The sequence below is a fragment of the Pseudorca crassidens genome, chromosome 16, assembly GCF_039906515.1.
Source record: "Pseudorca crassidens isolate mPseCra1 chromosome 16, mPseCra1.hap1, whole genome shotgun sequence".
Lineage (NCBI taxonomy): Eukaryota > Metazoa > Chordata > Mammalia > Artiodactyla > Delphinidae > Pseudorca > Pseudorca crassidens.
The window spans coordinates 85,476,127-85,545,373 of NC_090311.1; positions in this window are offsets into that span (position 1 = coordinate 85,476,127).

Below are 69,247 nucleotides of genomic sequence, written 5' to 3' on the forward strand. Positions count from 1 at the left end.
ACGCCACCCTCGCCCCCACGCCACCGTCCGAGCTCAGGACCCCGCCCCAGGTGGCCGGCAGGCCCGGGGAAGCAGCCTGGGCCCTCGATCCCGCTCCCGCCCTCGGCCATGGCGAAACGGCGGAGGGGCGGCTTTTTCCGTATGGAGCTGTGGAGAGCCACCCCGGCAGACAGGTGGCGGCGCCGGGGCTGGGCTGCAGTGGGGGCGGCCAGGTGCAGGTCGAGGGGCTCGCGGGCCGCACGGACGGCCCCCGGGTCCGCGGCCACGTCTGGTTCCCTTCAGGCCACCCCCGGAGCGTCTGGTGTGCCTCTGCCTTCCAGGGACGCCTTCTGGCCGCCTGGCCGCTCAGGCAGGCGGGGAGCGCCCCAGCAGACGCTTGCTGTGGTGGGAGGGGCCTGAGGAGGTGGGGCTTGCAGCTGTGCCGGGCGGGGGCGGAGATAGCCGCGAACGCCGCGAGCGACAAAAGGAGAAGGCGGAGCGGGAGGCAAAAAGCCTAGAGCACCCGGTCTTCCCTAGAGGTCTCCCATCCAAGTTCTAACCAGGCCCGACCCTGCTTAGCTTCCGCGATCGCGGCGAGATCGGGCCCTTCTAGGCTGCTTCGGCAGTAGATGCCGGCGGGGTCGCGGGCTGCCTCTTGAGGCGCAGCTCAGCAGGCGCTTGGGCCTTACCGTCAGCCCAGCGGCCCGCCCGTCCCGGCAGGGCCCCGCCGCCCGCCTAGGCAGGGGAACGGAGGTCTCGGGCACCTGGGGGTGGCGGAGGTGCTGGCGACCCCCCAGCCCAGGGCGGGCGGGAGCCAGCAAACTTTTGGGAGCTAGGCGCCAGGCCCCAGATCCCGCAGGCCGCTCACGGGGAAGTGGCCCAGGAGGCTTCCGGGCCCGGAGACCTCGGGCCCTTGGGCATCCCACCTGCCCGCCCACGCTGCGCTAGGCGCAGCTCAGACGCAGACCGGACCGGCCCTCCTGCCCGACAGAAGCTGGCCCGAAGCCACTGGGAGCCACCATTGAGTTGGCACGGCCCCTAAGACCCAGCAACGCCACCCTCGCCCCCACGCCACCGTCCGAGCTCAGGACCCCGCCCCAGGTGGCCGGCAGGCCCGGGGAAGCGGCCTGGGCCCTCGATACCGCTCCCGCCCCCGGCCATGGCGAAACGGCAGAGGGGCGGCTTTTTCCGTATGGAGCTGTGGAGAGCCACCCCGGCAGACAGGTGGCGGCGCCGGGGCTGGGCTGCAGTGGGGGCGGCCAGGTGCAGGTCGAGGGGCTCGCGGGCCGCACGGACGGCCCCCGGGTCCGCGGCCACGTCTGGTTCCCTTCAGGCCACCCCCGGAGCGTCTGGTGTGCCTCTGCCTTCCAGGGACGCCTTCTGGCCGCCTGGCCGCTCAGGCAGGCGGGGAGCGCCCCAGCAGACGCTTGCTGTGGTGGGAGGGGCCTGAGGAGGTGGGGCTTGCAGCTGTGCCGGGCGGGGGCGGAGATAGCCGCGAACGCCGCGAGCGACAAAAGGAGAAGGCGGAGCGGGAGGCAAAAAGCCTAGAGCACCCGGTCTTCCCTAGAGGTCTCCCATCCAAGTTCTAACCAGGCCCGACCCTGCTTAGCTTCCGCGATCGCGGCGAGATCGGGCCCTTCTAGGCTGCTTTGGCAGTAGATGCCGGCGGGGTCGCGGGCTGCCTCTTGAGGCGCAGCTCAGCAGGCGCTTGGGCCTTACCGTCAGCCCAGCGGCCCGCCCGTCCCGGCAGGGCCCCGCCGCCCGCCTAGGCCGGGGAACGGAGCTAGCAGCAGCAGTAGAAGTAGCAGCAGTAGTGGTAATAGAAGTAGTATTTGCCATGCACTGGGCTAGTAGTAATAGTAGTGGTAGTAGCAGCAGGAGAAGTGGCTGCAGCAGCAGGAGTAGTAGCACCATATATTCCCTGCAGAGGGCCAGTAGTAGTAGTAGCAGTAGCAGCAATAGAAGTAGTAGTAGTAGATTTGCCATGCAGTGGACTGCTAGTAGTAGCAGTAGTAGTAGAGTTAGCATCAGCAATAGAAGTGGCATCAGCAGCAGTAATAGTACCAGCAGATTTGTCCTGCAGTGGGCCAGTAGTAATAATAGAAGTAGCAGCCATAGCAGTAGTAGTAGTAGATTTGCCATACACAGGGCTAGTAGTATTGATACTAGTAGTAGAAGTAGTAGCAGCATCAGGACTACTACTAGTAGTAGTATTTTCAATGCACTGGACTACTAGTAGTAGCAGTAGTAGTAGCATTTGTACAAGCAGCAGCAGTAGTAGTAATAGTAGTAGTATTTGCCATGCATTGGGCTAGAGGTAGTAGTAATAGTGGTAGCAATAGCAGTAGAAGTGGCAGCAGCAGGAGTAATTGGAGCAGCATATTTGACTTGCAGTGGGCCAGGAATAGTAGTAGAAGTAGCAGGAACAGCAATAATAGTAGTATATTTGCCATGCACTGGGCTAGTAGTATTGATAGTTGTAGTAGCGGAAGTAGCAGCAGCAGCACTAGTAGTAATAGTAGTAGTATTTGCCATATACTAGATTACTAGCATTAGCAGTAGTAGTAACATTACTATTAGCAGCAGTAGCTGTTGTAGTAATAGTAGTAGAATTTGCCATGCACTGGACTACTAGTAGTAGCAGTAGTAGTAGCAATAGTAGAAGCAGCAGTAGTAGTAGTAGTGTTCATATTTGCCATGCACTGGGCTATTAGTAGTAGTAGTAGCAGCAGCACCTGTACAAGTAGCAGCAGCAGTAGTAGTAGCAGCAGTAGTAGTAATGGCAGCAGTGGTGGTAATAGTAGTAGTATTTGCCATGCACTGGGCAAGTAGTAGTAGTAGAAGTAGTAGTGGTAGAAACAGCAGTAGAAGTGGCATCAGCAGCAGTAATAGTGGCAGCATATTTGACCTGCAGAGGGCCAGAAATAGAAGTAGAAGAATCAGCAAGAGCAATAGTAGTAGCCGGCCCACGCTGCGTTAGGCGAAGCCCAACCGCAGACCGGGCCGGCCCTCCTGCCCGACAGCAGGTGGCCCGAAGCCAGTGGGAGCCAGCATTGTGTTGGTAAAGCCCCTTAGACCCAGCCACGCCACCCTCGCCCCCACGCCACCGTCCGAGCTCAGGACCCCGCCCCAGGTGGCCGGCAGGCCCGGGGAAGCAGCCTGGGCCCTCGATCCCGCTCCCGCCCTCGGCCATGGCGAAACGGCGGAGGGGCGGCTTTTTCCGTATGGAGCTGTGGAGAGCCACCCCGGCAGACAGGTGGCGGCGCCGGGGCTGGGCTGCAGTGGGGGCGGCCAGGTGCAGGTCGAGGGGCTCGCGGGCCGCACGGACGGCCCCCGGGTCCGCGGCCACGTCTGGTTCCCTTCAGGCCACCCCCGGAGCGTCTGGTGTGCCTCTGCCTTCCAGGGACGCCTTCTGGCCGCCTGGCCGCTCAGGCAGGCGGGGAGCGCCCCAGCAGACGCTTGCTGTGGTGGGAGGGGCCTGAGGAGGTGGGGCTTGCAGCTGTGCCGGGCGGGGGCGGAGATAGCCGCGAACGCCGCGAGCGACAAAAGGAGAAGGCGGAGCGGGAGGCAAAAAGCCTAGAGCACCCGGTCTTCCCTAGAGGTCTCCCATCCAAGTTCTAACCAGGCCCGACCCTGCTTAGCTTCCGCGATCGCGGCGAGATCGGGCCCTTCTAGGCTGCTTCGGCAGTAGATGCCGGCGGGGTCGCGGGCTGCCTCTTGAGGCGCAGCTCAGCAGGCGCTTGGGGCTTACCGTCAGCCCAGCGGCCCGCCCGTCCCGGCAGGGCCCCGCCGCCCGCCTAGGCAGGGGAACGGAGGTCTCGGGCACCTGGGGGTGGCGGAGGTGCTGGCGACCCCCCAGCCCAGGGCGGGCGGGAGCCAGCAAACTTTTGGGAGCTAGGCGCCAGGCCCCAGATCCCGCAGGCCGCTCACGGGGAAGTGGCCCAGGAGGCTTCCGGGCCCGGAGACCTCGGGCCCTTGGGCATCCCACCTGCCCGCCCACGCTGCGCTAGGCGCAGCTCAGACGCAGACCGGACCGGCCCTCCTGCCCGACAGAAGCTGGCCCGAAGCCACTGGGAGCCACCATTGAGTTGGCACGGCCCCTAAGACCCAGCAACGCCACCCTCGCCCCCACGCCACCGTCCGAGCTCAGGACCCCGCCCCAGGTGGCCGGCAGGCCCGGGGAAGCGGCCTGGGCCCTCGATACCGCTCCCGCCCCCGGCCATGGCGAAACGGCAGAGGGGCGGCTTTTTCCGTATGGAGCTGTGGAGAGCCACCCCGGCAGACAGGTGGCGGCGCCGGGGCTGGGCTGCAGTGGGGGCGGCCAGGTGCAGGTCGAGGGGCTCGCGGGCCGCACGGACGGCCCCCGGGTCCGCGGCCACGTCTGGTTCCCTTCAGGCCACCCCCGGAGCGTCTGGTGTGCCTCTGCCTTCCAGGGACGCCTTCTGGCCGCCTGGCCGCTCAGGCAGGCGGGGAGCGCCCCAGCAGACGCTTGCTGTGGTGGGAGGGGCCTGAGGAGGTGGGGCTTGCAGCTGTGCCGGGCGGGGGCGGAGATAGCCGCGAACGCCGCGAGCGACAAAAGGAGAAGGCGGAGCGGGAGGCAAAAAGCCTAGAGCACCCGGTCTTCCCTAGAGGTCTCCCATCCAAGTTCTAACCAGGCCCGACCCTGCTTAGCTTCCGCGATCGCGGCGAGATCGGGCCCTTCTAGGCTGCTTTGGCAGTAGATGCCGGCGGGGTCGCGGGCTGCCTCTTGAGGCGCAGCTCAGCAGGCGCTTGGGCCTTACCGTCAGCCCAGCGGCCCGCCCGTCCCGGCAGGGCCCCGCCGCCCGCCTAGGCCGGGGAACGGAGCTAGCAGCAGCAGTAGAAGTAGCAGCAGTAGTGGTAATAGAAGTAGTATTTGCCATGCACTGGGCTAGTAGTAATAGTAGTGGTAGTAGCAGCAGGAGAAGTGGCTGCAGCAGCAGGAGTAGTAGCACCATATATTCCCTGCAGAGGGCCAGTAGTAGTAGTAGCAGTAGCAGCAATAGAAGTAGTAGTAGTAGATTTGCCATGCAGTGGACTGCTAGTAGTAGCAGTAGTAGTAGAGTTAGCATCAGCAATAGAAGTGGCATCAGCAGCAGTAATAGTACCAGCAGATTTGTCCTGCAGTGGGCCAGTAGTAATAATAGAAGTAGCAGCCATAGCAGTAGTAGTAGTAGATTTGCCATACACAGGGCTAGTAGTATTGATACTAGTAGTAGAAGTAGTAGCAGCATCAGGACTACTACTAGTAGTAGTATTTTCAATGCACTGGACTACTAGTAGTAGCAGTAGTAGTAGCATTTGTACAAGCAGCAGCAGTAGTAGTAATAGTAGTAGTATTTGCCATGCATTGGGCTAGAGGTAGTAGTAATAGTGGTAGCAATAGCAGTAGAAGTGGCAGCAGCAGGAGTAATTGGAGCAGCATATTTGACTTGCAGTGGGCCAGGAATAGTAGTAGAAGTAGCAGGAACAGCAATAATAGTAGTATATTTGCCATGCACTGGGCTAGTAGTATTGATAGTTGTAGTAGCGGAAGTAGCAGCAGCAGCACTAGTAGTAATAGTAGTAGTATTTGCCATATACTAGATTACTAGCATTAGCAGTAGTAGTAACATTACTATTAGCAGCAGTAGCTGTTGTAGTAATAGTAGTAGAATTTGCCATGCACTGGACTACTAGTAGTAGCAGTAGTAGTAGCAATAGTAGAAGCAGCAGTAGTAGTAGTAGTGTTCATATTTGCCATGCACTGGGCTATTAGTAGTAGTAGTAGCAGCAGCACCTGTACAAGTAGCAGCAGCAGTAGTAGTAGCAGCAGTAGTAGTAATGGCAGCAGTGGTGGTAATAGTAGTAGTATTTGCCATGCACTGGGCAAGTAGTAGTAGTAGAAGTAGTAGTGGTAGAAACAGCAGTAGAAGTGGCATCAGCAGCAGTAATAGTGGCAGCATATTTGACCTGCAGAGGGCCAGAAATAGAAGTAGAAGAATCAGCAAGAGCAATAGTAGTAGCCGGCCCACGCTGCGTTAGGCGAAGCCCAACCGCAGACCGGGCCGGCCCTCCTGCCCGACAGCAGGTGGCCCGAAGCCAGTGGGAGCCAGCATTGTGTTGGTAAAGCCCCTTAGACCCAGCCACGCCACCCTCGCCCCCACGCCACCGTCCGAGCTCAGGACCCCGCCCCAGGTGGCCGGCAGGCCCGGGGAAGCAGCCTGGGCCCTCGATCCCGCTCCCGCCCTCGGCCATGGCGAAACGGCGGAGGGGCGGCTTTTTCCGTATGGAGCTGTGGAGAGCCACCCCGGCAGACAGGTGGCGGCGCCGGGGCTGGGCTGCAGTGGGGGCGGCCAGGTGCAGGTCGAGGGGCTCGCGGGCCGCACGGACGGCCCCCGGGTCCGCGGCCACGTCTGGTTCCCTTCAGGCCACCCCCGGAGCGTCTGGTGTGCCTCTGCCTTCCAGGGACGCCTTCTGGCCGCCTGGCCGCTCAGGCAGGCGGGGAGCGCCCCAGCAGACGCTTGCTGTGGTGGGAGGGGCCTGAGGAGGTGGGGCTTGCAGCTGTGCCGGGCGGGGGCGGAGATAGCCGCGAACGCCGCGAGCGACAAAAGGAGAAGGCGGAGCGGGAGGCAAAAAGCCTAGAGCACCCGGTCTTCCCTAGAGGTCTCCCATCCAAGTTCTAACCAGGCCCGACCCTGCTTAGCTTCCGCGATCGCGGCGAGATCGGGCCCTTCTAGGCTGCTTCGGCAGTAGATGCCGGCGGGGTCGCGGGCTGCCTCTTGAGGCGCAGCTCAGCAGGCGCTTGGGGCTTACCGTCAGCCCAGCGGCCCGCCCGTCCCGGCAGGGCCCCGCCGCCCGCCTAGGCAGGGGAACGGAGGTCTCGGGCACCTGGGGGTGGCGGAGGTGCTGGCGACCCCCCAGCCCAGGGCGGGCGGGAGCCAGCAAACTTTTGGGAGCTAGGCGCCAGGCCCCAGATCCCGCAGGCCGCTCACGGGGAAGTGGCCCAGGAGGCTTCCGGGCCCGGAGACCTCGGGCCCTTGGGCATCCCACCTGCCCGCCCACGCTGCGCTAGGCGCAGCTCAGACGCAGACCGGACCGGCCCTCCTGCCCGACAGAAGCTGTCCCGAAGCCACTGGGAGCCACCATTGAGTTGGCACGGCCCCTAAGACCCAGCAACGCCACCCTCGCCCCCACGCCACCGTCCGAGCTCAGGACCCCGCCCCAGGTGGCCGGCAGGCCCGGGGAAGCGGCCTGGGCCCTCGATACCGCTCCCGCCCCCGGCCATGGCGAAACGGCAGAGGGGCGGCTTTTTCCGTATGGAGCTGTGGAGAGCCACCCCGGCAGACAGGTGGCGGCGCCGGGGCTGGGCTGCAGTGGGGGCGGCCAGGTGCAGGTCGAGGGGCTCGCGGGCCGCACGGACGGCCCCCGGGTCCGCGGCCACGTCTGGTTCCCTTCAGGCCACCCCCGGAGCGTCTGGTGTGCCTCTGCCTTCCAGGGACGCCTTCTGGCCGCCTGGCCGCTCAGGCAGGCGGGGAGCGCCCCAGCAGACGCTTGCTGTGGTGGGAGGGGCCTGAGGAGGTGGGGCTTGCAGCTGTGCCGGGCGGGGGCGGAGATAGCCGCGAACGCCGCGAGCGACAAAAGGAGAAGGCGGAGCGGGAGGCAAAAAGCCTAGAGCACCCGGTCTTCCCTAGAGGTCTCCCATCCAAGTTCTAACCAGGCCCGACCCTGCTTAGCTTCCGCGATCGCGGCGAGATCGGGCCCTTCTAGGCTGCTTTGGCAGTAGATGCCGGCGGGGTCGCGGGCTGCCTCTTGAGGCACAACTCAGCAGGCGCTTGGGCCTTACCGTCAGCCCAGCGGCCCGCCCGTCCCGGCAGGGCCCCGCCGCCCGCCTAGGCCGGGGAACGGAGCTAGCAGCAGCAGTAGAAGTAGCAGCAGTAGTGGTAATAGAAGTAGTATTTGCCATGCACTGGGCTAGTAGTAATAGTAGTGGTAGTAGCAGCAGGAGAAGTGGCTGCAGCAGCAGGAGTAGTAGCACCATATATTCCCTGCAGAGGGCCAGTAGTAGTAGTAGCAGTAGCAGCAATAGAAGTAGTAGTAGTAGATTTGCCATGCAGTGGACTGCTAGTAGTAGCAGTAGTAGTAGAGTTAGCATCAGCAATAGAAGTGGCATCAGCAGCAGTAATAGTACCAGCAGATTTGTCCTGCAGTGGGCCAGTAGTAATAATAGAAGTAGCAGCCATAGCAGTAGTAGTAGTAGATTTGCCATACACAGGGCTAGTAGTATTGATACTAGTAGTAGAAGTAGTAGCAGCATCAGGACTACTACTAGTAGTAGTATTTTCAATGCACTGGACTACTAGTAGTAGCAGTAGTAGTAGCATTTGTACAAGCAGCAGCAGTAGTAGTAATAGTAGTAGTATTTGCCATGCATTGGGCTAGAGGTAGTAGTAATAGTGGTAGCAATAGCAGTAGAAGTGGCAGCAGCAGGAGTAATTGGAGCAGCATATTTGACTTGCAGTGGGCCAGGAATAGTAGTAGAAGTAGCAGGAACAGCAATAATAGTAGTATATTTGCCATGCACTGGGCTAGTAGTATTGATAGTTGTAGTAGCGGAAGTAGCAGCAGCAGCACTAGTAGTAATAGTAGTAGTATTTGCCATATACTAGATTACTAGCATTAGCAGTAGTAGTAACATTACTATTAGCAGCAGTAGCTGTTGTAGTAATAGTAGTAGAATTTGCCATGCACTGGACTACTAGTAGTAGCAGTAGTAGTAGCAATAGTAGAAGCAGCAGTAGTAGTAGTAGTGTTCATATTTGCCATGCACTGGGCTATTAGTAGTAGTAGTAGCAGCAGCACCTGTACAAGTAGCAGCAGCAGTAGTAGTAGCAGCAGTAGTAGTAATGGCAGCAGTGGTGGTAATAGTAGTAGTATTTGCCATGCACTGGGCAAGTAGTAGTAGTAGAAGTAGTAGTGGTAGAAACAGCAGTAGAAGTGGCATCAGCAGCAGTAATAGTGGCAGCATATTTGACCTGCAGAGGGCCAGAAATAGAAGTAGAAGAATCAGCAAGAGCAATAGTAGTAGCCGGCCCACGCTGCGTTAGGCGAAGCCCAACCGCAGACCGGGCCGGCCCTCCTGCCCGACAGCAGGTGGCCCGAAGCCAGTGGGAGCCAGCATTGTGTTGGTAAAGCCCCTTAGACCCAGCCACGCCACCCTCGCCCCCACGCCACCGTCCGAGCTCAGGACCCCGCCCCAGGTGGCCGGCAGGCCCGGGGAAGCAGCCTGGGCCCTCGATCCCGCTCCCGCCCTCGGCCATGGCGAAACGGCGGAGGGGCGGCTTTTTCCGTATGGAGCTGTGGAGAGCCACCCCGGCAGACAGGTGGCGGCGCCGGGGCTGGGCTGCAGTGGGGGCGGCCAGGTGCAGGTCGAGGGGCTCGCGGGCCGCACGGACGGCCCCCGGGTCCGCGGCCACGTCTGGTTCCCTTCAGGCCACCCCCGGAGCGTCTGGTGTGCCTCTGCCTTCCAGGGACGCCTTCTGGCCGCCTGGCCGCTCAGGCAGGCGGGGAGCGCCCCAGCAGACGCTTGCTGTGGTGGGAGGGGCCTGAGGAGGTGGGGCTTGCAGCTGTGCCGGGCGGGGGCGGAGATAGCCGCGAACGCCGCGAGCGACAAAAGGAGAAGGCGGAGCGGGAGGCAAAAAGCCTAGAGCACCCGGTCTTCCCTAGAGGTCTCCCATCCAAGTTCTAACCAGGCCCGACCCTGCTTAGCTTCCGCGATCGCGGCGAGATCGGGCCCTTCTAGGCTGCTTCGGCAGTAGATGCCGGCGGGGTCGCGGGCTGCCTCTTGAGGCGCAGCTCAGCAGGCGCTTGGGGCTTACCGTCAGCCCAGCGGCCCGCCCGTCCCGGCAGGGCCCCGCCGCCCGCCTAGGCAGGGGAACGGAGGTCTCGGGCACCTGGGGGTGGCGGAGGTGCTGGCGACCCCCCAGCCCAGGGCGGGCGGGAGCCAGCAAACTTTTGGGAGCTAGGCGCCAGGCCCCAGATCCCGCAGGCCGCTCACGGGGAAGTGGCCCAGGAGGCTTCCGGGCCCGGAGACCTCGGGCCCTTGGGCATCCCACCTGCCCGCCCACGCTGCGCTAGGCGCAGCTCAGACGCAGACCGGACCGGCCCTCCTGCCCGACAGAAGCTGGCCCGAAGCCACTGGGAGCCACCATTGAGTTGGCACGGCCCCTAAGACCCAGCAACGCCACCCTCGCCCCCACGCCACCGTCCGAGCTCAGGACCCCGCCCCAGGTGGCCGGCAGGCCCGGGGAAGCGGCCTGGGCCCTCGATACCGCTCCCGCCCCCGGCCATGGCGAAACGGCAGAGGGGCGGCTTTTTCCGTATGGAGCTGTGGAGAGCCACCCCGGCAGACAGGTGGCGGCGCCGGGGCTGGGCTGCAGTGGGGGCGGCCAGGTGCAGGTCGAGGGGCTCGCGGGCCGCACGGACGGCCCCCGGGTCCGCGGCCACGTCTGGTTCCCTTCAGGCCACCCCCGGAGCGTCTGGTGTGCCTCTGCCTTCCAGGGACGCCTTCTGGCCGCCTGGCCGCTCAGGCAGGCGGGGAGCGCCCCAGCAGACGCTTGCTGTGGTGGGAGGGGCCTGAGGAGGTGGGGCTTGCAGCTGTGCCGGGCGGGGGCGGAGATAGCCGCGAACGCCGCGAGCGACAAAAGGAGAAGGCGGAGCGGGAGGCAAAAAGCCTAGAGCACCCGGTCTTCCCTAGAGGTCTCCCATCCAAGTTCTAACCAGGCCCGACCCTGCTTAGCTTCCGCGATCGCGGCGAGATCGGGCCCTTCTAGGCTGCTTTGGCAGTAGATGCCGGCGGGGTCGCGGGCTGCCTCTTGAGGCACAACTCAGCAGGCGCTTGGGCCTTACCGTCAGCCCAGCGGCCCGCCCGTCCCGGCAGGGCCCCGCCGCCCGCCTAGGCCGGGGAACGGAGCTAGCAGCAGCAGTAGAAGTAGCAGCAGTAGTGGTAATAGAAGTAGTATTTGCCATGCACTGGGCTAGTAGTAATAGTAGTGGTAGTAGCAGCAGGAGAAGTGGCTGCAGCAGCAGGAGTAGTAGCACCATATATTCCCTGCAGAGGGCCAGTAGTAGTAGTAGCAGTAGCAGCAATAGAAGTAGTAGTAGTAGATTTGCCATGCAGTGGACTGCTAGTAGTAGCAGTAGTAGTAGAGTTAGCATCAGCAATAGAAGTGGCATCAGCAGCAGTAATAGTACCAGCAGATTTGTCCTGCAGTGGGCCAGTAGTAATAATAGAAGTAGCAGCCATAGCAGTAGTAGTAGTAGATTTGCCATACACAGGGCTAGTAGTATTGATACTAGTAGTAGAAGTAGTAGCAGCATCAGGACTACTACTAGTAGTAGTATTTTCAATGCACTGGACTACTAGTAGTAGCAGTAGTAGTAGCATTTGTACAAGCAGCAGCAGTAGTAGTAATAGTAGTAGTATTTGCCATGCATTGGGCTAGAGGTAGTAGTAATAGTGGTAGCAATAGCAGTAGAAGTGGCAGCAGCAGGAGTAATTGGAGCAGCATATTTGACTTGCAGTGGGCCAGGAATAGTAGTAGAAGTAGCAGGAACAGCAATAATAGTAGTATATTTGCCATGCACTGGGCTAGTAGTATTGATAGTTGTAGTAGCGGAAGTAGCAGCAGCAGCACTAGTAGTAATAGTAGTAGTATTTGCCATATACTAGATTACTAGCATTAGCAGTAGTAGTAACATTACTATTAGCAGCAGTAGCTGTTGTAGTAATAGTAGTAGAATTTGCCATGCACTGGACTACTAGTAGTAGCAGTAGTAGTAGCAATAGTAGAAGCAGCAGTAGTAGTAGTAGTGTTCATATTTGCCATGCACTGGGCTATTAGTAGTAGTAGTAGCAGCAGCACCTGTACAAGTAGCAGCAGCAGTAGTAGTAGCAGCAGTAGTAGTAATGGCAGCAGTGGTGGTAATAGTAGTAGTATTTGCCATGCACTGGGCAAGTAGTAGTAGTAGAAGTAGTAGTGGTAGAAACAGCAGTAGAAGTGGCATCAGCAGCAGTAATAGTGGCAGCATATTTGACCTGCAGAGGGCCAGAAATAGAAGTAGAAGAATCAGCAAGAGCAATAGTAGTAGCCGGCCCACGCTGCGTTAGGCGAAGCCCAACCGCAGACCGGGCCGGCCCTCCTGCCCGACAGCAGGTGGCCCGAAGCCAGTGGGAGCCAGCATTGTGTTGGTAAAGCCCCTTAGACCCAGCCACGCCACCCTCGCCCCCACGCCACCGTCCGAGCTCAGGACCCCGCCCCAGGTGGCCGGCAGGCCCGGGGAAGCAGCCTGGGCCCTCGATCCCGCTCCCGCCCTCGGCCATGGCGAAACGGCGGAGGGGCGGCTTTTTCCGTATGGAGCTGTGGAGAGCCACCCCGGCAGACAGGTGGCGGCGCCGGGGCTGGGCTGCAGTGGGGGCGGCCAGGTGCAGGTCGAGGGGCTCGCGGGCCGCACGGACGGCCCCCGGGTCCGCGGCCACGTCTGGTTCCCTTCAGGCCACCCCCGGAGCGTCTGGTGTGCCTCTGCCTTCCAGGGACGCCTTCTGGCCGCCTGGCCGCTCAGGCAGGCGGGGAGCGCCCCAGCAGACGCTTGCTGTGGTGGGAGGGGCCTGAGGAGGTGGGGCTTGCAGCTGTGCCGGGCGGGGGCGGAGATAGCCGCGAACGCCGCGAGCGACAAAAGGAGAAGGCGGAGCGGGAGGCAAAAAGCCTAGAGCACCCGGTCTTCCCTAGAGGTCTCCCATCCAAGTTCTAACCAGGCCCGACCCTGCTTAGCTTCCGCGATCGCGGCGAGATCGGGCCCTTCTAGGCTGCTTCGGCAGTAGATGCCGGCGGGGTCGCGGGCTGCCTCTTGAGGCGCAGCTCAGCAGGCGCTTGGGGCTTACCGTCAGCCCAGCGGCCCGCCCGTCCCGGCAGGGCCCCGCCGCCCGCCTAGGCAGGGGAACGGAGGTCTCGGGCACCTGGGGGTGGCGGAGGTGCTGGCGACCCCCCAGCCCAGGGCGGGCGGGAGCCAGCAAACTTTTGGGAGCTAGGCGCCAGGCCCCAGATCCCGCAGGCCGCTCACGGGGAAGTGGCCCAGGAGGCTTCCGGGCCCGGAGACCTCGGGCCCTTGGGCATCCCACCTGCCCGCCCACGCTGCGCTAGGCGCAGCTCAGACGCAGACCGGACCGGCCCTCCTGCCCGACAGAAGCTGGCCCGAAGCCACTGGGAGCCACCATTGAGTTGGCACGGCCCCTAAGACCCAGCAACGCCACCCTCGCCCCCACGCCACCGTCCGAGCTCAGGACCCCGCCCCAGGTGGCCGGCAGGCCCGGGGAAGCGGCCTGGGCCCTCGATACCGCTCCCGCCCCCGGCCATGGCGAAACGGCGGAGGGGCGGCTTTTTCCGTATGGAGCTGTGGAGAGCCACCCCGGCAGACAGGTGGCGGCGCCGGGGCTGGGCTGCAGTGGGGGCGGCCAGGTGCAGGTCGAGGGGCTCGCGGGCCGCACGGACGGCCCCCGGGTCCGCGGCCACGTCTGGTTCCCTTCAGGCCACCCCCGGAGCGTCTGGTGTGCCTCTGCCTTCCAGGGACGCCTTCTGGCCGCCTGGCCGCTCAGGCAGGCGGGGAGCGCCCCAGCAGACGCTTGCTGTGGTGGGAGGGGCCTGAGGAGGTGGGGCTTGCAGCTGTGCCGGGCGGGGGCGGAGATAGCCGCGAACGCCGCGAGCGACAAAAGGAGAAGGCGGAGCGGGAGGCAAAAAGCCTAGAGCACCCGGTCTTCCCTAGAGGTCTCCCATCCAAGTTCTAACCAGGCCCGACCCTGCTTAGCTTCCGCGATCGCGGCGAGATCGGGCCCTTCTAGGCTGCTTTGGCAGTAGATGCCGGCGGGGTCGCGGGCTGCCTCTTGAGGCGCAGCTCAGCAGGCGCTTGGGCCTTACCGTCAGCCCAGCGGCCCGCCCGTCCCGGCAGGGCCCCGCCGCCCGCCTAGGCCGGGGAACGGAGCTAGCAGCAGCAGTAGAAGTAGCAGCAGTAGTGGTAATAGAAGTAGTATTTGCCATGCACTGGGCTAGTAGTAATAGTAGTGGTAGTAGCAGCAGGAGAAGTGGCTGCAGCAGCAGGAGTAGTAGCACCATATATTCCCTGCAGAGGGCCAGTAGTAGTAGTAGCAGTAGCAGCAATAGAAGTAGTAGTAGTAGATTTGCCATGCAGTGGACTGCTAGTAGTAGCAGTAGTAGTAGAGTTAGCATCAGCAATAGAAGTGGCATCAGCAGCAGTAATAGTACCAGCAGATTTGTCCTGCAGTGGGCCAGTAGTAATAATAGAAGTAGCAGCCATAGCAGTAGTAGTAGTAGATTTGCCATACACAGGGCTAGTAGTATTGATACTAGTAGTAGAAGTAGTAGCAGCATCAGGACTACTACTAGTAGTAGTATTTTCAATGCACTGGACTACTAGTAGTAGCAGTAGTAGTAGCATTTGTACAAGCAGCAGCAGTAGTAGTAATAGTAGTAGTATTTGCCATGCATTGGGCTAGAGGTAGTAGTAATAGTGGTAGCAATAGCAGTAGAAGTGGCAGCAGCAGGAGTAATTGGAGCAGCATATTTGACTTGCAGTGGGCCAGGAATAGTAGTAGAAGTAGCAGGAACAGCAATAATAGTAGTATATTTGCCATGCACTGGGCTAGTAGTATTGATAGTTGTAGTAGCGGAAGTAGCAGCAGCAGCACTAGTAGTAATAGTAGTAGTATTTGCCATATACTAGATTACTAGCATTAGCAGTAGTAGTAACATTACTATTAGCAGCAGTAGCTGTTGTAGTAATAGTAGTAGAATTTGCCATGCACTGGACTACTAGTAGTAGCAGTAGTAGTAGCAATAGTAGAAGCAGCAGTAGTAGTAGTAGTGTTCATATTTGCCATGCACTGGGCTATTAGTAGTAGTAGTAGCAGCAGCACCTGTACAAGTAGCAGCAGCAGTAGTAGTAGCAGCAGTAGTAGTAATGGCAGCAGTGGTGGTAATAGTAGTAGTATTTGCCATGCACTGGGCAAGTAGTAGTAGTAGAAGTAGTAGTGGTAGAAACAGCAGTAGAAGTGGCATCAGCAGCAGTAATAGTGGCAGCATATTTGACCTGCAGAGGGCCAGAAATAGAAGTAGAAGAATCAGCAAGAGCAATAGTAGTAGCCGGCCCACGCTGCGTTAGGCGAAGCCCAACCGCAGACCGGGCCGGCCCTCCTGCCCGACAGCAGGTGGCCCGAAGCCAGTGGGAGCCAGCATTGTGTTGGTAAAGCCCCTTAGACCCAGCCACGCCACCCTCGCCCCCACGCCACCGTCCGAGCTCAGGACCCCGCCCCAGGTGGCCGGCAGGCCCGGGGAAGCAGCCTGGGCCCTCGATCCCGCTCCCGCCCTCGGCCATGGCGAAACGGCGGAGGGGCGGCTTTTTCCGTATGGAGCTGTGGAGAGCCACCCCGGCAGACAGGTGGCGGCGCCGGGGCTGGGCTGCAGTGGGGGCGGCCAGGTGCAGGTCGAGGGGCTCGCGGGCCGCACGGACGGCCCCCGGGTCCGCGGCCACGTCTGGTTCCCTTCAGGCCACCCCCGGAGCGTCTGGTATGCCTCTGCCTTCCAGGGACGCCTTCTGGCCGCCTGGCCGCTCAGGCAGGCGGGGAGCGCCCCAGCAGACGCTTGCTGTGGTGGGAGGGGCCTGAGGAGGTGGGGCTTGCAGCTGTGCCGGGCGGGGGCGGAGATAGCCGCGAACGCCGCGAGCGACAAAAGGAGAAGGCGGAGCGGGAGGCAAAAAGCCTAGAGCACCCGGTCTTCCCTAGAGGTCTCCCATCCAAGTTCTAACCAGGCCCGACCCTGCTTAGCTTCCGCGATCGCGGCGAGATCGGGCCCTTCTAGGCTGCTTTGGCAGTAGATGCCGGCGGGGTCGCGGGCTGCCTCTTGAGGCGCAGCTCAGCAGGCGCTTGGGCCTTACCGTCAGCCCAGCGGCCCGCCCGTCCCGGCAGGGCCCCGCCGCCCGCCTAGGCCGGGGAACGGAGCTAGCAGCAGCAGTAGAAGTAGCAGCAGTAGTGGTAATAGAAGTAGTATTTGCCATGCACTGGGCTAGTAGTAATAGTAGTGGTAGTAGCAGCAGGAGAAGTGGCTGCAGCAGCAGGAGTAGTAGCACCATATATTCCCTGCAGAGGGCCAGTAGTAGTAGTAGCAGTAGCAGCAATAGAAGTAGTAGTAGTAGATTTGCCATGCAGTGGACTGCTAGTAGTAGCAGTAGTAGTAGAGTTAGCATCAGCAATAGAAGTGGCATCAGCAGCAGTAATAGTACCAGCAGATTTGTCCTGCAGTGGGCCAGTAGTAATAATAGAAGTAGCAGCCATAGCAGTAGTAGTAGTAGATTTGCCATACACAGGGCTAGTAGTATTGATACTAGTAGTAGAAGTAGTAGCAGCATCAGGACTACTACTAGTAGTAGTATTTTCAATGCACTGGACTACTAGTAGTAGCAGTAGTAGTAGCATTTGTACAAGCAGCAGCAGTAGTAGTAATAGTAGTAGTATTTGCCATGCATTGGGCTAGAGGTAGTAGTAATAGTGGTAGCAATAGCAGTAGAAGTGGCAGCAGCAGGAGTAATTGGAGCAGCATATTTGACTTGCAGTGGGCCAGGAATAGTAGTAGAAGTAGCAGGAACAGCAATAATAGTAGTATATTTGCCATGCACTGGGCTAGTAGTATTGATAGTTGTAGTAGCGGAAGTAGCAGCAGCAGCACTAGTAGTAATAGTAGTAGTATTTGCCATATACTAGATTACTAGCATTAGCAGTAGTAGTAACATTACTATTAGCAGCAGTAGCTGTTGTAGTAATAGTAGTAGAATTTGCCATGCACTGGACTACTAGTAGTAGCAGTAGTAGTAGCAATAGTAGAAGCAGCAGTAGTAGTAGTAGTGTTCATATTTGCCATGCACTGGGCTATTAGTAGTAGTAGTAGCAGCAGCACCTGTACAAGTAGCAGCAGCAGTAGTAGTAGCAGCAGTAGTAGTAATGGCAGCAGTGGTGGTAATAGTAGTAGTATTTGCCATGCACTGGGCAAGTAGTAGTAGTAGAAGTAGTAGTGGTAGAAACAGCAGTAGAAGTGGCATCAGCAGCAGTAATAGTGGCAGCATATTTGACCTGCAGAGGGCCAGAAATAGAAGTAGAAGAATCAGCAAGAGCAATAGTAGTAGCCGGCCCACGCTGCGTTAGGCGAAGCCCAACCGCAGACCGGGCCGGCCCTCCTGCCCGACAGCAGGTGGCCCGAAGCCAGTGGGAGCCAGCATTGTGTTGGTAAAGCCCCTTAGACCCAGCCACGCCACCCTCGCCCCCACGCCACCGTCCGAGCTCAGGACCCCGCCCCAGGTGGCCGGCAGGCCCGGGGAAGCAGCCTGGGCCCTCGATCCCGCTCCCGCCCTCGGCCATGGCGAAACGGCGGAGGGGCGGCTTTTTCCGTATGGAGCTGTGGAGAGCCACCCCGGCAGACAGGTGGCGGCGCCGGGGCTGGGCTGCAGTGGGGGCGGCCAGGTGCAGGTCGAGGGGCTCGCGGGCCGCACGGACGGCCCCCGGGTCCGCGGCCACGTCTGGTTCCCTTCAGGCCACCCCCGGAGCGTCTGGTGTGCCTCTGCCTTCCAGGGACGCCTTCTGGCCGCCTGGCCGCTCAGGCAGGCGGGGAGCGCCCCAGCAGACGCTTGCTGTGGTGGGAGGGGCCTGAGGAGGTGGGGCTTGCAGCTGTGCCGGGCGGGGGCGGAGATAGCCGCGAACGCCGCGAGCGACAAAAGGAGAAGGCGGAGCGGGAGGCAAAAAGCCTAGAGCACCCGGTCTTCCCTAGAGGTCTCCCATCCAAGTTCTAACCAGGCCCGACCCTGCTTAGCTTCCGCGATCGCGGCGAGATCGGGCCCTTCTAGGCTGCTTCGGCAGTAGATGCCGGCGGGGTCGCGGGCTGCCTCTTGAGGCGCAGCTCAGCAGGCGCTTGGGGCTTACCGTCAGCCCAGCGGCCCGCCCGTCCCGGCAGGGCCCCGCCGCCCGCCTAGGCAGGGGAACGGAGGTCTCGGGCACCTGGGGGTGGCGGAGGTGCTGGCGACCCCCCAGCCCAGGGCGGGCGGGAGCCAGCAAACTTTTGGGAGCTAGGCGCCAGGCCCCAGATCCCGCAGGCCGCTCACGGGGAAGTGGCCCAGGAGGCTTCCGGGCCCGGAGACCTCGGGCCCTTGGGCATCCCACCTGCCCGCCCACGCTGCGCTAGGCGCAGCTCAGACGCAGACCGGACCGGCCCTCCTGCCCGACAGAAGCTGTCCCGAAGCCACTGGGAGCCACCATTGAGTTGGCACGGCCCCTAAGACCCAGCAACGCCACCCTCGCCCCCACGCCACCGTCCGAGCTCAGGACCCCGCCCCAGGTGGCCGGCAGGCCCGGGGAAGCGGCCTGGGCCCTCGATACCGCTCCCGCCCCCGGCCATGGCGAAACGGCAGAGGGGCGGCTTTTTCCGTATGGAGCTGTGGAGAGCCACCCCGGCAGACAGGTGGCGGCGCCGGGGCTGGGCTGCAGTGGGGGCGGCCAGGTGCAGGTCGAGGGGCTCGCGGGCCGCACGGACGGCCCCCGGGTCCGCGGCCACGTCTGGTTCCCTTCAGGCCACCCCCGGAGCGTCTGGTGTGCCTCTGCCTTCCAGGGACGCCTTCTGGCCGCCTGGCCGCTCAGGCAGGCGGGGAGCGCCCCAGCAGACGCTTGCTGTGGTGGGAGGGGCCTGAGGAGGTGGGGCTTGCAGCTGTGCCGGGCGGGGGCGGAGATAGCCGCGAACGCCGCGAGCGACAAAAGGAGAAGGCGGAGCGGGAGGCAAAAAGCCTAGAGCACCCGGTCTTCCCTAGAGGTCTCCCATCCAAGTTCTAACCAGGCCCGACCCTGCTTAGCTTCCGCGATCGCGGCGAGATCGGGCCCTTCTAGGCTGCTTTGGCAGTAGATGCCGGCGGGGTCGCGGGCTGCCTCTTGAGGCACAACTCAGCAGGCGCTTGGGCCTTACCGTCAGCCCAGCGGCCCGCCCGTCCCGGCAGGGCCCCGCCGCCCGCCTAGGCCGGGGAACGGAGCTAGCAGCAGCAGTAGAAGTAGCAGCAGTAGTGGTAATAGAAGTAGTATTTGCCATGCACTGGGCTAGTAGTAATAGTAGTGGTAGTAGCAGCAGGAGAAGTGGCTGCAGCAGCAGGAGTAGTAGCACCATATATTCCCTGCAGAGGGCCAGTAGTAGTAGTAGCAGTAGCAGCAATAGAAGTAGTAGTAGTAGATTTGCCATGCAGTGGACTGCTAGTAGTAGCAGTAGTAGTAGAGTTAGCATCAGCAATAGAAGTGGCATCAGCAGCAGTAATAGTACCAGCAGATTTGTCCTGCAGTGGGCCAGTAGTAATAATAGAAGTAGCAGCCATAGCAGTAGTAGTAGTAGATTTGCCATACACAGGGCTAGTAGTATTGATACTAGTAGTAGAAGTAGTAGCAGCATCAGGACTACTACTAGTAGTAGTATTTTCAATGCACTGGACTACTAGTAGTAGCAGTAGTAGTAGCATTTGTACAAGCAGCAGCAGTAGTAGTAATAGTAGTAGTATTTGCCATGCATTGGGCTAGAGGTAGTAGTAATAGTGGTAGCAATAGCAGTAGAAGTGGCAGCAGCAGGAGTAATTGGAGCAGCATATTTGACTTGCAGTGGGCCAGGAATAGTAGTAGAAGTAGCAGGAACAGCAATAATAGTAGTATATTTGCCATGCACTGGGCTAGTAGCATTGATAGTTGTAGTAGCGGAAGTAGCAGCAGCAGCACTAGTAGTAATAGTAGTAGTATTTGCCATATACTAGATTACTAGCATTAGCAGTAGTAGTAACATTACTATTAGCAGCAGTAGCTGTTGTAGTAATAGTAGTAGAATTTGCCATGCACTGGACTACTAGTAGTAGCAGTAGTAGTAGCAATAGTAGAAGCAGCAGTAGTAGTAGTAGTGTTCATATTTGCCATGCACTGGGCTATTAGTAGTAGTAGTAGCAGCAGCACCTGTACAAGTAGCAGCAGCAGTAGTAGTAGCAGCAGTAGTAGTAATGGCAGCAGTGGTGGTAATAGTAGTAGTATTTGCCATGCACTGGGCAAGTAGTAGTAGTAGAAGTAGTAGTGGTAGAAACAGCAGTAGAAGTGGCATCAGCAGCAGTAATAGTGGCAGCATATTTGACCTGCAGAGGGCCAGAAATAGAAGTAGAAGAATCAGCAAGAGCAATAGTAGTAGCCGGCCCACGCTGCGTTAGGCGAAGCCCAACCGCAGACCGGGCCGGCCCTCCTGCCCGACAGCAGGTGGCCCGAAGCCAGTGGGAGCCAGCATTGTGTTGGTAAAGCCCCTTAGACCCAGCCACGCCACCCTCGCCCCCACGCCACCGTCCGAGCTCAGGACCCCGCCCCAGGTGGCCGGCAGGCCCGGGGAAGCAGCCTGGGCCCTCGATCCCGCTCCCGCCCTCGGCCATGGCGAAACGGCGGAGGGGCGGCTTTTTCCGTATGGAGCTGTGGAGAGCCACCCCGGCAGACAGGTGGCGGCGCCGGGGCTGGGCTGCAGTGGGGGCGGCCAGGTGCAGGTCGAGGGGCTCGCGGGCCGCACGGACGGCCCCCGGGTCCGCGGCCACGTCTGGTTCCCTTCAGGCCACCCCCGGAGCGTCTGGTGTGCCTCTGCCTTCCAGGGACGCCTTCTGGCCGCCTGGCCGCTCAGGCAGGCGGGGAGCGCCCCAGCAGACGCTTGCTGTGGTGGGAGGGGCCTGAGGAGGTGGGGCTTGCAGCTGTGCCGGGCGGGGGCGGAGATAGCCGCGAACGCCGCGAGCGACAAAAGGAGAAGGCGGAGCGGGAGGCAAAAAGCCTAGAGCACCCGGTCTTCCCTAGAGGTCTCCCATCCAAGTTCTAACCAGGCCCGACCCTGCTTAGCTTCCGCGATCGCGGCGAGATCGGGCCCTTCTAGGCTGCTTCGGCAGTAGATGCCGGCGGGGTCGCGGGCTGCCTCTTGAGGCGCAGCTCAGCAGGCGCTTGGGGCTTACCGTCAGCCCAGCGGCCCGCCCGTCCCGGCAGGGCCCCGCCGCCCGCCTAGGCAGGGGAACGGAGGTCTCGGGCACCTGGGGGTGGCGGAGGTGCTGGCGACCCCCCAGCCCAGGGCGGGCGGGAGCCAGCAAACTTTTGGGAGCTAGGCGCCAGGCCCCAGATCCCGCAGGCCGCTCACGGGGAAGTGGCCCAGGAGGCTTCCGGGCCCGGAGACCTCGGGCCCTTGGGCATCCCACCTGCCCGCCCACGCTGCGCTAGGCGCAGCTCAGACGCAGACCGGACCGGCCCTCCTGCCCGACAGAAGCTGGCCCGAAGCCACTGGGAGCCACCATTGAGTTGGCACGGCCCCTAAGACCCAGCAACGCCACCCTCGCCCCCACGCCACCGTCCGAGCTCAGGACCCCGCCCCAGGTGGCCGGCAGGCCCGGGGAAGCGGCCTGGGCCCTCGATACCGCTCCCGCCCCCGGCCATGGCGAAACGGCAGAGGGGCGGCTTTTTCCGTATGGAGCTGTGGAGAGCCACCCCGGCAGACAGGTGGCGGCGCCGGGGCTGGGCTGCAGTGGGGGCGGCCAGGTGCAGGTCGAGGGGCTCGCGGGCCGCACGGACGGCCCCCGGGTCCGCGGCCACGTCTGGTTCCCTTCAGGCCACCCCCGGAGCGTCTGGTGTGCCTCTGCCTTCCAGGGACGCCTTCTGGCCGCCTGGCCGCTCAGGCAGGCGGGGAGCGCCCCAGCAGACGCTTGCTGTGGTGGGAGGGGCCTGAGGAGGTGGGGCTTGCAGCTGTGCCGGGCGGGGGCGGAGATAGCCGCGAACGCCGCGAGCGACAAAAGGAGAAGGCGGAGCGGGAGGCAAAAAGCCTAGAGCACCCGGTCTTCCCTAGAGGTCTCCCATCCAAGTTCTAACCAGGCCCGACCCTGCTTAGCTTCCGCGATCGCGGCGAGATCGGGCCCTTCTAGGCTGCTTTGGCAGTAGATGCCGGCGGGGTCGCGGGCTGCCTCTTGAGGCACAACTCAGCAGGCGCTTGGGCCTTACCGTCAGCCCAGCGGCCCGCCCGTCCCGGCAGGGCCCCGCCGCCCGCCTAGGCCGGGGAACGGAGCTAGCAGCAGCAGTAGAAGTAGCAGCAGTAGTGGTAATAGAAGTAGTATTTGCCATGCACTGGGCTAGTAGTAATAGTAGTGGTAGTAGCAGCAGGAGAAGTGGCTGCAGCAGCAGGAGTAGTAGCACCATATATTCCCTGCAGAGGGCCAGTAGTAGTAGTAGCAGTAGCAGCAATAGAAGTAGTAGTAGTAGATTTGCCATGCAGTGGACTGCTAGTAGTAGCAGTAGTAGTAGAGTTAGCATCAGCAATAGAAGTGGCATCAGCAGCAGTAATAGTACCAGCAGATTTGTCCTGCAGTGGGCCAGTAGTAATAATAGAAGTAGCAGCCATAGCAGTAGTAGTAGTAGATTTGCCATACACAGGGCTAGTAGTATTGATACTAGTAGTAGAAGTAGTAGCAGCATCAGGACTACTACTAGTAGTAGTATTTTCAATGCACTGGACTACTAGTAGTAGCAGTAGTAGTAGCATTTGTACAAGCAGCAGCAGTAGTAGTAATAGTAGTAGTATTTGCCATGCATTGGGCTAGAGGTAGTAGTAATAGTGGTAGCAATAGCAGTAGAAGTGGCAGCAGCAGGAGTAATTGGAGCAGCATATTTGACTTGCAGTGGGCCAGGAATAGTAGTAGAAGTAGCAGGAACAGCAATAATAGTAGTATATTTGCCATGCACTGGGCTAGTAGTATTGATAGTTGTAGTAGCGGAAGTAGCAGCAGCAGCACTAGTAGTAATAGTAGTAGTATTTGCCATATACTAGATTACTAGCATTAGCAGTAGTAGTAACATTACTATTAGCAGCAGTAGCTGTTGTAGTAATAGTAGTAGAATTTGCCATGCACTGGACTACTAGTAGTAGCAGTAGTAGTAGCAATAGTAGAAGCAGCAGTAGTAGTAGTAGTGTTCATATTTGCCATGCACTGGGCTATTAGTAGTAGTAGTAGCAGCAGCACCTGTACAAGTAGCAGCAGCAGTAGTAGTAGCAGCAGTAGTAGTAATGGCAGCAGTGGTGGTAATAGTAGTAGTATTTGCCATGCACTGGGCAAGTAGTAGTAGTAGAAGTAGTAGTGGTAGAAACAGCAGTAGAAGTGGCATCAGCAGCAGTAATAGTGGCAGCATATTTGACCTGCAGAGGGCCAGAAATAGAAGTAGAAGAATCAGCAAGAGCAATAGTAGTAGCCGGCCCACGCTGCGTTAGGCGAAGCCCAACCGCAGACCGGGCCGGCCCTCCTGCCCGACAGCAGGTGGCCCGAAGCCAGTGGGAGCCAGCATTGTGTTGGTAAAGCCCCTTAGACCCAGCCACGCCACCCTCGCCCCCACGCCACCGTCCGAGCTCAGGACCCCGCCCCAGGTGGCCGGCAGGCCCGGGGAAGCAGCCTGGGCCCTCGATCCCGCTCCCGCCCTCGGCCATGGCGAAACGGCGGAGGGGCGGCTTTTTCCGTATGGAGCTGTGGAGAGCCACCCCGGCAGACAGGTGGCGGCGCCGGGGCTGGGCTGCAGTGGGGGCGGCCAGGTGCAGGTCGAGGGGCTCGCGGGCCGCACGGACGGCCCCCGGGTCCGCGGCCACGTCTGGTTCCCTTCAGGCCACCCCCGGAGCGTCTGGTGTGCCTCTGCCTTCCAGGGACGCCTTCTGGCCGCCTGGCCGCTCAGGCAGGCGGGGAGCGCCCCAGCAGACGCTTGCTGTGGTGGGAGGGGCCTGAGGAGGTGGGGCTTGCAGCTGTGCCGGGCGGGGGCGGAGATAGCCGCGAACGCCGCGAGCGACAAAAGGAGAAGGCGGAGCGGGAGGCAAAAAGCCTAGAGCACCCGGTCTTCCCTAGAGGTCTCCCATCCAAGTTCTAACCAGGCCCGACCCTGCTTAGCTTCCGCGATCGCGGCGAGATCGGGCCCTTCTAGGCTGCTTCGGCAGTAGATGCCGGCGGGGTCGCGGGCTGCCTCTTGAGGCGCAGCTCAGCAGGCGCTTGGGGCTTACCGTCAGCCCAGCGGCCCGCCCGTCCCGGCAGGGCCCCGCCGCCCGCCTAGGCAGGGGAACGGAGGTCTCGGGCACCTGGGGGTGGCGGAGGTGCTGGCGACCCCCCAGCCCAGGGCGGGCGGGAGCCAGCAAACTTTTGGGAGCTAGGCGCCAGGCCCCAGATCCCGCAGGCCGCTCACGGGGAAGTGGCCCAGGAGGCTTCCGGGCCCGGAGACCTCGGGCCCTTGGGCATCCCACCTGCCCGCCCACGCTGCGCTAGGCGCAGCTCAGACGCAGACCGGACCGGCCCTCCTGCCCGACAGAAGCTGGCCCGAAGCCACTGGGAGCCACCATTGAGTTGGCACGGCCCCTAAGACCCAGCAACGCCACCCTCGCCCCCACGCCACCGTCCGAGCTCAGGACCCCGCCCCAGGTGGCCGGCAGGCCCGGGGAAGCGGCCTGGGCCCTCGATACCGCTCCCGCCCCCGGCCATGGCGAAACGGCGGAGGGGCGGCTTTTTCCGTATGGAGCTGTGGAGAGCCACCCCGGCAGACAGGTGGCGGCGCCGGGGCTGGGCTGCAGTGGGGGCGGCCAGGTGCAGGTCGAGGGGCTCGCGGGCCGCACGGACGGCCCCCGGGTCCGCGGCCACGTCTGGTTCCCTTCAGGCCACCCCCGGAGCGTCTGGTGTGCCTCTGCCTTCCAGGGACGCCTTCTGGCCGCCTGGCCGCTCAGGCAGGCGGGGAGCGCCCCAGCAGACGCTTGCTGTGGTGGGAGGGGCCTGAGGAGGTGGGGCTTGCAGCTGTGCCGGGCGGGGGCGGAGATAGCCGCGAACGCCGCGAGCGACAAAAGGAGAAGGCGGAGCGGGAGGCAAAAAGCCTAGAGCACCCGGTCTTCCCTAGAGGTCTCCCATCCAAGTTCTAACCAGGCCCGACCCTGCTTAGCTTCCGCGATCGCGGCGAGATCGGGCCCTTCTAGGCTGCTTTGGCAGTAGATGCCGGCGGGGTCGCGGGCTGCCTCTTGAGGCGCAGCTCAGCAGGCGCTTGGGCCTTACCGTCAGCCCAGCGGCCCGCCCGTCCCGGCAGGGCCCCGCCGCCCGCCTAGGCCGGGGAACGGAGCTAGCAGCAGCAGTAGAAGTAGCAGCAGTAGTGGTAATAGAAGTAGTATTTGCCATGCACTGGGCTAGTAGTAATAGTAGTGGTAGTAGCAGCAGGAGAAGTGGCTGCAGCAGCAGGAGTAGTAGCACCATATATTCCCTGCAGAGGGCCAGTAGTAGTAGTAGCAGTAGCAGCAATAGAAGTAGTAGTAGTAGATTTGCCATGCAGTGGACTGCTAGTAGTAGCAGTAGTAGTAGAGTTAGCATCAGCAATAGAAGTGGCATCAGCAGCAGTAATAGTACCAGCAGATTTGTCCTGCAGTGGGCCAGTAGTAATAATAGAAGTAGCAGCCATAGCAGTAGTAGTAGTAGATTTGCCATACACAGGGCTAGTAGTATTGATACTAGTAGTAGAAGTAGTAGCAGCATCAGGACTACTACTAGTAGTAGTATTTTCAATGCACTGGACTACTAGTAGTAGCAGTAGTAGTAGCATTTGTACAAGCAGCAGCAGTAGTAGTAATAGTAGTAGTATTTGCCATGCATTGGGCTAGAGGTAGTAGTAATAGTGGTAGCAATAGCAGTAGAAGTGGCAGCAGCAGGAGTAATTGGAGCAGCATATTTGACTTGCAGTGGGCCAGGAATAGTAGTAGAAGTAGCAGGAACAGCAATAATAGTAGTATATTTGCCATGCACTGGGCTAGTAGTATTGATAGTTGTAGTAGCGGAAGTAGCAGCAGCAGCACTAGTAGTAATAGTAGTAGTATTTGCCATATACTAGATTACTAGCATTAGCAGTAGTAGTAACATTACTATTAGCAGCAGTAGCTGTTGTAGTAATAGTAGTAGAATTTGCCATGCACTGGACTACTAGTAGTAGCAGTAGTAGTAGCAATAGTAGAAGCAGCAGTAGTAGTAGTAGTGTTCATATTTGCCATGCACTGGGCTATTAGTAGTAGTAGTAGCAGCAGCACCTGTACAAGTAGCAGCAGCAGTAGTAGTAGCAGCAGTAGTAGTAATGGCAGCAGTGGTGGTAATAGTAGTAGTATTTGCCATGCACTGGGCAAGTAGTAGTAGTAGAAGTAGTAGTGGTAGAAACAGCAGTAGAAGTGGCATCAGCAGCAGTAATAGTGGCAGCATATTTGACCTGCAGAGGGCCAGAAATAGAAGTAGAAGAATCAGCAAGAGCAATAGTAGTAGCCGGCCCACGCTGCGTTAGGCGAAGCCCAACCGCAGACCGGGCCGGCCCTCCTGCCCGACAGCAGGTGGCCCGAAGCCAGTGGGAGCCAGCATTGTGTTGGTAAAGCCCCTTAGACCCAGCCACGCCACCCTCGCCCCCACGCCACCGTCCGAGCTCAGGACCCCGCCCCAGGTGGCCGGCAGGCCCGGGGAAGCAGCCTGGGCCCTCGATCCCGCTCCCGCCCTCGGCCATGGCGAAACGGCGGAGGGGCGGCTTTTTCCGTATGGAGCTGTGGAGAGCCACCCCGGCAGACAGGTGGCGGCGCCGGGGCTGGGCTGCAGTGGGGGCGGCCAGGTGCAGGTCGAGGGGCTCGCGGGCCGCACGGACGGCCCCCGGGTCCGCGGCCACGTCTGGTTCCCTTCAGGCCACCCCCGGAGCGTCTGGTATGCCTCTGCCTTCCAGGGACGCCTTCTGGCCGCCTGGCCGCTCAGGCAGGCGGGGAGCGCCCCAGCAGACGCTTGCTGTGGTGGGAGGGGCCTGAGGAGGTGGGGCTTGCAGCTGTGCCGGGCGGGGGCGGAGATAGCCGCGAACGCCGCGAGCGACAAAAGGAGAAGGCGGAGCGGGAGGCAAAAAGCCTAGAGCACCCGGTCTTCCCTAGAGGTCTCCCATCCAAGTTCTAACCAGGCCCGACCCTGCTTAGCTTCCGCGATCGCGGCGAGATCGGGCCCTTCTAGGCTGCTTTGGCAGTAGATGCCGGCGGGGTCGCGGGCTGCCTCTTGAGGCGCAGCTCAGCAGGCGCTTGGGCCTTACCGTCAGCCCAGCGGCCCGCCCGTCCCGGCAGGGCCCCGCCGCCCGCCTAGGCCGGGGAACGGAGCTAGCAGCAGCAGTAGAAGTAGCAGCAGTAGTGGTAATAGAAGTAGTATTTGCCATGCACTGGGCTAGTAGTAATAGTAGTGGTAGTAGCAGCAGGAGAAGTGGCTGCAGCAGCAGGAGTAGTAGCACCATATATTCCCTGCAGAGGGCCAGTAGTAGTAGTAGCAGTAGCAGCAATAGAAGTAGTAGTAGTAGATTTGCCATGCAGTGGACTGCTAGTAGTAGCAGTAGTAGTAGAGTTAGCATCAGCAATAGAAGTGGCATCAGCAGCAGTAATAGTACCAGCAGATTTGTCCTGCAGTGGGCCAGTAGTAATAATAGAAGTAGCAGCCATAGCAGTAGTAGTAGTAGATTTGCCATACACAGGGCTAGTAGTATTGATACTAGTAGTAGAAGTAGTAGCAGCATCAGGACTACTACTAGTAGTAGTATTTTCAATGCACTGGACTACTAGTAGTAGCAGTAGTAGTAGCATTTGTACAAGCAGCAGCAGTAGTAGTAATAGTAGTAGTATTTGCCATGCATTGGGCTAGAGGTAGTAGTAATAGTGGTAGCAATAGCAGTAGAAGTGGCAGCAGCAGGAGTAATTGGAGCAGCATATTTGACTTGCAGTGGGCCAGGAATAGTAGTAGAAGTAGCAGGAACAGCAATAATAGTAGTATATTTGCCATGCACTGGGCTAGTAGTATTGATAGTTGTAGTAGCGGAAGTAGCAGCAGCAGCACTAGTAGTAATAGTAGTAGTATTTGCCATATACTAGATTACTAGCATTAGCAGTAGTAGTAACATTACTATTAGCAGCAGTAGCTGTTGTAGTAATAGTAGTAGAATTTGCCATGCACTGGACTACTAGTAGTAGCAGTAGTAGTAGCAATAGTAGAAGCAGCAGTAGTAGTAGTAGTGTTCATATTTGCCATGCACTGGGCTATTAGTAGTAGTAGTAGCAGCAGCACCTGTACAAGTAGCAGCAGCAGTAGTAGTAGCAGCAGTAGTAGTAATGGCAGCAGTGGTGGTAATAGTAGTAGTATTTGCCATGCACTGGGCAAGTAGTAGTAGTAGAAGTAGTAGTGGTAGAAACAGCAGTAGAAGTGGCATCAGCAGCAGTAATAGTGGCAGCATATTTGACCTGCAGAGGGCCAGAAATAGAAGTAGAAGAATCAGCAAGAGCAATAGTAGTAGCCGGCCCACGCTGCGTTAGGCGAAGCCCAACCGCAGACCGGGCCGGCCCTCCTGCCCGACAGCAGGTGGCCCGAAGCCAGTGGGAGCCAGCATTGTGTTGGTAAAGCCCCTTAGACCCAGCCACGCCACCCTCGCCCCCACGCCACCGTCCGAGCTCAGGACCCCGCCCCAGGTGGCCGGCAGGCCCGGGGAAGCAGCCTGGGCCCTCGATCCCGCTCCCGCCCTCGGCCATGGCGAAACGGCGGAGGGGCGGCTTTTTCCGTATGGAGCTGTGGAGAGCCACCCCGGCAGACAGGTGGCGGCGCCGGGGCTGGGCTGCAGTGGGGGCGGCCAGGTGCAGGTCGAGGGGCTCGCGGGCCGCACGGACGGCCCCCGGGTCCGCGGCCACGTCTGGTTCCCTTCAGGCCACCCCCGGAGCGTCTGGTGTGCCTCTGCCTTCCAGGGACGCCTTCTGGCCGCCTGGCCGCTCAGGCAGGCGGGGAGCGCCCCAGCAGACGCTTGCTGTGGTGGGAGGGGCCTGAGGAGGTGGGGCTTGCAGCTGTGCCGGGCGGGGGCGGAGATAGCCGCGAACGCCGCGAGCGACAAAAGGAGAAGGCGGAGCGGGAGGCAAAAAGCCTAGAGCACCCGGTCTTCCCTAGAGGTCTCCCATCCAAGTTCTAACCAGGCCCGACCCTGCTTAGCTTCCGCGATCGCGGCGAGATCGGGCCCTTCTAGGCTGCTTCGGCAGTAGATGCCGGCGGGGTCGCGGGCTGCCTCTTGAGGCGCAGCTCAGCAGGCGCTTGGGCCTTACCGTCAGCCCAGCGGCCCGCCCGTCCCGGCAGGGCCCCGCCGCCCGCCTAGGCAGGGGAACGGAGGTCTCGGGCACCTGGGGGTGGCGGAGGTGCTGGCGACCCCCCAGCCCAGGGCGGGCGGGAGCCAGCAAACTTTTGGGAGCTAGGCGCCAGGCCCCAGATCCCGCAGGCCGCTCACGGGGAAGTGGCCCAGGAGGCTTCCGGGCCCGGAGACCTCGGGCCCTTGGGCATCCCACCTGCCCGCCCACGCTGCGCTAGGCGCAGCTCAGACGCAGACCGGACCGGCCCTCCTGCCCGACAGAAGCTGGCCCGAAGCCACTGGGAGCCACCATTGAGTTGGCACGGCCCCTAAGACCCAGCAACGCCACCCTCGCCCCCACGCCACCGTCCGAGCTCAGGACCCCGCCCCAGGTGGCCGGCAGGCCCGGGGAAGCGGCCTGGGCCCTCGATACCGCTCCCGCCCCCGGCCATGGCGAAACGGCAGAGGGGCGGCTTTTTCCGTATGGAGCTGTGGAGAGCCACCCCGGCAGACAGGTGGCGGCGCCGGGGCTGGGCTGCAGTGGGGGCGGCCAGGTGCAGGTCGAGGGGCTCGCGGGCCGCACGGACGGCCCCCGGGTCCGCGGCCACGTCTGGTTCCCTTCAGGCCACCCCCGGAGCGTCTGGTGTGCCTCTGCCTTCCAGGGACGCCTTCTGGCCGCCTGGCCGCTCAGGCAGGCGGGGAGCGCCCCAGCAGACGCTTGCTGTGGTGGGAGGGGCCTGAGGAGGTGGGGCTTGCAGCTGTGCCGGGCGGGGGCGGAGATAGCCGCGAACGCCGCGAGCGACAAAAGGGGAAGGCGGAGCGGGAGGCAAAAAGCCTAGAGCACCCGGTCTTCCCTAGAGGTCTCCCATCCAAGTTCTAACCAGGCCCGACCCTGCTTAGCTTCCGCGATCGCGGCGAGATCGGGCCCTTCTAGGCTGCTTTGGCAGTAGATGCCGGCGGGGTCGCGGGCTGCCTCTTGAGGCACAACTCAGCAGGCGCTTGGGCCTTACCGTCAGCCCAGCGGCCCGCCCGTCCCGGCAGGGCCCCGCCGCCCGCCTAGGCCGGGGAACGGAGCTAGCAGCAGCAGTAGAAGTAGCAGCAGTAGTGGTAATAGAAGTAGTATTTGCCATGCACTGGGCTAGTAGTAATAGTAGTGGTAGTAGCAGCAGGAGAAGTGGCTGCAGCAGCAGGAGTAGTAGCACCATATATTCCCTGCAGAGGGCCAGTAGTAGTAGTAGCAGTAGCAGCAATAGAAGTAGTAGTAGTAGATTTGCCATGCAGTGGACTGCTAGTAGTAGCAGTAGTAGTAGAGTTAGCATCAGCAATAGAAGTGGCATCAGCAGCAGTAATAGTACCAGCAGATTTGTCCTGCAGTGGGCCAGTAGTAATAATAGAAGTAGCAGCCATAGCAGTAGTAGTAGTAGATTTGCCATACACAGGGCTAGTAGTATTGATACTAGTAGTAGAAGTAGTAGTAGCATCAGGACTACTACTAGTAGTAGTATTTTCAATGCACTGGACTACTAGTAGTAGCAGTAGTAGTAGCATTTGTACAAGCAGCAGCAGTAGTAGTAATAGTAGTAGTATTTGCCATGCATTGGGCTAGAGGTAGCAGTAATAGTGGTAGCAATAGCAGTAGAAGTGGCAGCAGCAGGAGTAATTGGAGCAGCATATTTGACTTGCAGTGGGCCAGGAATAGTAGTAGAAGTAGCAGGAACAGCAATAATAGTAGTATATTTGCCATGCACTGGGCTAGTAGTATTGATAGTTGTAGTAGCGGAAGTAGCAGCAGCAGCACTAGTAGTAATAGTAGTAGTATTTGCCATATACTAGATTACTAGCATTAGCAGTAGTAGTAACATTACTATTAGCAGCAGTAGCTGTTGTAGTAATAGTAGTAGAATTTGCCATGCACTGGACTACTAGTAGTAGCAGTAGTAGTAGCAATAGTAGAAGCAGCAGTAGTAGTAGTAGTGTTCATATTTGCCATGCACTGGGCTATTAGTAGTAGTAGTAGCAGCAGCACCTGTACAAGTAGCAGCAGCAGTAGTAGTAGCAGCAGTAGTAGTAATGGCAGCAGTGGTGGTAATAGTAGTAGTATTTGCCATGCACTGGGCAAGTAGTAGTAGTAGAAGTAGTAGTGGTAGAAACAGCAGTAGAAGTGGCATCAGCAGCAGTAATAGTGGCAGCATATTTGACCTGCAGAGGGCCAGAAATAGAAGTAGAAGAATCAGCAAGAGCAATAGTAGTAGCCGGCCCACGCTGCGTTAGGCGAAGCCCAACCGCAGACCGGGCCGGCCCTCCTGCCCGACAGCAGGTGGCCCGAAGCCAGTGGGAGCCAGCATTGTGTTGGTAAAGCCCCTTAGACCCAGCCACGCCACCCTCGCCCCCACGCCACCGTCCGAGCTCAGGACCCCGCCCCAGGTGGCCGGCAGGCCCGGGGAAGCAGCCTGGGCCCTCGATCCCGCTCCCGCCCTCGGCCATGGCGAAACGGCGGAGGGGCGGCTTTTTCCGTATGGAGCTGTGGAGAGCCACCCCGGCAGACAGGTGGCGGCGCCGGGGCTGGGCTGCAGTGGGGGCGGCCAGGTGCAGGTCGAGGGGCTCGCGGGCCGCACGGACGGCCCCCGGGTCCGCGGCCACGTCTGGTTCCCTTCAGGCCACCCCCGGAGCGTCTGGTGTGCCTCTGCCTTCCAGGGACGCCTTCTGGCCGCCTGGCCGCTCAGGCAGGCGGGGAGCGCCCCAGCAGACGCTTGCTGTGGTGGGAGGGGCCTGAGGAGGTGGGGCTTGCAGCTGTGCCGGGCGGGGGCGGAGATAGCCGCGAACGCCGCGAGCGACAAAAGGAGAAGGCGGAGCGGGAGGCAAAAAGCCTAGAGCACCCGGTCTTCCCTAGAGGTCTCCCATCCAAGTTCTAACCAGGCCCGACCCTGCTTAGCTTCCGCGATCGCGGCGAGATCGGGCCCTTCTAGGCTGCTTCGGCAGTAGATGCCGGCGGGGTCGCGGGCTGCCTCTTGAGGCGCAGCTCAGCAGGCGCTTGGGCCTTACCGTCAGCCCAGCGGCCCGCCCGTCCCGGCAGGGCCCCGCCGCCCGCCTAGGCAGGGGAACGGAGGTCTCGGGCACCTGGGGGTGGCGGAGGTGCTGGCGACCCCCCAGCCCAGGGCGGGCGGGAGCCAGCAAACTTTTGGGAGCTAGGCGCCAGGCCCCAGATCCCGCAGGCCGCTCACGGGGAAGTGGCCCAGGAGGCTTCCGGGCCCGGAGACCTCGGGCCCTTGGGCATCCCACCTGCCCGCCCACGCTGCGCTAGGCGCAGCTCAGACGCAGACCGGACCGGCCCTCCTGCCCGACAGAAGCTGGCCCGAAGCCACTGGGAGCCACCATTGAGTTGGCACGGCCCCTAAGACCCAGCAACGCCACCCTCGCCCCCACGCCACCGTCCGAGCTCAGGACCCCGCCCCAGGTGGCCGGCAGGCCCGGGGAAGCGGCCTGGGCCCTCGATACCGCTCCCGCCCCCGGCCATGGCGAAACGGCGGAGGGGCGGCTTTTTCCGTATGGAGCTGTGGAGAGCCACCCCGGCAGACAGGTGGCGGCGCCGGGGCTGGGCTGCAGTGGGGGCGGCCAGGTGCAGGTCGAGGGGCTCGCGGGCCGCACGGACGGCCCCCGGGTCCGCGGCCACGTCTGGTTCCCTTCAGGCCACCCCCGGAGCGTCTGGTGTGCCTCTGCCTTCCAGGGACGCCTTCTGGCCGCCTGGCCGCTCAGGCAGGCGGGGAGCGCCCCAGCAGACGCTTGCTGTGGTGGGAGGGGCCTGAGGAGGTGGGGCTTGCAGCTGTGCCGGGCGGGGGCGGAGATAGCCGCGAACGCCGCGAGCGACAAAAGGAGAAGGCGGAGCGGGAGGCAAAAAGCCTAGAGCACCCGGTCTTCCCTAGAGGTCTCCCATCCAAGTTCTAACCAGGCCCGACCCTGCTTAGCTTCCGCGATCGCGGCGAGATCGGGCCCTTCTAGGCTGCTTTGGCAGTAGATGCCGGCGGGGTCGCGGGCTGCCTCTTGAGGCGCAGCTCAGCAGGCGCTTGGGCCTTACCGTCAGCCCAGCGGCCCGCCCGTCCCGGCAGGGCCCCGCCGCCCGCCTAGGCCGGGGAACGGAGCTAGCAGCAGCAGTAGAAGTAGCAGCAGTAGTGGTAATAGAAGTAGTATTTGCCATGCACTGGGCTAGTAGTAATAGTAGTGGTAGTAGCAGCAGGAGAAGTGGCTGCAGCAGCAGGAGTAGTAGCACCATATATTCCCTGCAGAGGGCCAGTAGTAGTAGTAGCAGTAGCAGCAATAGAAGTAGTAGTAGTAGATTTGCCATGCAGTGGACTGCTAGTAGTAGCAGTAGTAGTAGAGTTAGCATCAGCAATAGAAGTGGCATCAGCAGCAGTAATAGTACCAGCAGATTTGTCCTGCAGTGGGCCAGTAGTAATAATAGAAGTAGCAGCCATAGCAGTAGTAGTAGTAGATTTGCCATACACAGGGCTAGTAGTATTGATACTAGTAGTAGAAGTAGTAGCAGCATCAGGACTACTACTAGTAGTAGTATTTTCAATGCACTGGACTACTAGTAGTAGCAGTAGTAGTAGCATTTGTACAAGCAGCAGCAGTAGTAGTAATAGTAGTAGTATTTGCCATGCATTGGGCTAGAGGTAGTAGTAATAGTGGTAGCAATAGCAGTAGAAGTGGCAGCAGCAGGAGTAATTGGAGCAGCATATTTGACTTGCAGTGGGCCAGGAATAGTAGTAGAAGTAGCAGGAACAGCAATAATAGTAGTATATTTGCCATGCACTGGGCTAGTAGTATTGATAGTTGTAGTAGCGGAAGTAGCAGCAGCAGCACTAGTAGTAATAGTAGTAGTATTTGCCATATACTAGATTACTAGCATTAGCAGTAGTAGTAACATTACTATTAGCAGCAGTAGCTGTTGTAGTAATAGTAGTAGAATTTGCCATGCACTGGACTACTAGTAGTAGCAGTAGTAGTAGCAATAGTAGAAGCAGCAGTAGTAGTAGTAGTGTTCATATTTGCCATGCACTGGGCTATTAGTAGTAGTAGTAGCAGCAGCACCTGTACAAGTAGCAGCAGCAGTAGTAGTAGCAGCAGTAGTAGTAATGGCAGCAGTGGTGGTAATAGTAGTAGTATTTGCCATGCACTGGGCAAGTAGTAGTAGTAGAAGTAGTAGTGGTAGAAACAGCAGTAGAAGTGGCATCAGCAGCAGTAATAGTGGCAGCATATTTGACCTGCAGAGGGCCAGAAATAGAAGTAGAAGAATCAGCAAGAGCAATAGTAGTAGCCGGCCCACGCTGCGTTAGGCGAAGCCCAACCGCAGACCGGGCCGGCCCTCCTGCCCGACAGCAGGTGGCCCGAAGCCAGTGGGAGCCAGCATTGTGTTGGTAAAGCCCCTTAGACCCAGCCACGCCACCCTCGCCCCCACGCCACCGTCCGAGCTCAGGACCCCGCCCCAGGTGGCCGGCAGGCCCGGGGAAGCAGCCTGGGCCCTCGATCCCGCTCCCGCCCTCGGCCATGGCGAAACGGCGGAGGGGCGGCTTTTTCCGTATGGAGCTGTGGAGAGCCACCCCGGCAGACAGGTGGCGGCGCCGGGGCTGGGCTGCAGTGGGGGCGGCCAGGTGCAGGTCGAGGGGCTCGCGGGCCGCACGGACGGCCCCCGGGTCCGCGGCCACGTCTGGTTCCCTTCAGGCCACCCCCGGAGCGTCTGGTGTGCCTCTGCCTTCCAGGGACGCCTTCTGGCCGCCTGGCCGCTCAGGCAGGCGGGGAGCGCCCCAGCAGACGCTTGCTGTGGTGGGAGGGGCCTGAGGAGGTGGGGCTTGCAGCTGTGCCGGGCGGGGGCGGAGATAGCCGCGAACGCCGCGAGCGACAAAAGGAGAAGGCGGAGCGGGAGGCAAAAAGCCTAGAGCACCCGGTCTTCCCTAGAGGTCTCCCATCCAAGTTCTAACCAGGCCCGACCCTGCTTAGCTTCCGCGATCGCGGCGAGATCGGGCCCTTCTAGGCTGCTTCGGCAGTAGATGCCGGCGGGGTCGCGGGCTGCCTCTTGAGGCGCAGCTCAGCAGGCGCTTGGGGCTTACCGTCAGCCCAGCGGCCCGCCCGTCCCGGCAGGGCCCCGCCGCCCGCCTAGGCAGGGGAACGGAGGTCTCGGGCACCTGGGGGTGGCGGAGGTGCTGGCGACCCCCCAGCCCAGGGCGGGCGGGAGCCAGCAAACTTTTGGGAGCTAGGCGCCAGGCCCCAGATCCCGCAGGCCGCTCACGGGGAAGTGGCCCAGGAGGCTTCCGGGCCCGGAGACCTCGGGCCCTTGGGCATCCCACCTGCCCGCCCACGCTGCGCTAGGCGCAGCTCAGACGCAGACCGGACCGGCCCTCCTGCCCGACAGAAGCTGGCCCGAAGCCACTGGGAGCCACCATTGAGTTGGCACGGCCCCTAAGACCCAGCAACGCCACCCTCGCCCCCACGCCACCGTCCGAGCTCAGGACCCCGCCCCAGGTGGCCGGCAGGCCCGGGGAAGCGGCCTGGGCCCTCGATACCGCTCCCGCCCCCGGCCATGGCGAAACGGCGGAGGGGCGGCTTTTTCCGTATGGAGCTGTGGAGAGCCACCCCGGCAGACAGGTGGCGGCGCCGGGGCTGGGCTGCAGTGGGGGCGGCCAGGTGCAGGTCGAGGGGCTCGCGGGCCGCACGGACGGCCCCCGGGTCCGCGGCCACGTCTGGTTCCCTTCAGGCCACCCCCGGAGCGTCTGGTATGCCTCTGCCTTCCAGGGACGCCTTCTGGCCGCCTGGCCGCTCAGGCAGGCGGGGAGCGCCCCAGCAGACGCTTGCTGTGGTGGGAGGGGCCTGAGGAGGTGGGGCTTGCAGCTGTGCCGGGCGGGGGCGGAGATAGCCGCGAACGCCGCGAGCGACAAAAGGAGAAGGCGGAGCGGGAGGCAAAAAGCCTAGAGCACCCGGTCTTCCCTAGAGGTCTCCCATCCAAGTTCTAACCAGGCCCGACCCTGCTTAGCTTCCGCGATCGCGGCGAGATCGGGCCCTTCTAGGCTGCTTTGGCAGTAGATGCCGGCGGGGTCGCGGGCTGCCTCTTGAGGCGCAGCTCAGCAGGCGCTTGGGCCTTACCGTCAGCCCAGCGGCCCGCCCGTCCCGGCAGGGCCCCGCCGCCCGCCTAGGCCGGGGAACGGAGCTAGCAGCAGCAGTAGAAGTAGCAGCAGTAGTGGTAATAGAAGTAGTATTTGCCATGCACTGGGCTAGTAGTAATAGTAGTGGTAGTAGCAGCAGGAGAAGTGGCTGCAGCAGCAGGAGTAGTAGCACCATATATTCCCTGCAGAGGGCCAGTAGTAGTAGTAGCAGTAGCAGCAATAGAAGTAGTAGTAGTAGATTTGCCATGCAGTGGACTGCTAGTAGTAGCAGTAGTAGTAGAGTTAGCATCAGCAATAGAAGTGGCATCAGCAGCAGTAATAGTACCAGCAGATTTGTCCTGCAGTGGGCCAGTAGTAATAATAGAAGTAGCAGCCATAGCAGTAGTAGTAGTAGATTTGCCATACACAGGGCTAGTAGTATTGATACTAGTAGTAGAAGTAGTAGCAGCATCAGGACTACTACTAGTAGTAGTATTTTCAATGCACTGGACTACTAGTAGTAGCAGTAGTAGTAGCATTTGTACAAGCAGCAGCAGTAGTAGTAATAGTAGTAGTATTTGCCATGCATTGGGCTAGAGGTAGTAGTAATAGTGGTAGCAATAGCAGTAGAAGTGGCAGCAGCAGGAGTAATTGGAGCAGCATATTTGACTTGCAGTGGGCCAGGAATAGTAGTAGAAGTAGCAGGAACAGCAATAATAGTAGTATATTTGCCATGCACTGGGCTAGTAGTATTGATAGTTGTAGTAGCGGAAGTAGCAGCAGCAGCACTAGTAGTAATAGTAGTAGTATTTGCCATATACTAGATTACTAGCATTAGCAGTAGTAGTAACATTACTATTAGCAGCAGTAGCTGTTGTAGTAATAGTAGTAGAATTTGCCATGCACTGGACTACTAGTAGTAGCAGTAGTAGTAGCAATAGTAGAAGCAGCAGTAGTAGTAGTAGTGTTCATATTTGCCATGCACTGGGCTATTAGTAGTAGTAGTAGCAGCAGCACCTGTACAAGTAGCAGCAGCAGTAGTAGTAGCAGCAGTAGTAGTAATGGCAGCAGTGGTGGTAATAGTAGTAGTATTTGCCATGCACTGGGCAAGTAGTAGTAGTAGAAGTAGTAGTGGTAGAAACAGCAGTAGAAGTGGCATCAGCAGCAGTAATAGTGGCAGCATATTTGACCTGCAGAGGGCCAGAAATAGAAGTAGAAGAATCAGCAAGAGCAATAGTAGTAGCCGGCCCACGCTGCGTTAGGCGAAGCCCAACCGCAGACCGGGCCGGCCCTCCTGCCCGACAGCAGGTGGCCCGAAGCCAGTGGGAGCCAGCATTGTGTTGGTAAAGCCCCTTAGACCCAGCCACGCCACCCTCGCCCCCACGCCACCGTCCGAGCTCAGGACCCCGCCCCAGGTGGCCGGCAGGCCCGGGGAAGCAGCCTGGGCCCTCGATCCCGCTCCCGCCCTCGGCCATGGCGAAACGGCGGAGGGGCGGCTTTTTCCGTATGGAGCTGTGGAGAGCCACCCCGGCAGACAGGTGGCGGCGCCGGGGCTGGGCTGCAGTGGGGGCGGCCAGGTGCAGGTCGAGGGGCTCGCGGGCCGCACGGACGGCCCCCGGGTCCGCGGCCACGTCTGGTTCCCTTCAGGCCACCCCCGGAGCGTCTGGTGTGCCTCTGCCTTCCAGGGACGCCTTCTGGCCGCCTGGCCGCTCAGGCAGGCGGGGAGCGCCCCAGCAGACGCTTGCTGTGGTGGGAGGGGCCTGAGGAGGTGGGGCTTGCAGCTGTGCCGGGCGGGGGCGGAGATAGCCGCGAACGCCGCGAGCGACAAAAGGAGAAGGCGGAGCGGGAGGCAAAAAGCCTAGAGCACCCGGTCTTCCCTAGAGGTCTCCCATCCAAGTTCTAACCAGGCCCGACCCTGCTTAGCTTCCGCGATCGCGGCGAGATCGGGCCCTTCTAGGCTGCTTCGGCAGTAGATGCCGGCGGGGTCGCGGGCTGCCTCTTGAGGCGCAGCTCAGCAGGCGCTTGGGGCTTACCGTCAGCCCAGCGGCCCGCCCGTCCCGGCAGGGCCCCGCCGCCCGCCTAGGCAGGGGAACGGAGGTCTCGGGCACCTGGGGGTGGCGGAGGTGCTGGCGACCCCCCAGCCCAGGGCGGGCGGGAGCCAGCAAACTTTTGGGAGCTAGGCGCCAGGCCCCAGATCCCGCAGGCCGCTCACGGGGAAGTGGCCCAGGAGGCTTCCGGGCCCGGAGACCTCGGGCCCTTGGGCATCCCACCTGCCCGCCCACGCTGCGCTAGGCGCAGCTCAGACGCAGACCGGACCGGCCCTCCTGCCCGACAGAAGCTGGCCCGAAGCCACTGGGAGCCACCATTGAGTTGGCACGGCCCCTAAGACCCAGCAACGCCACCCTCGCCCCCACGCCACCGTCCGAGCTCAGGACCCCGCCCCAGGTGGCCGGCAGGCCCGGGGAAGCGGCCTGGGCCCTCGATACCGCTCCCGCCCCCGGCCATGGCGAAACGGCAGAGGGGCGGCTTTTTCCGTATGGAGCTGTGGAGAGCCACCCCGGCAGACAGGTGGCGGCGCCGGGGCTGGGCTGCAGTGGGGGCGGCCAGGTGCAGGTCGAGGGGCTCGCGGGCCGCACGGACGGCCCCCGGGTCCGCGGCCACGTCTGGTTCCCTTCAGGCCACCCCCGGAGCGTCTGGTGTGCCTCTGCCTTCCAGGGACGCCTTCTGGCCGCCTGGCCGCTCAGGCAGGCGGGGAGCGCCCCAGCAGACGCTTGCTGTGGTGGGAGGGGCCTGAGGAGGTGGGGCTTGCAGCTGTGCCGGGCGGGGGCGGAGATAGCCGCGAACGCCGCGAGCGACAAAAGGAGAAGGCGGAGCGGGAGGCAAAAAGCCTAGAGCACCCGGTCTTCCCTAGAGGTCTCCCATCCAAGTTCTAACCAGGCCCGACCCTGCTTAGCTTCCGCGATCGCGGCGAGATCGGGCCCTTCTAGGCTGCTTTGGCAGTAGATGCCGGCGGGGTCGCGGGCTGCCTCTTGAGGCACAACTCAGCAGGCGCTTGGGCCTTACCGTCAGCCCAGCGGCCCGCCCGTCCCGGCAGGGCCCCGCCGCCCGCCTAGGCCGGGGAACGGAGCTAGCAGCAGCAGTAGAAGTAGCAGCAGTAGTGGTAATAGAAGTAGTATTTGCCATGCACTGGGCTAGTAGTAATAGTAGTGGTAGTAGCAGCAGGAGAAGTGGCTGCAGCAGCAGGAGTAGTAGCACCATATATTCCCTGCAGAGGGCCAGTAGTAGTAGTAGCAGTAGCAGCAATAGAAGTAGTAGTAGTAGATTTGCCATGCAGTGGACTGCTAGTAGTAGCAGTAGTAGTAGAGTTAGCATCAGCAATAGAAGTGGCATCAGCAGCAGTAATAGTACCAGCAGATTTGTCCTGCAGTGGGCCAGTAGTAATAATAGAAGTAGCAGCCATAGCAGTAGTAGTAGTAGATTTGCCATACACAGGGCTAGTAGTATTGATACTAGTAGTAGAAGTAGTAGCAGCATCAGGACTACTACTAGTAGTAGTATTTTCAATGCACTGGACTACTAGTAGTAGCAGTAGTAGTAGCATTTGTACAAGCAGCAGCAGTAGTAGTAATAGTAGTAGTATTTGCCATGCATTGGGCTAGAGGTAGTAGTAATAGTGGTAGCAATAGCAGTAGAAGTGGCAGCAGCAGGAGTAATTGGAGCAGCATATTTGACTTGCAGTGGGCCAGGAATAGTAGTAGAAGTAGCAGGAACAGCAATAATAGTAGTATATTTGCCATGCACTGGGCTAGTAGCATTGATAGTTGTAGTAGCGGAAGTAGCAGCAGCAGCACTAGTAGTAATAGTAGTAGTATTTGCCATATACTAGATTACTAGCATTAGCAGTAGTAGTAACATTACTATTAGCAGCAGTAGCTGTTGTAGTAATAGTAGTAGAATTTGCCATGCACTGGACTACTAGTAGTAGCAGTAGTAGTAGCAATAGTAGAAGCAGCAGTAGTAGTAGTAGTGTTCATATTTGCCATGCACTGGGCTATTAGTAGTAGTAGTAGCAGCAGCACCTGTACAAGTAGCAGCAGCAGTAGTAGTAGCAGCAGTAGTAGTAATGGCAGCAGTGGTGGTAATAGTAGTAGTATTTGCCATGCACTGGGCAAGTAGTAGTAGTAGAAGTAGTAGTGGTAGAAACAGCAGTAGAAGTGGCATCAGCAGCAGTAATAGTGGCAGCATATTTGACCTGCAGAGGGCCAGAAATAGAAGTAGAAGAATCAGCAAGAGCAATAGTAGTAGCCGGCCCACGCTGCGTTAGGCGAAGCCCAACCGCAGACCGGGCCGGCCCTCCTGCCCGACAGCAGGTGGCCCGAAGCCAGTGGGAGCCAGCATTGTGTTGGTAAAGCCCCTTAGACCCAGCCACGCCACCCTCGCCCCCACGCCACCGTCCGAGCTCAGGACCCCGCCCCAGGTGGCCGGCAGGCCCGGGGAAGCAGCCTGGGCCCTCGATCCCGCTCCCGCCCTCGGCCATGGCGAAACGGCGGAGGGGCGGCTTTTTCCGTATGGAGCTGTGGAGAGCCACCCCGGCAGACAGGTGGCGGCGCCGGGGCTGGGCTGCAGTGGGGGCGGCCAGGTGCAGGTCGAGGGGCTCGCGGGCCGCACGGACGGCCCCCGGGTCCGCGGCCACGTCTGGTTCCCTTCAGGCCACCCCCGGAGCGTCTGGTATGCCTCTGCCTTCCAGGGACGCCTTCTGGCCGCCTGGCCGCTCAGGCAGGCGGGGAGCGCCCCAGCAGACGCTTGCTGTGGTGGGAGGGGCCTGAGGAGGTGGGGCTTGCAGCTGTGCCGGGCGGGGGCGGAGATAGCCGCGAACGCCGCGAGCGACAAAAGGAGAAGGCGGAGCGGGAGGCAAAAAGCCTAGAGCACCCGGTCTTCCCTAGAGGTCTCCCATCCAAGTTCTAACCAGGCCCGACCCTGCTTAGCTTCCGCGATCGCGGCGAGATCGGGCCCTTCTAGGCTGCTTTGGCAGTAGATGCCGGCGGGGTCGCGGGCTGCCTCTTGAGGCGCAGCTCAGCAGGCGCTTGGGCCTTACCGTCAGCCCAGCGGCCCGCCCGTCCCGGCAGGGCCCCGCCGCCCGCCTAGGCCGGGGAACGGAGCTAGCAGCAGCAGTAGAAGTAGCAGCAGTAGTGGTAATAGAAGTAGTATTTGCCATGCACTGGGCTAGTAGTAATAGTAGTGGTAGTAGCAGCAGGAGAAGTGGCTGCAGCAGCAGGAGTAGTAGCACCATATATTCCCTGCAGAGGGCCAGTAGTAGTAGTAGCAGTAGCAGCAATAGAAGTAGTAGTAGTAGATTTGCCATGCAGTGGACTGCTAGTAGTAGCAGTAGTAGTAGAGTTAGCATCAGCAATAGAAGTGGCATCAGCAGCAGTAATAGTACCAGCAGATTTGTCCTGCAGTGGGCCAGTAGTAATAATAGAAGTAGCAGCCATAGCAGTAGTAGTAGTAGATTTGCCATACACAGGGCTAGTAGTATTGATACTAGTAGTAGAAGTAGTAGCAGCATCAGGACTACTACTAGTAGTAGTATTTTCAATGCACTGGACTACTAGTAGTAGCAGTAGTAGTAGCATTTGTACAAGCAGCAGCAGTAGTAGTAATAGTAGTAGTATTTGCCATGCATTGGGCTAGAGGTAGTAGTAATAGTGGTAGCAATAGCAGTAGAAGTGGCAGCAGCAGGAGTAATTGGAGCAGCATATTTGACTTGCAGTGGGCCAGGAATAGTAGTAGAAGTAGCAGGAACAGCAATAATAGTAGTATATTTGCCATGCACTGGGCTAGTAGTATTGATAGTTGTAGTAGCGGAAGTAGCAGCAGCAGCACTAGTAGTAATAGTAGTAGTATTTGCCATATACTAGATTACTAGCATTAGCAGTAGTAGTAACATTACTATTAGCAGCAGTAGCTGTTGTAGTAATAGTAGTAGAATTTGCCATGCACTGGACTACTAGTAGTAGCAGTAGTAGTAGCAATAGTAGAAGCAGCAGTAGTAGTAGTAGTGTTCATATTTGCCATGCACTGGGCTATTAGTAGTAGTAGTAGCAGCAGCACCTGTACAAGTAGCAGCAGCAGTAGTAGTAGCAGCAGTAGTAGTAATGGCAGCAGTGGTGGTAATAGTAGTAGTATTTGCCATGCACTGGGCAAGTAGTAGTAGTAGAAGTAGTAGTGGTAGAAACAGCAGTAGAAGTGGCATCAGCAGCAGTAATAGTGGCAGCATATTTGACCTGCAGAGGGCCAGAAATAGAAGTAGAAGAATCAGCAAGAGCAATAGTAGTAGCCGGCCCACGCTGCGTTAGGCGAAGCCCAACCGCAGACCGGGCCGGCCCTCCTGCCCGACAGCAGGTGGCCCGAAGCCAGTGGGAGCCAGCATTGTGTTGGTAAAGCCCCTTAGACCCAGCCACGCCACCCTCGCCCCCACGCCACCGTCCGAGCTCAGGACCCCGCCCCAGGTGGCCGGCAGGCCCGGGGAAGCAGCCTGGGCCCTCGATCCCGCTCCCGCCCTCGGCCATGGCGAAACGGCGGAGGGGCGGCTTTTTCCGTATGGAGCTGTGGAGAGCCACCCCGGCAGACAGGTGGCGGCGCCGGGGCTGGGCTGCAGTGGGGGCGGCCAGGTGCAGGTCGAGGGGCTCGCGGGCCGCACGGACGGCCCCCGGGTCCGCGGCCACGTCTGGTTCCCTTCAGGCCACCCCCGGAGCGTCTGGTGTGCCTCTGCCTTCCAGGGACGCCTTCTGGCCGCCTGGCCGCTCAGGCAGGCGGGGAGCGCCCCAGCAGACGCTTGCTGTGGTGGGAGGGGCCTGAGGAGGTGGGGCTTGCAGCTGTGCCGGGCGGGGGCGGAGATAGCCGCGAACGCCGCGAGCGACAAAAGGAGAAGGCGGAGCGGGAGGCAAAAAGCCTAGAGCACCCGGTCTTCCCTAGAGGTCTCCCATCCAAGTTCTAACCAGGCCCGACCCTGCTTAGCTTCCGCGATCGCGGCGAGATCGGGCCCTTCTAGGCTGCTTCGGCAGTAGATGCCGGCGGAGTCGCGGGCTGCCTCTTGAGGCGCAGCTCAGCAGGCGCTTGGGGCTTACCGTCAGCCCAGCGGCCCGCCCGTCCCGGCAGGGCCCCGCCGCCCGCCTAGGCAGGGGAACGGAGGTCTCGGGCACCTGGGGGTGGCGGAGGTGCTGGCGACCCCCCAGCCCAGGGCGGGCGGGAGCCAGCAAACTTTTGGGAGCTAGGCGCCAGGCCCCAGATCCCGCAGGCCGCTCACGGGGAAGTGGCCCAGGAGGCTTCCGGGCCCGGAGACCTCGGGCCCTTGGGCATCCCACCTGCCCGCCCACGCTGCGCTAGGCGCAGCTCAGACGCAGACCGGACCGGCCCTCCTGCCCGACAGAAGCTGGCCCGAAGCCACTGGGAGCCACCATTGAGTTGGCACGGCCCCTAAGACCCAGCAACGCCACCCTCGCCCCCACGCCACCGTCCGAGCTCAGGACCCCGCCCCAGGTGGCCGGCAGGCCCGGGGAAGCGGCCTGGGCCCTCGATACCGCTCCCGCCCCCGGCCATGGCGAAACGGCAGAGGGGCGGCTTTTTCCGTATGGAGCTGTGGAGAGCCACCCCGGCAGACAGGTGGCGGCGCCGGGGCTGGGCTGCAGTGGGGGCGGCCAGGTGCAGGTCGAGGGGCTCGCGGGCCGCACGGACGGCCCCCGGGTCCGCGGCCACGTCTGGTTCCCTTCAGGCCACCCCCGGAGCGTCTGGTGTGCCTCTGCCTTCCAGGGACGCCTTCTGGCCGCCTGGCCGCTCAGGCAGGCGGGGAGCGCCCCAGCAGACGCTTGCTGTGGTGGGAGGGGCCTGAGGAGGTGGGGCTTGCAGCTGTGCCGGGCGGGGGCGGAGATAGCCGCGAACGCCGCGAGCGACAAAAGGAGAAGGCGGAGCGGGAGGCAAAAAGCCTAGAGCACCCGGTCTTCCCTAGAGGTCTCCCATCCAAGTTCTAACCAGGCCCGACCCTGCTTAGCTTCCGCGATCGCGGCGAGATCGGGCCCTTCTAGGCTGCTTTGGCAGTAGATGCCGGCGGGGTCGCGGGCTGCCTCTTGAGGCGCAGCTCAGCAGGCGCTTGGGCCTTACCGTCAGCCCAGCGGCCCGCCCGTCCCGGCAGGGCCCCGCCGCCCGCCTAGGCCGGGGAACGGAGCTAGCAGCAGCAGTAGAAGTAGCAGCAGTAGTGGTAATAGAAGTAGTATTTGCCATGCACTGGGCTAGTAGTAATAGTAGTGGTAGTAGCAGCAGGAGAAGTGGCTGCAGCAGCAGGAGTAGTAGCACCATATATTCCCTGCAGAGGGCCAGTAGTAGTAGTAGCAGTAGCAGCAATAGAAGTAGTAGTAGTAGATTTGCCATGCAGTGGACTGCTAGTAGTAGCAGTAGTAGTAGAGTTAGCATCAGCAATAGAAGTGGCATCAGCAGCAGTAATAGTACCAGCAGATTTGTCCTGCAGTGGGCCAGTAGTAATAATAGAAGTAGCAGCCATAGCAGTAGTAGTAGTAGATTTGCCATACACAGGGCTAGTAGTATTGATACTAGTAGTAGAAGTAGTAGCAGCATCAGGACTACTACTAGTAGTAGTATTTTCAATGCACTGGACTACTAGTAGTAGCAGTAGTAGTAGCATTTGTACAAGCAGCAGCAGTAGTAGTAATAGTAGTAGTATTTGCCATGCATTGGGCTAGAGGTAGTAGTAATAGTGGTAGCAATAGCAGTAGAAGTGGCAGCAGCAGGAGTAATTGGAGCAGCATATTTGACTTGCAGTGGGCCAGGAATAGTAGTAGAAGTAGCAGGAACAGCAATAATAGTAGTATATTTGCCATGCACTGGGCTAGTAGTATTGATAGTTGTAGTAGCGGAAGTAGCAGCAGCAGCACTAGTAGTAATAGTAGTAGTATTTGCCATATACTAGATTACTAGCATTAGCAGTAGTAGTAACATTACTATTAGCAGCAGTAGCTGTTGTAGTAATAGTAGTAGAATTTGCCATGCACTGGACTACTAGTAGTAGCAGTAGTAGTAGCAATAGTAGAAGCAGCAGTAGTAGTAGTAGTGTTCATATTTGCCATGCACTGGGCTATTAGTAGTAGTAGTAGCAGCAGCACCTGTACAAGTAGCAGCAGCAGTAGTAGTAGCAGCAGTAGTAGTAATGGCAGCAGTGGTGGTAATAGTAGTAGTATTTGCCATGCACTGGGCAAGTAGTAGTAGTAGAAGTAGTAGTGGTAGAAACAGCAGTAGAAGTGGCATCAGCAGCAGTAATAGTGGCAGCATATTTGACCTGCAGAGGGCCAGAAATAGAAGTAGAAGAATCAGCAAGAGCAATAGTAGTAGCCGGCCCACGCTGCGTTAGGCGAAGCCCAACCGCAGACCGGGCCGGCCCTCCTGCCCGACAGCAGGTGGCCCGAAGCCAGTGGGAGCCAGCATTGTGTTGGTAAAGCCCCTTAGACCCAGCCACGCCACCCTCGCCCCCACGCCACCGTCCGAGCTCAGGACCCCGCCCCAGGTGGCCGGCAGGCCCGGGGAAGCAGCCTGGGCCCTCGATCCCGCTCCCGCCCTCGGCCATGGCGAAACGGCGGAGGGGCGGCTTTTTCCGTATGGAGCTGTGGAGAGCCACCCCGGCAGACAGGTGGCGGCGCCGGGGCTGGGCTGCAGTGGGGGCGGCCAGGTGCAGGTCGAGGGGCTCGCGGGCCGCACGGACGGCCCCCGGGTCCGCGGCCACGTCTGGTTCCCTTCAGGCCACCCCCGGAGCGTCTGGTGTGCCTCTGCCTTCCAGGGACGCCTTCTGGCCGCCTGGCCGCTCAGGCAGGCGGGGAGCGCCCCAGCAGACGCTTGCTGTGGTGGGAGGGGCCTGAGGAGGTGGGGCTTGCAGCTGTGCCGGGCGGGGGCGGAGATAGCCGCGAACGCCGCGAGCGACAAAAGGAGAAGGCGGAGCGGGAGGCAAAAAGCCTAGAGCACCCGGTCTTCCCTAGAGGTCTCCCATCCAAGTTCTAACCAGGCCCGACCCTGCTTAGCTTCCGCGATCGCGGCGAGATCGGGCCCTTCTAGGCTGCTTCGGCAGTAGATGCCGGCGGGGTCGCGGGCTGCCTCTTGAGGCGCAGCTCAGCAGGCGCTTGGGGCTTACCGTCAGCCCAGCGGCCCGCCCGTCCCGGCAGGGCCCCGCCGCCCGCCTAGGCAGGGGAACGGAGGTCTCGGGCACCTGGGGGTGGCGGAGGTGCTGGCGACCCCCCAGCCCAGGGCGGGCGGGAGCCAGCAAACTTTTGGGAGCTAGGCGCCAGGCCCCAGATCCCGCAGGCCGCTCACGGGGAAGTGGCCCAGGAGGCTTCCGGGCCCGGAGACCTCGGGCCCTTGGGCATCCCACCTGCCCGCCCACGCTGCGCTAGGCGCAGCTCAGACGCAGACCGGACCGGCCCTCCTGCCCGACAGAAGCTGGCCCGAAGCCACTGGGAGCCACCATTGAGTTGGCACGGCCCCTAAGACCCAGCAACGCCACCCTCGCCCCCACGCCACCGTCCGAGCTCAGGACCCCGCCCCAGGTGGCCGGCAGGCCCGGGGAAGCGGCCTGGGCCCTCGATACCGCTCCCGCCCCCGGCCATGGCGAAACGGCAGAGGGGCGGCTTTTTCCGTATGGAGCTGTGGAGAGCCACCCCGGCAGACTGGTGGCGGCGCCGGGGCTGGGCTGCAGTGGGGGCGGCCAGGTGCAGGTCGAGGGGCTCGCGGGCCGCACGGACGGCCCCCGGGTCCGCGGCCACGTCTGGTTCCCTTCAGGCCACCCCCGGAGCGTCTGGTGTGCCTCTGCCTTCCAGGGACGCCTTCTGGCCGCCTGGCCGCTCAGGCAGGCGGGGAGCGCCCCAGCAGACGCTTGCTGTGGTGGGAGGGGCCTGAGGAGGTGGGGCTTGCAGCTGTGCCGGGCGGGGGCGGAGATAGCCGCGAACGCCGCGAGCGACAAAAGGAGAAGGCGGAGCGGGAGGCAAAAAGCCTAGAGCACCCGGTCTTCCCTAGAGGTCTCCCATCCAAGTTCTAACCAGGCCCGACCCTGCTTAGCTTCCGCGATCGCGGCGAGATCGGGCCCTTCTAGGCTGCTTTGGCAGTAGATGCCGGCGGGGTCGCGGGCTGCCTCTTGAGGCACAACTCAGCAGGCGCTTGGGCCTTACCGTCAGCCCAGCGGCCCGCCCGTCCCGGCAGGGCCCCGCCGCCCGCCTAGGCCGGGGAACGGAGCTAGCAGCAGCAGTAGAAGTAGCAGCAGTAGTGGTAATAGAAGTAGTATTTGCCATGCACTGGGCTAGTAGTAATAGTAGTGGTAGTAGCAGCAGGAGAAGTGGCTGCAGCAGCAGGAGTAGTAGCACCATATATTCCCTGCAGAGGGCCAGTAGTAGTAGTAGCAGTAGCAGCAATAGAAGTAGTAGTAGTAGATTTGCCATGCAGTGGACTGCTAGTAGTAGCAGTAGTAGTAGAGTTAGCATCAGCAATAGAAGTGGCATCAGCAGCAGTAATAGTACCAGCAGATTTGTCCTGCAGTGGGCCAGTAGTAATAATAGAAGTAGCAGCCATAGCAGTAGTAGTAGTAGATTTGCCATACACAGGGCTAGTAGTATTGATACTAGTAGTAGAAGTAGTAGCAGCATCAGGACTACTACTAGTAGTAGTATTTTCAATGCACTGGACTACTAGTAGTAGCAGTAGTAGTAGCATTTGTACAAGCAGCAGCAGTAGTAGTAATAGTAGTAGTATTTGCCATGCATTGGGCTAGAGGTAGTAGTAATAGTGGTAGCAATAGCAGTAGAAGTGGCAGCAGCAGGAGTAATTGGAGCAGCATATTTGACTTGCAGTGGGCCAGGAATAGTAGTAGAAGTAGCAGGAACAGCAATAATAGTAGTATATTTGCCATGCACTGGGCTAGTAGTATTGATAGTTGTAGTAGCGGAAGTAGCAGCAGCAGCACTAGTAGTAATAGTAGTAGTATTTGCCATATACTAGATTACTAGCATTAGCAGTAGTAGTAACATTACTATTAGCAGCAGTAGCTGTTGTAGTAATAGTAGTAGAATTTGCCATGCACTGGACTACTAGTAGTAGCAGTAGTAGTAGCAATAGTAGAAGCAGCAGTAGTAGTAGTAGTGTTCATATTTGCCATGCACTGGGCTATTAGTAGTAGTAGTAGCAGCAGCACCTGTACAAGTAGCAGCAGCAGTAGTAGTAGCAGCAGTAGTAGTAATGGCAGCAGTGGTGGTAATAGTAGTAGTATTTGCCATGCACTGGGCAAGTAGTAGTAGTAGAAGTAGTAGTGGTAGAAACAGCAGTAGAAGTGGCATCAGCAGCAGTAATAGTGGCAGCATATTTGACCTGCAGAGGGCCAGAAATAGAAGTAGAAGAATCAGCAAGAGCAATAGTAGTAGCCGGCCCACGCTGCGTTAGGCGAAGCCCAACCGCAGACCGGGCCGGCCCTCCTGCCCGACAGCAGGTGGCCCGAAGCCAGTGGGAGCCAGCATTGTGTTGGTAAAGCCCCTTAGACCCAGCCACGCCACCCTCGCCCCCACGCCACCGTCCGAGCTCAGGACCCCGCCCCAGGTGGCCGGCAGGCCCGGGGAAGCAGCCTGGGCCCTCGATCCCGCTCCCGCCCTCGGCCATGGCGAAACGGCGGAGGGGCGGCTTTTTCCGTATGGAGCTGTGGAGAGCCACCCCGGCAGACAGGTGGCGGCGCCGGGGCTGGGCTGCAGTGGGGGCGGCCAGGTGCAGGTCGAGGGGCTCGCGGGCCGCACGGACGGCCCCCGGGTCCGCGGCCACGTCTGGTTCCCTTCAGGCCACCCCCGGAGCGTCTGGTGTGCCTCTGCCTTCCAGGGACGCCTTCTGGCCGCCTGGCCGCTCAGGCAGGCGGGGAGCGCCCCAGCAGACGCTTGCTGTGGTGGGAGGGGCCTGAGGAGGTGGGGCTTGCAGCTGTGCCGGGCGGGGGCGGAGATAGCCGCGAACGCCGCGAGCGACAAAAGGAGAAGGCGGAGCGGGAGGCAAAAAGCCTAGAGCACCCGGTCTTCCCTAGAGGTCTCCCATCCAAGTTCTAACCAGGCCCGACCCTGCTTAGCTTCCGCGATCGCGGCGAGATCGGGCCCTTCTAGGCTGCTTCGGCAGTAGATGCCGGCGGGGTCGCGGGCTGCCTCTTGAGGCGCAGCTCAGCAGGCGCTTGGGGCTTACCGTCAGCCCAGCGGCCCGCCCGTCCCGGCAGGGCCCCGCCGCCCGCCTAGGCAGGGGAACGGAGGTCTCGGGCACCTGGGGGTGGCGGAGGTGCTGGCGACCCCCCAGCCCAGGGCGGGCGGGAGCCAGCAAACTTTTGGGAGCTAGGCGCCAGGCCCCAGATCCCGCAGGCCGCTCACGGGGAAGTGGCCCAGGAGGCTTCCGGGCCCGGAGACCTCGGGCCCTTGGGCATCCCACCTGCCCGCCCACGCTGCGCTAGGCGCAGCTCAGACGCAGACCGGACCGGCCCTCCTGCCCGACAGAAGCTGGCCCGAAGCCACTGGGAGCCACCATTGAGTTGGCACGGCCCCTAAGACCCAGCAACGCCACCCTCGCCCCCACGCCACCGTCCGAGCTCAGGACCCCGCCCCAGGTGGCCGGCAGGCCCGGGGAAGCGGCCTGGGCCCTCGATTCCGCTCCCGCCCCCGGCCATGGCGAAACGGCGGAGGGGCGGCTTATTCCGTATGGAGCTGTGGAGAGCCACCCCGGCAGACAGGTGGCGGCGCCGGGGCTGGGCTGCAGTGGGGGCGGCCAGGTGCAGGTCGAGGGGCTCGCGGGCCGCACGGACGGCCCCCGGGTCCGCGGCCACGTCTGGTTCCCTTCAGGCCACCCCCGGAGCGTCTGGTGTGCCTCTGCCTTCCAGGGACGCCTTCTGGCCGCCTGGCCGCTCAGGCAGGCGGGGAGCGCCCCATCAGACGCTTGCTGTGGTGGAAGGGGCCTGAGGAGGTGGGGCTTGCAGCTGTACCCCGCGGGGGTGGAGATAGCCGCGACCGCCACGGTCGACAAAAGGAGAATGCGGAGCGAAAGGCAAAAGCAGTTAAAGATATGCAGAGCAGAGCCCACCGCCTCCTGGAATCTGCAGCACGCCTGCGCTTCTGCGCAGCCAATCAGGGCCTTACTTCCAGGCATGTGTTCATGCTGGGTGTGCCTGTAGTGACACAGCATGCTAAGAGGCTGAGTTTCTCCACGGGTAGAGTGACTACAGGTATGAGGTCCTCCAAGTATTCAAAGCACAGTGTTTTCTCATGGCAGCTCACACAAGGGCCATGACAAACTCTTCCTGGGCACTTCGGACTCACCAGCAATGTTGTCCTGAGGCCATTCAAGGACTCTGGAAATGTAGGTCTCCTCAAGGAAGGTACAGGGTGTTGCCCATCACTGGGAACGCACAGAAGGTCTCCAAGGTATCAACCAATGGGCCTCGAAGTTGCTCAGCCGACCCACAGGTGTCTGGAGGTAGTCAGTGAAATTGGAGGGAAAGTGATGCATACCCGAGAGGCCTAGGAGTACTCAAAAGTCTACTTCCTGTAAATTAAAGCACATAAGCCACTAAGAACTCATGGAAACAGCTACATGCCTCCCTTTCTGCACGGCTACTCAGGGCCTAACCTGGAGGCAAGTTCTCACGTTGGGATTCCCTTTAGCTCTAGAGCCTGTCAGGCGGACCACCACCGCGGCCATGGAAGCACCTGGTTCAGACAGAGCAAACTCACAATTTTCCCCGCAGCCTTCTTACAGGGTTTCCAGGCCTGTCAGGAGCAGGGAATGTCAAGTAGCTGCAAGGCAGCGTGAATGCGGCCTTCAAAGTGGGAAAGCAAGTCTATTTCCAGGAGACCCCCGTTTCCATGGGCACCCTCAGCATACACCCCTGTGGTATCTAACAAGTCCAAAGAGACACAGGTTACCCTGTGTTTCCTACCCTGAATCAACTTCTCGAAGTAGGGAGTTCTGCATCAAGCGAACTGCCTCAACCAAGGAACGGCGTAGCTGCTCCTCTGGGCCTGTGGCTATTCAAAAGCCTGCAGTGCGACAGGAAGAAGAGGACTTAAATTGCAGTAAGAATGCAAGCCAAGTTTCTCGAGGAGGCATGGTGACTTCAGGCAGGAAGTCCCAGATGGAATGCGACGCCGAGGGTTTCTCTGAGTGCAGCTCAGACTAGGGCAATGCATAAGACTTTGACGCCATGTGGGATGTGCTAGAACAGTGTTCCTGAGCATGTGCGAGTGCTGGGGAAATTAGGCTGCTCCAAAAGAGAGTGCGGTGCGTTTCCCTACGCTCGGCATACACAGAGGGGTTCTAAAGGGCTCCGGGCCTGGATGTTGCTTAGCAGACCCAGGTGGGCCTGGGGGTACTCAGTGTCCCTGCCGGAAACAGTGTGTCCACGCGAGCCTCCTAGGTGTCCGGCAAACTGTGCTGCAGTTAAAGATAACCAGAGCAGAGGCCACCGCCTCATGGAAACTGCAGCACGCCTCCGCTTCTGCGCGGCCAATCAGAGCCTTACTTCCAGGCATGTATTCATGCTGGGAGTGCCAGTAGCAACACAGCATGCTAAGAGGCTGAGTTTCTCCACGGGTAGAGTGACTACAGGTCCAAGGTCCTCAAAGTATTCAAAGCACAGTGTTTTCCCCAAAGCATTCTTCCAGGGCTCACTGGCCTGTCGGGAGCTGGGAAGGTCAGGTAGCTTCAAGGCAGGCATGAATGCCGCCCTCAAAATGGGAAAGCAGGGCTAGTTCCAGCAGGCCCCCATTTTCACGGGCACACTCCGCGTACATCCCTGTGGCTTCTAACGAGTCCCAAGAGACATCGGTTACCCTGCGTTTCCTTCCCTGAATCAACTTATCGAAGTAGGGAGTCCCGCATCTGGCGAACTGTGTCAACCGAGGAACACCGTAGCTGCTCCTCTGGGCCTGGGGCTGCCTGCAGTGCCACAGAAGGAACAGGACTTAAAGTGCAGTAAGAACCCAAGCCGCCGTCCTCTAGGAGGCACGGTGACTTCAGACAGGAGGTCCTGGATGGAAGGCGAAGACGAGGGCTCCTCTGAGGGTAGCTCCGATTAGGGCACCGCGTAAGACCTCTGCGCCATGTGGGACGTGCCAGAACGGTGTTTGCGAACGTGTGCGAGTGCGGAGGAAACTAAGCTGCTCCAAAGGAGAGAGCAGTGCGTTTCCCTATGCTCGGCGTGCACACAGTGAGCTCTGAAGTGCTACGGGCCTGGATGTTGCTTAGCAGACCCAGGTTCACCTGGGGGTACTCAGTGTTCCTGCCGGGAGCAGGGTGCCCCGGCTAGCCTCCCAGGTGTCCAGAAAGCTGTGCTGCCGTTAAAGGCATGCAGAGCAGAGGCCACCGCCTCCTGGAATCTGCAGCACGCCTCCGCTTCTGCATGCTGAATCAGGGCCTTACTTCTAGGCATGGGTTCATGCTGGGTGTGCCGGTAGCGACACAGCGTGCTAAGATGCTGACTTTCTTTTTTTTTTTTTTTGATATTCACATTAAAATTTAATAAAGGTTACAATTAAAAGAAAACTTTACATCATTGGTATTCATGCAAATAACTACACAAAAATCCTAAATAAAGTGTTAACAGAATCTAGCACACATTAAAAGAATAAAACATCCTGATTAAGGGGGTTTATTTCAGGAATATAATAATGGTTCAATAAAAGGAAATCTATTAACATTACATTTAAGGAGAAAAGCACATGATTATATTCATACACATGAAAAAGCAACAAAATTTAATGTTTATAATTAACACCAAAAAGAAAAATCTCTAATGTAATTGTGACTGGATAATACTTTCTTAATATGATAACATATGTATATTTTAATCCCAAATCCAGTATCATACATAATGTGGAAAGACTAGAAATATTCTTGCTAATTTTAAATTTTTTTGTTTTTTTTGGCGGTACGTGGGCCCCTCACTGCTGTGGCCTCCCCCGCCGCGGAGCACAGGCTCCGGACACGCAGGCCCAGTGGCCATGGCTCACGGGCCCAGCCGCTCCGCGGCACGCCGGATCCTCCCAGACCGGGGCACTAACCCGCACCCCCTGCATCGGCAGGCGGACTCCCAACCACTGCACCACCAGGGAAGCCCTCTTGCTAATTTTAGAACCGGACAGTGATGTTCATTATCACAGCTATTATTTTTTTTAACATCTTTATTGGAGTATAATTGCTTTACAATGGTATGTTAGTTTCAGCTTCACAACAAAATGAATCAGTTATATATATACATATATTCCCATATCTCTTCCTGCTTGCATCTCCCTCCCTCCCACCCTCCCTATCCCACCCCTCCAGGCGGTCACAAAGCACCGAGCTGATCTCCCTGTGCTATGCGGCTGCTTCCCACTAGCTATCTACCTTACGTTTGGTAGTGTATATATGTCCATGCCTCTTTATCGCTTTGTCACCGTTTACCCTTCCCCCTCCCCATAGCCTCAAGTCCATTCTCTAGTAAGTCTGTGTCTTTATTCCTGTTTCACCCCTAGGTTTTTCATGACATTTTTTTTTAAATTCCATATATATGTGTTAGCATACGGTATTTGTCTCTCTCTTTCTGACTTACTTCACTCTGTATGACAGACTCTAGGTCTATCCACCCCATTACAAATAGCTCAATTTTGTCTCTTTTTATGGCTGAGTAATATTCCATTGTATATATGTGCCACATCTTCTTTATGCATTCATCCGATGATGGACACTTAGGTTGTTTCCATCTCTGGGCTATTGTAAATAGAGCTGCAATGAACATTTTGGTACATGACTCTTTTTGAATTATGGTTTTCTCAGAGTATATGCCCAGTAGTGGGATTGCTGGGTCATATGGTAGTTCTATTTGTAGCTTTTTAAGGAACCTCTATACTGTTCTCCACAGTGGCTATATCAATTTACATTCCCACCAACAGTGTAAGAGGGTTCCCTTTTCTCCACACCCTCTCCAGCATTTATTGTTTCTAGATTTTTTGATGATGGCCATTCTGACTGGTGTGTGATGATATCTCATTGTAGTTTTGATTTGCATTTCTCTCATGATTAGTGATGTTGAGCATTCTTTCATGTGTTTGTTGGCACTCTGTATATCTTCTTTGGAGAAATGTCTATTTAGGTCTTCTGCCCATTTTTGGATTGGGTTGTTTGTTTTTTTGTTATTAAGCTGCATGAGCTGCTTATAAATTTTGGAGATCAATCCTTTGTCAGTTGCTTCATTTACAAATATTTTCTCCCATTCTGAGGGTTGTCTTTTGGTCTTCTTTATGGTTTCCTTTGCTGCGCAAAAGCTTTTAAGTTTCATTAGGTCTCATTTGTTTACTCTTGTTTTTATTTCCATTTCTCTAGGAGGTGGGTCAAAAAGGACCTTGCTGTGATTTATGTCATAGAGTGTTCTGCCTATGTTTTCCTCTAAGAGTTTGATAGTTTCTGGCCTTACATTTAGGTCTTTAATCCATTTTGAGCTTATTTTTGTGTATGGTGTTAGGGAGTGATCTAATCTCATTCTTTTACATGTACCTGTCCAGTTTTCCCAGCACCACTTATTGAATAGGCTGTCCTTTCTCCACTGTACATTTCTGCCTCCTTTGTCAAAGATAAGGTGACCATATGTGCGTGGGTTTATCTCTGCGCTTTCTATCCCGTTCCATTGATCTATCTTTCTGTTTTTGTGCCAGTACCATACCGTCTTGATAACTGTAGCTTTGTAGTATAGTCTGAAGTCTGGGAGCCTGATTCCTCCAGTTCCTTCTTTCGTTCTCAAGATTGCTTTGGCTATTCGGGGTCTTTTGTGTTTCCATACAAATTGCAAAATTTTTTGTTCTAGTTCTGTGAAAAATGCCAGTGGTAGTTTGATAGGGATTGCATTGAATCTATAGATTGCTTTCGGTAGTAGAGTCATTTTCACAATGTTGATTCTTCCAATCCAAGAACATGGTATATCTCTCCATCTATTTGTATCATCTTTAATTTCTTTCATCAGTGTCTTATAATTTTCTGCATACAGATCTTTTGTCTCCTTAGGTAGGTTTATTCCTAGATATTTTATTCTTTTTGTTGCAATGGTAAATGGGAGTGTTTTCTTGATTTCACTTTCAGATTTTTCATCATTAGTATATAGGAATGCCAGAGATTTCTGTGCATTAATTTTGTATCCTGCCACTTTACCAAATTCATTGATTAGCTCTAGTAGTTTTCTGGTAGCATCTTTAGGGTTCTCTATGTATAGGATCATGTCATCTGCAAACAGTGACAGCTTTCCTTCTTTTCCGATTTGGATTCCTTTTATTTCCTTTTCTTCTCTGATTGCTGTGGCTAAAACTTCCAAAACTATGTTGAATAAGTGGTGAGAGTGGGCAACCTTGTCTTGTTCCTGATCTTAGTGGAAATGCTTTCAGTTTTTCACCATTGAGGATGATGTTTGCTGTGGGCTTGTCATATATGGCCTTTATTATGTTGAGGAAAGTTCCCTCTATGCCTACTTTCTGCAGGGTTTTTATCATAAATGGGTGTTGAATTTTGTCAAAAGCTTTCTCTGCATCTATTGAGATGATCATATGGTTTTTCTCCTTCAGTTTGTTAATATGGTTTATCACATTGATAGATTTGCGTGTATTGAAGAATCCTTGCATTCCTGGAATAAACCCCACTTGATCATGGTGTATGATCCTTTTAATGTGCTGTTGGATTCTGTTTGCTAGTATTTTGTTGAGGATTTTTGCATCTATGTTCATCAGTGATATTGGCCTGTAGTTTTCTTTCTTTGTGACATCCTTGTCTGGTTTTGGTATCAAGGTGATGGTGGCCTTGTAGAAGGAGTTTGGGAGTGTTCCTCCCTCTGCTATATTTTGGAAGAGTTTGAGAAGGATAGGTGTTAGCTCTTCTCTAAATGTTTGATAGAATTCGCCTGTGAAGCCACCTGGTCCTGGGCTTTTCTTTGTTGGAAGATTTTTAATCACAGTTTCAATTTCAGTGCTTGTGATTGGTCTGTTCATATTTTCTATTTCTTCCTGATTCAGTCTTGGCAGGTTGTGCATTTCTAAGAATTTGTCCATTTCTTCCAGATTGTCCATTTTATTGGCATAGAGTTGCTTGTAGTAATCTCTCATGATCTCTTTTATTTCTGCAGTGTCAGTTGTTACCTCTCCTTTTTCATTTCTAATTCTATTGATTTGAGTCTTCTCCCTTTTTTTCTTGATGAGTCTGGCTAGTGGTTTATCTATTTTGTTTATCTTCTCAAAGAACCAGCTTTTAGTTTTATTGATCTTTGCTATTGTTTCCTTCATTTCTTTTTCATTTATTTCTGATCTGATTTTTATGATTTCTTTCCTTCTGCTAGCTTTGGGGTTTTTTTGTTCTTCTTTCTCTAATTGCTTGAGGTGCAAGGTTAGGTTGTTTATTCGAGATGTTTCCTGCTTCTTAAGGTGGGCTTGTATTGCTATAAACTTCCCCCTTAGAACTGCTTTTGCTGCATCCCACAGGTTTTGGGTCGTTGTGTCTCCATTGTCATTTGTTTCTAGGTATTTTTTGATTTCCTCTTTGATTTCTTCAGTGATCACTTCATTATTAAGTAGTGTATTGTTTAGCCTCCATGTGTTTGTATTTTTTACAGATCTTTTCCTGTAATTGATATCTAGTCTCATGGCGTTGTGGTCAGAAAAGATACTTGATACAATTTCAATTTTCTTAAATTTACCAAGGCTTGATTTGTGACCCAAGATATGATCTATCCTGGAGAATGTTCCATGAGCACTTGAGAAAAATGTGTTTTCTGTTGTTTTTGGATGGAATGTCCTATAAATATCAATTAACTCCATCTCGTTTAATGTATCATTTAAAGCTTGTGTTTCCTTATTTATTTTCATTTTGGATGATCTGTCCATTGGTGAAAGTGGGGTGTTAAAGTCCCCTACTATGAATGTGTTACTGTCGATTTCCCCTTTTATGGTTGTCAGTATTTGCCTTATGTATTGAAGTGCACCTATGTTGGGTGCATAAATATTTACAATTGTTATATCTTCCTCTTGGATTGATCCCTTGATCATTATGTAGTGTCCTTCTTTGTCTCTTCTAATAGTCTTTGTTTTAAAGTCTATTTTGTCTGATATGAGAATTGCTACTCCAGCTTTCTTTTGGTTTCCATTTGCATGAAATACCTTTTTCCATCCCCTTACTTTCAGTCTGTATGTGTCTCTAGGTCTGAAGTGGGTCTCTTGTAGACAGCAAATATATGCGTCTTGTTTTTGTATCCATTCAGCCAATCTGTGTCTTTTGGTGGGAGCATTTAGTCCATTTACATTTAAGGTAATTATCGATATGTGTGTTCCTATTCCCATTTTCTTAATTGTTTTGGGTTCGTTATTGTAGGTCCTTTCCTTCTTTTGTGTTTCTTGCCTAGAGAAGTTCCTTTAGCAGTTGTTGTAGAGCTGGTTTGGTGGTGCTGAACTCTCTCAGCTTTTGCTTGTCTGTAAAGGTTTTAATTTCTCCATCAAATCTGAATGAGATCCTTGCTGGGTAGAGTTATCTTGGTTGCAGGTTTTTCTCCTTCAACACTTTCAATATGTCCTGCCACTCCCTTCTGGCTTGCAGAGTTTCTGCTGAAAGATCAGCTGTTAACTTTATGGGGATTCCCTTGTGTGTTATTTGTTGTTTTTCCCTTGCTGCTTTTAATATGTTTTCTTTGTATTTAATTTTTGACAGTTTGATTAATATGTGTCTTGGCGTATTTCTCCTTGGATTTATCCTGTATGGGACTCTCTGTGCTTCCTGGACTTGATTAACTATTTCCTTTCCCATATTAGGGAAGTTTTCAACTATAATCTCTTCAAATATTTTCTCAGTCCCTTTCTTTTTCTCTTCTTCTTCTGGAACCCCTATAATTCGAATGTTGGTGCGTTTAATGTTGTCCCAGAGGTCTCTGAGACTGTCCTCAGTTCTTTTCATTCTTTTTTCTTTATTCTGCTCTGCAGTAGTTATTTCCACTATTTTATCTTCCACGTCACTTATCCGTTCTTCTGCCTCAGTTATTCTGCTATTGATCCCATCTAGAGTACTTTTAATTTCATTTATTGTGTTGTTCATCGTTGCTTGTTTCATCTTTAGTTCTTCTAGGTCCTTGTTAACTGATTCTTGCAATTTGTCCATTCTATTGTCCATTCTATCTCCAAGATTTCGGATCAACCTTACTATCATTATTCTGAATTCTTTTTCAGGTAGACTGCCTATTTCCTCTTCATTTGTTAGGTCTGGTGGGTTTTTATCTTGCTCCTTCATCTGCTGTGTGTTTTTCTGTCTTTTCATTTTGCTTATCTTACTGTGTTTGGGGTCTCCTTTTTTGCAGGCTGAAGGTTCGTAGTTCCTGTTGTTTTTTGTGTCTGTCCCCAGTGGCTAAGTTTGGTTCAGTGGGTTGTGTAGGCTTCCTGGTGGAGGGTACTAGTGCCTGTGTTCTGGTGGATAAGGCTGGATCTTGTCTTTCTGGTGGGCAGGTCCACGTCTGGTGGTGTGTTTTGGGGTTTCTGTAGACTTATTATGATTTTGGGCAGCCTCTCTGCTAATGGGTGGGGTTGTGTTCCTGTCTTGCTAGTTGTTTGGCATAGGATGTCCAGCACTGTAGCTTGCTGGTCGTTGAGTGAAGCTGGGTGCTGGCGTTGAGATGGAGATCTCTCGGAGATTTTTGCTGTTTGATATTATGTGCAGCTGGGAGGCCTCTTGTGGACCAGTGTCCTGAAGTTGGCTCTCCCACCTCAGAGGCACAGCACTGAGTCCTGGCTGCAGCACCAAGAGCCTTTCATCCACAGGGCTCCTTAATTTGGGATGATTCGTTGTCTATTCAGGTATTCCACAGATGCAGGGTATATCAAGTTGATTGTGGAGCTTTAATCCACTGCTTCTGAGGCTGCTGGGAGAGATTTCCCTTTCTCTTCTTTGTTCTCACAGTTCCCAGGGGCTCAGCTTTGGATTTGGCCCCGCCTGTGCGTGTAGGTCGCCGGAGGGCATCTGTTCTTTGCTCAGAGAGGACGGGGTTAAAGGAACCGCTGATTCGGAGGCTCTGGCTCACCCAGGCCTGGGGGTAGGGAGGGTCACGGAGTGCCGGGCGGGCCTGCAGCAGCAGAGGCGGGCGTGATGCTGCAGCCTGAGGTGTGCCGTGCACTCTCCCGGGGGAGCCATCCCTGGATCCCGGGACCCTGGCAGTGGCGGGCTGCACAGGCTCCCCAGAAGGGCGTGTGGCTAGTGACCTGTGTTTGCACACAGGACTCCTCGCGGCGGCAGCAGTGGCCTTAGTGTCCCATGTCCGTCTCTGGGCTCCGCACTCTTAGCTGTGGCTCGCACCGGTCCCTGGAGCTCTCTCAAGCAGCGTTCTTAATCCCCTCTCCTCGTGCACCAGGAAACAAAGAGGGATGTAAAAGTCTCTTGCCTCTTTGGCAGGTCCAGACCCCTCCCCGGACTCTCTCCCGGCCAGCCACAGCACTCCAACGCCCTGCAGGCTGTGTTCACGCTGCCAACCTCAGTCCTCTCCCGGCGCTCTGACAAAAGCCAGAGCCTCAGCTCCCAGTCCCGCCCGCGCCGGTGGGCAAGCAGACAAGCCTCTCGGCTGGTGAGTGCCTGTCGGCCCGATCCTCTGCGCTGGAATCTGTCTGCTTTGCCCTCCGCACCCCTGTTGCTGTGCTCTCCTCCGCGGCTCCCAAGCTCCCCCACTCCGCCTCCCGAAGTCTCCACCCGCGAAGGGGCTTCCTAGTGTGTGGACACTTTTCCTCCTTCACAGCTCTCTCCCGCTGGTGCAGGACCCGTCCCTATCCTTTTGTCTCTGTTTAGTATTTTCTTTTGCCCTAACGAGGTACGTGGGGGGTTCCTTGCCTTTTGGGAGGTCTGAGGTCTTCTGCCAGCGTTCAGTAGGTGCTCCGTAGGAGTTGTTCCATGCGTAGATGTATTACTGGTGTATCTGTGGAGAGGAAGGTGATCTCTGCGTCTTACTCTTCTGCCATCTTCCCGGAAGACCAAGATGCTGACTTTCTCCTCGAGCAGAGTGACTTCAGGTACGAGGGCGGGCCTCGCAGTGTTCCAAGCACAGTGTTCTCTCATGGCAGCTCACACAAGGGCCATGACAGAGTCTTCCTGGGCACATCGCACTCACCAGCCATGTTGTCCTGAGGGCGTTAGAGGGATCTGGAGATGTAGCACTCCTCAAGGAATGCGCAGTGTGTTGCTGCCCAGCACTCGGCAGGCACAGAGGTCCTCCGGGGGATCAACCAATGGACCTCGACGTTGCTCCGCCAGCCCACAGGTGTCTGGAGGCACTCAGTGACCTCGGAGGGAAAACGATGCACACCCGTGGGGCCTAGGAGTCCCCGGACGTGTACTTCCTTTAAAATAAAACACATAAGCGACCGAGAACTCATGGAATCAGCTGCATGCCTCCCTTTCTGCACGGCTACTCAGGGCCTAACCTGGAGGCGAGTTCTCACGTCGAGGTTCCCTTTCGCTCTAGAGCTTGTCATGCGGACCACCACCGCGGCCATGGAAGCACCTGGTTCAGACAGAGCAAACTCACAATTTTCCCCGCAGCCTTCTTACAGGGTTTCCAGGCCTGTCAGGGGCAGGGAATGTCAAGTAGCTGCAAGGCAGAGTGAATGTGGCCTTCAAAGTGGGAAAGCAAGTCTATTTCCAGGAGACCCCCGTTTCCATGGGCACCCTCAGCATACACCCCTGTGGTATCTAACAAGTCCAAAGAGACACAGGTTACCCTGTGTTTCCTACCCTGAATCAAATTCTCGAAGTAGGGTGTTCTGCATCAAGCGAACTGCCTCAACCAAGGAACACCGTAGCTGCTCCTCTGGGCCTGTAGCTATTCAAAAGCCTGCAGCGCCACAGGAAGAAGAGGACTTAAATTGCAGTAAGAACGCAAGCCAACTTTCTCGAGGAGGCACGGTGACTTTAGGCAGGAAGTCCCAGATGGAATGCGACGCCGAGGGTTTCTCTGAGTGCAGCTCGGACTAGGGCATTGCATAAGACTTCGACGCCATGTGGGATGTGCTAGAACAGTGTTCCTGAGCGTGTGCAAGTGCTGGGGAAATTAAGCTGCTCCAAAAAGGAGTGTGGTGCATTTCCCTATTCTCAGCATACACAGAGGAGCTCTAAAGTGCTCCGAGCCTGGATGTTGCTTAGCAGACCCAGGTGGTCCTGGGGGTACTCAGTGTTCCCGTCGGGAACAGGGTGCCCACGCTAGCTTCCAAGGTGTCCAGAAAACGGGACTGCAGTTAAAGATATGCAAAGCAGAGGCCACCGCCTCATGGAAACTGCAGCACACCGCTGCTTCTGCGTGGCCAATCAGGGCCTAACTTCCAGGCACGTGCTCATGCCAGGTGTGCCGGTAGCGACACAGCATGCTAAGAGGCTGAGTTTATCCTCGGATAGAGTGACTACAGGTACGAGGTCCTCCAAGTATTCAAAGCACAGTGTTTTCTCATGGAAGCTCACACAAGGGCCATGACGAAGTCTTCCTGGGCACTTCGGACTCACCAGCAATGTTGTCCTGAGGCCATTCGAGGACTCTGGAAATGTAGGTCTCCTCAAGGAAGGTACAGGGTGTGGCCCATCACTGGAAATGCACAGAGGGACTCCGAGGGATCAACCAATGGACCTCGACGTTGCTCCGCCGGCCCACAGGTGTCTGGAGGCACTCAGTGACCTCGGAGGGAAAACGATGCACACCCGTGGGGCCTAGGAGTCCCCGGACGCGTACTTCCTTTAAAATAAAGCACATAAGCGACTGAGAACTCATGGAATCAGCTGCATGCCTCCCTTTCTGCACGGCTACTCAGGGCCTAACCTGGAGGCGAGTTCTCAGGTCGAGGTTCCCTTTCGCTCTAGAGCCTGTCATGCGGACCACCACCGCGGCCATGGAAGCACCTGGTTCAGACAGAGCAAACTCACAATTTTCCCCTCAGCCTTCTTACAGGGTTTCCAGGCCTGTCAGGAGCAGGGAATGTCAAGTGGCGGCAAGGCAGTGTGAATGCGGCCTTCAAAGTCGGAAAGCAAGTCTATTTCCAGCAGGCCCCCGTTTCCATGGGCACCCTCAGCATAGACCCCTGCGGTATCTAACAAGTCCAAAGAGACACAGGTTACCCTGTGTTTCCTACCCTGAATCAAATTCTCGAAGTAGGTTGTTCTGCATCAAGCGAACTGCCTCAACCAAGGAATGGCGTAGCTGCTCCTCTGGGCCTGTGGCTATTCAAAAGCCTGCAGTGCGACAGGAAGAAGAGGACTTAAATTGCTGTAAGAACGCAAGCCAACTTTCTCGAGGAGGCACGGTGACTTCAGGCAGTAGGTCTCAGACGGAATGCGACGCCGAGGGTTTCTCTGAGTGCAGCTCGGACTAGGGCATTGCGTAAGACTTGGACGCCATGTGGGATGTGCTAGAACAGTGTTCCTGAGCGTGTGCGAGTGCTGGGGAAATTAGGCTGCTCCAAAAGAGAGTGCGGTGCGTTTCCCTACGCTCGGCATACACAGTGGGGCTCTAAAGGGCTCCGGGCCTGGATGTTGCTTAGCAGACCCAGGTGGGCCTGGGGGGTACTTAGTGTCCCTGCCGGGAACAGGGTGCCCACGCGAGCCTCCTAGGTGTCCGGCAAACTGTGCTGCAGTTAAAGATATGCAGAGCAGAGGCCACGGCCTCATGGAAACTGCTGCATGCCTCCACTTCTGTGCGGCCAATCAGGGCCCTACCTCCAGTCACGTGTTCATGCTGGGTGCCCCTTTAGCGACACAGCATGGTAAGATGCTGACTTTGTTCTCGAGCAGAGTGACTTTAGGTACAAGGTTCTCGAAGTATTCAATGCAGAGTGTTTTCTCATGGCAGCTCACACAAGGGCCATGACAAAGACTTCCTGGGCACTTCGGAGTCACCAGAAATGAGATCCTACGGCTGTTCGAGGACTCTGGAAATGTAGTTCTCCTCAAGGAACGTGCAGTGTGTTGCCCATCACTCGGCACACTCAGAGGGCCTCCACCGGACAGACCAACCGGCCTTGATGTTGCTAAGCCGGCGCACAGGGTTCTGGAGGTATTCAGTGACTTTGGAGGGACAATGATGCACTCCCGAGAGGCCTAGGAGTCTTCAAAGGGGTACTTCCTTGAAAATAAAGCAGAACAGCGACTAAGAACTCATGGAAACAGCTGTATGCCTCCCTTTCTGCCCGGCTACTCGGGACCTAAAATGGAGGCAAGTTCCCACGTTGAGTATCCTTTTAGCTCTAGAGCTTGTCAGGCAGACCACCGCCGTGGCCACGGAGGCACCTGGTTTAGACAGAGCAAACTCATTTTTTTCCAAGAAGCATTCCTACAGGGTTTAACAGGCCTGTCAACAGCAGGGAACGTCATGCAGCTTCAAGGCAGCATGAATGCAGCCTTCAAAATGGGAAAGCAAGGGTAGTTCCAGCAGGCCCCCATTTCCATGGGCACCCTCAGCATACACCCCTGTGGTTTCTAACAACTCCAAAGAGACACAGGTTACCCTGTGTTTCCTTTCCTGAATCAACTTCTCGAAGTAGTGTGTTCTGCATCAAGCGAACTGCCTCAACCAAGGAACACCATAGCTGCTCCTCTGGGCCTGTAGCTATTCAAAAGCCTGCAGTGCCACAGGAAGAAGAGGACTTAAATTGCAGTAAGAACACAAGCCGACTTTCTCTAGGAGGCATGGTGACTTCAGGCAGGATGTCCCAGATGGAATGCGAAGCCGAGGGTTTCTCTGAGTGCAGCTCGGACTAGGGCAATGCATAAGACTTCGACGCCATGTGGGATGTGCTAGAACAGTGTTCCTGAGCGTGTGCAAGTGCTGGGGAAATTAAGCTGCTCCAAAAAGGAGTGTGGTGCATTTCCCTATGCTCGGCATACACAGAGGAGCTCTAAAGGGCTACGGGCCTGGATGTTGCTTAGCAGACCCAGGTGGGCCTGGGGGTACTCAGTGTTCCCGTCGGGAACAGGGTGCCCACGCTAGCTTCCAAGGTGTCCAGAAAACGGTGCTGCAGTTAAAGATATGCAAAGCAGAAGCCACCGCCTCATGGAAACTGCAACACACCGCTGCTTCTGCGTGGCCAGTCGGGGCCTAACTTCCAGGCACGTGCTCATGCCAGGTGTGCCGGTAGCGACACAGCATGCTAAGAGGCTGAGTTTATCCTCGGATAGAGTGACTACAGGTACGAGGTCCTCCAAGTATTCAAAGCACAGTGTTTTCTCATGGCAGCTCACACAAGGGCCATGACGAAGTCTTCCTGGGCACTTCGGACTCACCAGCAATGTTGTCCTGAGGCCATTCGAGGACTCTGGAAATGTAGGTCTCCTCAAGGAAGGTACAGGGTGTTGCCCATCACTGGAAACGCACAGAGGGCCTCCGAGGGATCAACCGATGGGCCTTGAAGTTGCTCAGCCGGCCCAGGTTGAGCTAGCCGGAAGTAGTCAGTGAAATTGGAGGGAAAATGATGCATACCCGAGAGGCCTAGGAGTACTCAAAAGTCTACTTCCTGTAAATTAAAGCACATAAGCCACTAAGAACTCCTGGAAACAGCTACATGCCTCCCTTTCTGCACGGCTACTCAGGGCCTAACCTGGAGGCAAGTTCTCACGTTCGGATTCCCTTTAGCTCTAGAGCTTGTCAGGCGGACCACCACCGCGACCATGGAAGCACCTGGTTCAGACAGAGCAAACTCATAATTTTCCCCGCAGCCTTCTTACAGGGTTTCCAGGCCTGTCAGGAGCAGGGAATGTCAAGTAGCTGCAAGGCAGCGTGAATGCGGCCTTCAAAGTGGGAAAGCAAGTCTATTTCCAGCAGGCCCCCGTTTCCATGGGCACCCTCAGCATACACCCCTGTGGTGTCTAACAAGTCCAAAGAGACACAGGTTACCCTGTGTTTCCTACCCTGAATCAAATTCTCGAAGTAGGGAGTTCTGCATCAAGCGAACTGCCTCAACCAAGGAACGGCGTAGCTGCTCCTCTGGGCCTGTGGCTATTCAAAAGCCTGCAGCGCCACTGGAAGAAGAGGACTTAAATTGCAGTAAGAACGCAAGCCAACTTTCTCGAGGAGGCACAGTGACTTCAGGCAGGAGGTCCCAGACGGAATGCGACGCCGAGGGTTTCTCTGAGTGCAGCTCGGACTAGGGCATTGCGTAAGACTTCGACGCCATGTGGGATGTGCTAGAACAGTGTTCCTGAGCATGTGCGAGTGCTGGGGAAATTAGGCTGCTCCAAAAGAGAGTGCGGTGCGTTTCCCTACGCTCGGCATACACAGAGGGGCTCTAAAGGGCTCCGGGCCTGGATGTTGCTTAGCAGACCCAGGTGGGCCTGGGGGTACTCAGTGTCCCTGCCGGAAACAGGGTGCCCACGTGAGCCTCCTAGGTGTCCGGCAAACTGTGCTGCAGTTAAAGATAACCAGAGCAGAGGCCACCGCCTCATGGAAACTGCAGCACGCCTCCGCTTCTGCGCGGCCAATCAGAGCCTTACTTCCAGGCATGTGTTCATGCTGGGAGTGCCGGTAGCAACACAGCATGCTAAGAGGCTGAGTTTCTCCACGGGTAGAGTGACTACAGGTCCGAGGTCCTCAAAGTATTCAAAGCACAGTGTTTTACCCGAAGCATTCTTCCAGGGCTCACTGGCCTGTCGGGAGCTGGGAAGGTCAGGTAGCTTCAAGGCAGGCATGAATGCCGCCCTCAAAATGGGAAAGCAGGGCTAGTTCCAGCAGGCCCCCGTTTTCATGGGCACACTCAGCGTACATCCCTGTGGCTTCTAACGAGTCCCAAGAGACACCGGTTACCCTGCGTTTCCTTCCCTGAATCAACGTATCGAAGTAGGGAGTCCCGCATCCGGCGAACTGTCTCAACCGAGGAACGCCGTAGCTGCTCCTCTGGGCCTGGGGCTGCCTGCAGTGCCGCAGAAGGAACAGGACTTAAAGTGCAGTAAGAACCCAAGCCGCCGTCCTCTAGGAGGCACGGTGACTTCAGTCAGGAGGTCCTGGATGGAAGGCGAAGACGAGGTCTCCTCTGAGGGCAGCTCCGACTAGGGCACCGCGTAAGACCTCCGCGCCACGTGGGACGTGCCAGAACGGTGTTCGCGAACGTGTGCGAGTGCGGAGGAAACTAAGCTGCTCCAAAGGAGAGGGCAGTGCGTTTCCCTACGCTCGGCCTGCACACAGGGGGCTCTGAAGGGCTACGGGCCTGGATGTTGCTTAGCAGACCCAGGTGCACCTGGGGGTACTCAGTGTTCCTGCCGGGAGCAGGGTGCCCCGGCTAGCCTCCCAGGTGTCCAGAAAGCTGTGCTGCCGTTAAAGGCATGCAGAGCAGAGGCCACCGCCTCCTGGAAGCTGCAGCACGCCTCCGCTTCTGCACGGCAAATCAGGGCCTTACTTCCAGGCATGGGTTCATGTTGGGTGTGCCGGTAGCGACACAGCGTGCTAAGATGCTGACTTTCTCCTCGAGCAGAGTGACTTCAGGTACGAGGGTGGGCCTCGCAGTGTTCCAAGCACAGTGTTCTCTCATGGCAGCTCACACAAGGGCCATGACTGAGTCTTCCTGGGTACTTCGCACTCACCAGCCATGTTGTCCCGAGGGCGTTCGAGGGCTCTGGATATGTAGCGCTCCTCAAGGAACGCGCAGTGTGTTGCTGCCCAGCACTCGGCAGGCACAGAGGTCCTCCGGGGGATCAACCAATGGACCTCGACGTTGCTCCGCCGGCCCACAGTTGTCTGGAGGCACTCAGTGACCTCGGAGGGAAAACGATGCACACCCGTGGGGCCTAGGAGTCCCCGGACGTGTACTTCCTTTAAACTAAAGGACATAAGCGACTGAGAACTCGTGGAAACAGCTGCATGCCTCCCTTTCTGCATGGCTACTCAGGGCCTAACCTGGAGGCGAGTTCTCACTTCGAGGTTCCCTTTCGCTCTAGAGCCTGTCATGCGGACCGAGCTGCGACCACGGAAGCCCCTGGTTTAGAGAGAGCAAACTCATAATTTTCCCCGAAGCATTCTTCCAGGGCTCACTGGCCTGTCGGGAGCCGGGAATGTCAGGTAGCTTCAAGGCAGGCATGAATGCCGCCCGCAAAATGGGAAAGCAGGGCTTGTTCCAGCAGGCCCCCGTTTTCATGGGCACACTCAGCGTACATCCCTGTGGCTTCTAACGAGTCCCAAGAGACACCGGTTACCCTGCGTTTCCTTCCCTGAATTAACTTATCGAAGTAGGGAGTCCCGCATCCGGCGAACTGTCTCAACCGAGGAACGCCGTAGCTGCTCCTCTGGGCCTGGGGCTGCCTGCAGTGCCGCAGACGGAACAGGACTTGAAGTGCAGTAAGAACCCAAGCCGCCGTCCTCTAGGAGGCATGGTGACTTCAGTCAGGAGGTCCTGGATGGAACGCGAAGACGAGGGCTCCTCTGAGGGCAGCTCCGACTAGGGCACCGCGTAAGACCTCCGCGCCACGTGGGACGTGCCAGAACGGCGTTCGCGAACGTGTGCGAGTGCGGAGGAAACTAAGCTGCTCCGAAGGAGAGGGCAGTGCGTTTCCCTACGCTCGGCCTGCACACAGGGGGCTCTGAAGGGCTACGGGCCTGGATGTTGCTTAGCACACCCAGGTGCACCTGGGGGTACTCAGTGTTCCTGCCGGGAGCAGGGTGCCCCGGCTAGCCTCCCCGGTGTCCAGAAAGCTGTGCTGCCGTTAAAGGCATGCAGAACAGAGGCCAACGCCTCCTGGAAGCTGCAGCACGCCTCCGCTTCTGCACGGCGAATCAGGGCCTTACTTCCAGGCATGGGTTCATGCTGGGTGTGCCGGTAGCGACACAGCGTGCTAAGATGCTGACTTTCTCCTCGAGCAGAGTGACTTCAGGTACGAGGGTGGGCCTCGCAGTGTTCCAAGCACAGTGTTCTCTCATGGCAGCTCACACAAGGGCCATGACTGAGTCTTCCTGGGTACTTCAACTCACCAGCCATGTTGTCCCGAGGGCGTTCGAGGGCTCTGGAGATGTAGCGCTCCTCAAGGAATGCGCAGTGTGTTGCTGCCCAGCACTCGGCAGGCACAGAGGTCCTCCGGGGGATCAACCAATGGACCTCGACGTTGCTCCGCCGGCCCACAGGTGTCTGGAGGCACTCAGTGACCTCGGAGGGAAAACGATGCACACCCGTGGGGCCTAGGAGTCCCCGGACGCGTACTTCCTTTAAACTAAAGGACATAAGCGACTGAGAACTCGTGGAGACAGCTGCATGCCTCCCTTTCTGCATGGCTACTCAGGGCCTAACCTGGAGGCGAGTTCTCACGTCGAGGTTCCTTTTGGCTCTAGAGCCTGTCATGCGGACCACCACCGCGGCCATGGAAGCACCTGGTTCAGACAGAGCAAACTCACAATTTTCCCCGCAGCCTTCTTACAGGGTTTCCAGGCCTGTCAGGAGCAGGGAATGTCAAGTAGCTGCAAGGCAGCGTGAATGCGGCCTTCAAAGTGGGAAAGCAAGTCTATTTCCAGCAGGCCCCCGTTTCCATGGGCACCCTCAGCATACACCCCTGTGGTATCTAACAAGTCCAAAGAGACACAGGTTACCCTGTGTTTCCTACCCTGAATCAACTTCTCGAAGTAGGGAGTTCTGCATCAAGCGAACTGCCTCAACCAAGGAACGGTGTAGCTGCTCCTCTGGGCCTGTGGCTATTCAAAAGCCTGCAGCGCCACTGGAAGAAGAGGACTTAAATTGCAGTAAGAACGCAAGCCAACTTTCTCGAGGAGGCATGGTGACTTCAGGCAGGAGGTCCCAGATGGAATGCGACGCCGAGCGTTTCTCTGAGTGCA